Below are 67382 nucleotides of genomic sequence, written 5' to 3'. Positions count from 1 at the left end.
GAAGTTCTTCCTCATCTCCATGTTCATGACCGACAGCCGGGTCTTCACCAGGTCCAGACTGAGCATGATCAGCTCACTCGTCACTAAACGCACACACACACACACACACACACACACACACACACACACACAGATCAGGAGAGGCTTCACACAGATGAGCAGAAGGACAGCACAACACAGGAGGCAGGGAGAGAAACCAAACAAACAACCCCACACCACTATTGCACTGCCTACAATTCTTGCACAAAAATTAAAAATGAATCTTTAATATATGAATTAGTCAGTCAATCAAAGCACCAGTCAGTAACAACAGCAGCAGCTTTGTTGACTGGCTCATTTGTATATTGCAAAAGTATATACTGTGATAGCAATTAACAAGCAATAGACTGGGCAGCTATAATCGGCATAGAACAATTCAGTGACTTTTAATACTACAGCAGACTTGCCAGAGTTTCATTTTCAAATTTAAACATGACAAATTCTATCCAACCAGGAGCCTGGCAACCACCACTCAGCCCCCAATAAAAACACTACAACTGAAGACCCCAAAATGAAAACTGACAGCCCTGACGTGAAGCATAAAACACAAAACTATTAGCACAACGCAGAGACGAGGAGCGAGTGAATTTCAGCAGGGAGAGCTGCAGTTAGGCGATGCTCAAGGGCGCACTCGCACAGGAATCTGAACGCATTTTCCGCTTGATTCTGAGCGTGAATAAGGGCGCACGGTGATCAGGGCAAGCGTCGGGGCAGAGACACCATGCCAGCGGTTGATTTGAAGCTGTCCGCGGGATCCATGCTCTGTCTGGGACCTTGCTGCCACGGCGACCCCGCCCCGGGTCCCGGAATAAAACGGATCAGACCGTGCTGTAACAGGGGTCAGGGGTCCAGGAGGAGGAGCTGGAGTTTCTAAGCCGCTGGACAAGGCCGGAGTTTTCCGGAGCCATTTATTCAGAGGGAGTACTGGGTTCGCGCGACTACCAGTACGCTGGTCCTTCTGCAGCACCCAGTGGTCAAACGCAGCCAGCACACGCTGCACCTCCCGCGTGCCTCCTCCCATCCTGCCTCGACGCACTGACCCGCGCGGCTCGTTCTCGCCGGCGACCTCCCGAGATGGAGCAGGCGACGTCACAGTGCGGCAGAGGGAGAACAGCGGGGTCTCTGCTGCGGAAAAAGCTTGCAGACACAGAGCAGGCCAGGAACCAAGAGGAACTCTGCAGCTCGGGAGCACGGGAGTTCCAGAACACAGCAGGGACACGTCACACTAGTGTGTGTGTGTGTGTGTGTGTGTGTGTGTGTGTGTGTGCCTCAGCACCTGCAGATTGTTTGGCGACAGGAGACGACCAAGTGCTCATAAAACAGGTTACGATTTAATTCGGCCCCACCACGCTGCATCACATCAGCTCAACAATTCAGAGAGTAGCTCAGAATTTATTCTGTGCACTACGGACACTGTGGAGACCACTAACAACAGCCAAGAACCTGCATAAATGGAGCAGAAGTGAGCAGCGAGTGGACGAGGCCCCGGGCGGATGGGAACTCCACCTACCTGCGCTGGTCTCCGTGGCCCCGGGGTTGGCCTGTGGGCTCAGGTGCTCGCGTACCATCTTCTGCAGTGAGCGCATGAAGACGGAGATGAGGCGGTCGATGTAGCTGGGGTTGTAGCTGCAGGCCGACTTCAGGATCATCAGGGTTCCTGGAAACGGGGGAGGGAGACGGCGGAGTGAGAAACCGGACAACGGGAGCACCGACCTGCTCCAAAAGTCGTCGTCGCGGCACGCAGCACAGGAGGCAATTCCTCCGCCGCGTCCCGAGGTCGTTTCAAAGACATTTGACTGAGTAAAGGGGCTGAGGTGGAGCGGAGGAGACGAGTAACGCGTTTTCTTTGGCCGGGACTATGGGGAACAAAAGACAAATGTCAGGAGTCGCCCCCGGCGAGACACACGGCTCACGTTGGCGGCGGCTGCGTAACCCTACGCCTCCGACAGGGCAGCGGCGGGAGGCGTTTATTGACAAGCAGCGCCATTTCAGGGTCCGTATCAAATCCCACTTTAACTTTAGATTGTATTCCAATACCATTATATCACCTTTTGTTCATTGTGGGACTTAAGAAACTGCCTGCTGTGTGCAAACTGAGAAATTGTGGGCTTTTTTATTTATCATATTTATTTATTTATTTTACTTTCACGTGGTAGGAAATGTCAGAGGAAATGTTAGTGCTGTATAAATGCACGTCCCCTTCTCTTAGTTCCAAAAAATAACTGCTCTTCAAGTCTTTGACAAGTCAAACAAACAAGGGAAAAACCATTTTTAAAAAAAAAGTTATTGAATGGCCCAGAACGGCATGAATGCTCCTACATGCCAGAACGGACGTTGCCACCGGGGTTAACGCCGCGGCACCATGTCCCTTACCAAAGAGCTGAGTGGGGTTGGCACTGGTGGCCTTCTCGTAGTTGGTGAGGCCCTCGTAAATGACCTTCCCCACGGCGGCGTACAGACATTCCAGCTCCTCGTACTTGGAGGCCACTGTAGAGGTGCCTGAGAACAGAGAAACAAACGATCAAGGCCGCTCCCTGAATCGATCTCCCGGGCAGCTCGCCGGAGCGCGCGGGGCTGATACTCACTGGGCTCGGTGGGGAAGACGCTCATGAGCCTGGACAGCAGCGAGTGGACGGCGCGCAGCACCTTGGTGTTGCCGCAGGACATGCAGGCAGCGATGCCCCGCTGGAGGGGCTTGAAGTGCACCAGGATGGCCTGAGACTGCAGCACGGTCAGCAGGAAGCTCAGCGTCTCCAAGCCCGTGCAGATGTTGGAGAAGTTGGCCTGGTTGGGCTGCTCCTGGGAGGGACGAACAGGGGGGGGGGGGTGATGAGAACCGGGGGAGGCGCAGTGCATGCAGGCGCAGCACACACAAAACGCCTGCTACGGAAATCGCAGTTTTGTTTACAGTCCACAGGCCGGGCTTGCACTTTCAGGATATGGCTGCAAGCGAGAAAGCCTTCACGCGGGCTACCAACGCGGCACAGAGCTGAACATGTTAACCCACTTCTAACAACTACAGTAAATGTCTCAGCAAAAGCACACAGCAAAATCTGTCACTACTTTGTAATCAAGAACAGTGAGGGCATAGGCCTATGAATGCGAAAAAAAGTGTCCGTTTCCGTTTGTTGTTCAACCAAAAACGGTGTAATTGCGACAACCAGGACGAACCGGCCGTGGGAGTCATCACGCGTGTTCTGACAGACTCGAGTCTCCGGGAACAGCACGCTGCACAGCTGTTTCTGCCATCAACCAGCGAAGGTAGACAAGAAAACGAAACTGTACAGAACTCGGACGTGAAGCGCCCAGTCGGTTTTACAAGAGCCCGTCTTCGAGCGAGCCACCCTGCGGTGTAGGCAGCACCGCTTCCCTGGAGGCGCTACCGGCAGCCCCTCAGCGCGTGCAGTCGGTCCGTGGAGATCCTCCCTTAAACCGGACAACGTGAACACGCCCGTTTTCCTGGCCGGAAAAGTTAACCTGGATATACCGATTCACTTTAGCGCTCGCAGTAGCCGCTTATAATCTAGCCTACTTACCGACATGTTCCCTTCTTAGGTTTGTGTGCTGTAGTCTAATTTACTATGGCCGTCATCTTGCCTAAAGCTTTAACTGTTCGATGAATAAAATTGTATTACTTTTGCACAGTCCACGCTGTATGCGTTCTTGACCTTTTGATCTTTTTTTTTTAAAAGAGGTTGTTTTTTTGTTTTTTTTTTGGAGGTGCGTTGCGGTAAACCACGAAACCGCTGGGATACTTTGCTTTTTCACCGCGGTAAGAAAAAAACAAATCCATACTGTTAGATACACTTCGGACGCTAAAGCCCACGCTAAATAAGGAACCGATACACAAAAATCCAGGTCACCCACAAAACACAGGGTAGACGAAAATAACTCATTTTTGTGGCTAGCAAATTCAGAGTTCGGACTGCGCCCTTGCACGGACAGCCACCAAGCACCCCAGGCAAAGTGAGAAAAACGAGCCGTTTTCTTGCGCTCGTGACAGCTCAAGGCTGAAGTCCTGGAGTCTCCGATTACACGGGAGGGACGGACAGACTGCGCTGCTCGGCTTATTGTACGCTGGGGATTCAGGCCCCATCCGTGCACTTCAATCACAGGCCTGAGCGAAGCCAGAGGAACAGCGTGCGTGTCAGGTCCTGAAAAGAAATCAATATCTGGGCATAGCCGGAAGACAGGAAGGTACTATGAGGGGGGGGGGGGGTGTCCAAAGACAAGTGCAAGGAGACTTGTGAGCGAGGGAAGAGGGACACCAAAAGGTGGCTTGACTGAGAGCCAGCCTCCCAGAAGACAAGAGAATGCGTCACAGCCGCAGGCTCCTGAGAGAAAGAGAAAAATCAGTCATAAGCCAGAGGGTATCGATTCAGCTCCCATCAAAAACGCTTTTGGAAAGGCAAAAGGAGAGAATGAGGAGGAACGGAGACGAGCACAGACGCTCGAGGAGGACGTGACCGCCAAGACACGGAGAAGGAGCCAAAACTTCCACGAGGGCGGAATTTAGAGAACACCTGGTGAGCAGTACGCTGAACGACACCATTTCACCTTTTCGGCGTATTTCCCCATTCCCCCAAATCAACGGCAGGTTCCTTACCACAGTCATGAGGAGCTTGTCAAACCACTGCAGCTTGAGCTCGGCGCGGGGCCACATGTCCGGCCGGAGTGCCGTCTTCATCAGGTTGACGCAGCGGCGGGAGAGCAGCTCGCCGGGGGAGCCAGCCACGCTGGCGCTATCGTTCACCTGTGGGATCGGAGCGCGTTTAGCATCCTGACATATGTGAAACGTAACTGGGAGGGGCTAGCGGTTAGCATCGCACGCACCTGACAAGCAATGCGGATGAGGAAGTTGACCACCGTGTCCGTGTGCTGCTTCTCCACAGGCTTGGTGAGCAGCGTCTCGGTGCCGGGCATGGACTGGCTCCGGGCGAACACCTGAGGAGGGTGGGCAGACGGTGAGGACAGCAAACACCAGAGAGGTGGAGGGCGTGCGTGGGGGGAAAGGGGGCGGGGCCTCACTGTGCCAACGCCGACAGCGCCCGTGGCCGTCCGGAACCTCTTCACGTCCTGGCCGGAGTCCACCGACGCGCCCCGCTTGACTGCACCGGAAGCGGAGCTCGTCCCCTCCCCGCCCGCGCCGGGATCCGCTTCAGACTCCGGCTGCGGAAGGAAACAGGAAGGCGTCAGAGCGGGACAAAGGAAAGGCTTCGCTTGCCGGTGTAACGAGGATGCGAAGGGCCATGCGAACCTGCTGGTCTTTGACGCGCTGCAGCTCCCACTTGATGACCACCTCGGCCAGGTCCACGGCCAGCTTCCGCTGCTCGATGGTTACACTGGGGGTGAAACCCAGACGCTGCATAGCGCCGATCATGTGCTGCACCAGGTGGTGCCTGACAGGGTAGTACACCTGACCACACACACACACACACACACACACGAAAACACAAGTCAGTTCATTTCAGTTCAGGAAACACGGGACGAGAGTGCAGCTCCAGTTTGAAGGATGGCGGGCGTGACAGGGTGTGCGTGGGCAGGGCGCCGTACCCTGAAGTGCTGCACGATGAGGTGCAGGATGTGCACCAGCTGTGGAACTGTGTGGCCCTCCTCCACAATAATCTTGCGCGTCCAGTGTGTGAGCATCTGGTGGCCATCCTCCATGCGAGCAGGCACGGCCGGGGTAAGGATGGCCATGGCGTGCCGCACGATAGCCCGCGCCTCCATAGTGTGAGCCTTCAGCAGGCTGTGGAACACCTACACACACACCCACACCCACACCCACACACACACACACACACACACACACACACACACACACACACGCTTACTTCATGGCTGTTAACCATATACAAAAATTTTTTTGTTTTTGAGTGTGCAGAGCTAGCACTGGATCTGTGACGACAGCTATCTGGGAGTACAGCGCCCAGGAGACGCATGACCTCGAAGGGCTCGAACCTGCAGCACGATCTTCTTGTGAATGGCGAACTTGGCGATGATGTGGGCCAGGAGCAGGTGGCCGCTGTACTTGCAGGCCGGGTCCACGCAGGCCTTGGGCAGCAGGCAGGGCCAGGCGAAGGTCATCAGGCGCCGCAGCTTGCTGTTGCGGCTCTTGTTGTTGTCGTGGATGTGGTGGGGCGCATGCTCCACCAGCAGCGTGGAGAATTGCAGCAGGCTGATCCTCAGCGAGTCCAGCAGGTCGGCTTGCTTCTCCGGGTCCAGGACCTGCGGCCGGAGGGGGAACAACGGCACCTTAGCGGGACCGGGGGAACAGAAACCCGGGGCCTTCAGGGGAATTTTGGGTAGGGGCCGCGCAACACGGCAGCATAGGCAGAGGCCGAGGAGAACAAAGGACGATCGACGTGAGGCGGAAACAACTCGAGGCAACCTTTAAGGAGGCCGTGACGCTCCCCCCCCCCCCCCCCGGACAGACAGGGAGCGAGGGGGGAGAGAAGCCCGCCTGGTTACCTTGGTGATGAAGACGCTGGTGATGCTTTCAGGGTTGTCTCCCTCGGGGTTGGGGGGTCCCAGGAGCTGCTCGCCCTCGCCCTTCTCAAAGCTGTGCAGGAACGCCGGGTGAAGGATGTGCTGCAGCACCTGCCAAAGAACAGCCAATCCAAAGCCACCAGTTACAACTTAGGTCGAATGCCGATAGACGGGGCGCGATCGACCGAGCCCACAGGGGGCGTCTCAGGGCAAAGTTCTCGAACTACGCAGCAAAATGCAGAGCAGTGGTGGCGTTCACTGGAGCAGAGAGACGTGACGCATCCGGCCCCGCCGATGAGCTCAGCACCGGCTGTCTCTCCGGAGGGGGCCGGCCCGATCCGCGTGCGTGCCCCGTGGAGAAATAAACAGCGTTGCGCATAGGGTGGCAGTACCGGGATGGGCCGCCGGGTTGCGGATGCGCCTTCATTATCCCTCCGCCCTAACGAGCCCGGCGCCATCATCATGATTGACGGAGCCGCACAGACTCCATTACGACAGAGCAGGCATGGTACGGATTGGTTACGCAGAGCCTGAGAAATGCGGTGAGCAAGTTTCAGCGTCAAGCTGTCCTGGTTTTAACTGCCTCACTCCTTCACCTCACGCATGGTTAGCGGGCTCGACACTCTCCACAAGAGGGAGACATTCGCTGTCTGGACTGGGGTAGAGGTGCTAGCTGGCTTCAAACTGTGGTGTTTGTTGGAAAAGTGAGAGGAATACTAATCAAACAGGAGACACCGGGATGACGCTCTATGACGGACAAGAACACTCACCAAACCTGCTGATAACTATTCATCCACGCACTCGATTGGCTGCCTCCTGTCCGCCCTCACCCATGAAAGCGTGGGTCGCACGGCAGATTAGCGAGGAAAGTGTGATCACGTCCGAGCACGGCGCTGCTGATTAGAACGCCACCCACGGAGCTCAGAACCAGCAGCCCACGTCACGAAAACGTCCCCGATAACTGGCGACCAGCCGAAGGGAAAGGATCGCCTCGGCATCTCCCTGTAGCCAAGTGTTCAGACCATAGACTGGCTTTTTTCCCCGAGCCTACTGTGTTGGAGCGGGAACGTGCCTCACCTTGGCTTTCAGCTCGTCGTTGAAGTGCGGGTCGTTGAACTCCACGAAGCGGAAGAACAGCGCCCTCTTGTGGGCGATGGTGTAGTTCTTGGGGATCTCCTCCTCCATGTACTCCTTCAGGAAGGTCATGTTACAGAGGAAGCGGCCAGTGAAGGCGCGCAGTAGCTGGAAGAGGAGCTCGATCTCCGAGTAGTTCCGCCTGGGAGAGAGAGAGAGAGAGAGACGCACGGCAGCGCCTCGCTGAGCTCCAAACGAAAACCGCCACGGCCGAGCAGCGTTCGGATGGTGAACGGATGGTGCGAGGGCGGGACAGACACCGGCACGTACTTGCAGTAGCTGAGCATGCAGTAGGCCAGCAGCTTGGGCTCCTTCCAGTTGCTGGCAGCCATGTTGTCTTTGCGGTGGCGTTCCTGGAAGGTCTCGCTGACCCACACGCGGCGGAGCTGATTGACCAACGAGTGCTGGCCGGCCAGCCAAACTTCGTCGTTCTTCACGATGATGCTTATGATCTGAGAGAGAGAGCGACAAAGAGAGGAGGAGTCACACCAGATTGGCTCACTGGGCCGTCACTCTTCAGAAGGGCGGGACAAGAGACTCTGGCCCACCTTAATGGCCTGGAACTGCAGGTCCAGGCGCGCCGTGCTGGTGGAGGGCGAGCCGGGCCGCACGGTGGCCGCGGTACCCGCGGGAACCAGCAGGGGGACGAAGCGGCTCGGGTTCGAGGCCAGAACGTCTCGGAGGGGCTTGGCGTCTTTGTGTTTCAAGAAACTCTGTAACGCAGAGATTGTTTATCTACATCAGCTGGCAGTTCTCTTAGCCAGGGCATAAGGCCAAGACCTGGACAACGCAGGCTTCCCGCAATAAACGGCCAGACATAAATGAGCGATGGAAACTGTGTTGGCTGGAGCCTTCACCATGAACATGCGGCTCCACTGAGGGTCGTTGAGGGTGGCCTCCATCATGAAGAGCTCAACCGTCTGTGACGGATGCCGCGTGAGAAACTTGATAAGAGGTTCTCGGAAAGGGCTACCCGCCTGTTGAGCACATGGACAATTCACACACACAACCGCCACATCCAATATGGTGTTAATATACCGCGTGGATTAATGGTTTATTTTTTAAAAATGGGTCAAGTATCCATAAGGACTGCACATCATGAAGAAAAATGAAGTTGTACCTCGATAAGCATGGCTCTCTCAGTCTTCATTACCACCTCGAGCAGAGGCTTGACTAGAGTCTGCGGCGCAGCCGGGATCAGGTGGAAGAGATTGATGATAGCAGAGCAGATCTTCATCTCCTACAAAAGGAGGAGGAAAGAGAGATGTCACTTCGGCAGTGACCGGCAACCCAAGTACTGGACACTTACAGTTGCCATTGGTATACACAGAACAGTGAGGAAAACTGCGATAATTCCTCACACACCAAAGGGAGGGCACAGCGAAACCTCACAGGCTCTGGAATAATCTAACTTTACAGAAATGAAAAATTCAAAAAGTAAAAATGTATATACATCTCCCAATTCGACAAGTAAAAACAGACAAATTTCACTCAACAAACACTGAATCCAGAGGGCACCATGGTAGGCCGAGAGTCCCCATCTGAGGACTCGAGTCAAACACAACACCACGGACACAGTTACAGAGCACTTGACCGGCACGCACACACGCGCGCACACGCGCACACACGCACAGAGAGAGAGAGCGAGAGCGAGCGAGCGAGCGAGCATGGGGCCAGTCAGGGCCTCCCAACACCATCTCACCTCCACACCCTCCATGGCAGGCTGCTCCGGAACAGGAGACAACGAACACAATCAGCAAAGCAACAGGAGAGCAGTGCACAACATTATTGGACTGGGGGCGAGGTGACTGGGATGCGGTGATGAATGAGAGCGTCGAAGCGTGAGTGAATGACGTCACGACACACACGGAGAGCGAGCGGGAGTGTCTGAATGTGTTCGAGAATAAAACGCAAGAACCGAGTACTGAACCCTGACATTTTACCCTAAAGAGATGCGGAGGGTGAAGAACGGATTCATCCGCTTTCGAGTCCAATTTGTTACAGTTGTTCATCCTCCTCACTAATCACTAAACAAGAGGGGGAAACCCCCCCCCCCCCCCGCTTCCCTTCCACCCTCAGGTGCTCTCTTCCTCTCTGCTACCTCATGTAAGCTCCTATAAGCCCCGCCCCCTGCCGCAGGCTGACCCCGCCTCTTTGTCCTGTCCCTGCTGCAGATGCGTCAAGCGGGTACAGGGGCCCAATTTGCATGTAATTAAAATACATTCCGGGGAAGCTGGACGCCAAGACAAAGCTGGAAACAATGGCAGCTATTTGTGAGGAGTGTCAAACAGCAGCCCACCACCTCAGCTTTTCTTCTTTCCTCCTACAAGGTCATCTGCCCGCCAGATAACGAGGGCCCGCCGCACGGAGCCTCGTTACCAAGCCCACCCTGGGGAGGCTGGCGCCTAATTAATCATCGATTGTAATACGGCCACTCGCACCTCCTGTCTCAGCGAGGTGCTCTGGAGCGGGGGGGGGGGGGGGGGGGGGCGGGGCACCTTTCTCGGATCAGACACCTCAGCCCGGTGCCAGCACTCTCTGCTCACGCGCGGGCTCCTCGGAGCGTCGAGCTAAAGCATCAGGAACTTCCGAGGACACGGCCCGAACTCCGAAGAGCACGCGGACCCCAGCCTGCCCGAGGCCCACGAGCTCGGACTTACGCTGCCGTCGCTGCGCTGGCCTCCTTTGTGGGTGAGCACCACCACCTCCATCCACTTCCTCAGGTGTTGCTGAGAGGAGGAAAAGAAAGAAGGAAAGACAGACGAGAGATTTGTTACGGCGAACAGCAGCACAGGCAGGAAACGACGACACGCCCTTCGGAGCATCCAGGACTCACCATCATCTGGTCGCAGAACTTGTCGTTGAAGGAGTTGGGGAAGAGGCGCGTGACGGAGGTGAGGCGGTTGACCACGTTCAGCGTGAGGCTGCGGTAATCTCCCAACATCATGAGCAGAGGACGCATGTGAGTGTGGATCTGATCCACCTCGATGGTGGCGCCCTCCAAGAACTGAGGACAGGCATGACACGTGTTTACTTCTGTCTCTCGCTCACACACACACACACACACACACACACACACACACACGACTAGCAGTCATGGCCTGGACCGCACAGCCTAGAACCTGAATATATCACTGTAGCCAAAATTCTTTCACATTTGTAGAAGGTGACTTTTCAACAGAGATCTTTCAGGCCTTTGTAATTTTGTTGTTCTGGCCTGAACAATAAAAGACAAAGATTTACAGAATTCAGGTGAATATGATACAACGCAACACTGCACATCCTACTACAATAACACACGTCTTTGCCCACGCTCAAGTTCATGAGATCCGAGAAGAGGAGAAGTGGGACTGATGAGAAGGTCGCAAAGGAAAAGCGTGCGTGCGCGCACGCGCCTCATCCCGTCAACAGCAGGGTGCAGAAGACCTGGGCGGCCACTGCATCTCCATTAACAGGAGAAAGGGCATGTGAACGGCCATGCAGCCGCATTCATTTTCTCCTCGCCTGCCTCACTCCATCCTGAATTGATTGTTCCTGGCAGAACTCATTAGCAATAGCAGGGCAGGGGAAGCAAGCGAGGGAGTGAAAAAACAAAAAGAGAGAGGGGGTAGACAGAGCGCGAGCGCACACGAGCGAGCGCAAGCGTCAGGTGAGCGCTCACCTTCCTCATGCAGGCCTCGCCGGCCTCCTGCAGTTCGCTGTTGGTGGAATTGAGGGCCTTGAAGAGTGCCGCGATGATCTTCTCCCTGGACTGAGGCAGGTAGTTACACGCCGCCAGGGCATCTGCGCACACGCAAGACACACGTTCACGGAAACCTGCCGGCAGTCGCCCAGGTCTAGTGGGGGGGGGTGTTGGTGGTGGTCATTTGAGTGGATGAGAAGCCCAACTCACTGAGAGCAGCGATGCGCAATGGCACCAGGGAGGGCAGGCTCTTGTAGCAGGGCAACTTCATCAGGGCGGCGTCCTCTGCCTCGCACAGGTTCAGCAGCTACACACACACACACACACACACACACACACACACACACACACACACACACACACACACACACACACACACACACACACACACACACACACACACACACACACACACACACACACACAGTGAGCAGGAAAGCATGCAGGGAGCCCGTCAAACCCAGAACTAAAGCCACAATCAAACCCCGACATTTCGACGCCTTCACCCCGCCCCAGATCTCCCAGAACCCCGCGGCGGGTGCCGTGTGGAGCTCCAGGACCAGGTGACGCGTGGGCACAGACACCTCACCTCCGTGTAGAAGACCTTGTGCTCGACCACGCTGAGGTCCATGGTGAACAGGCGCGGCTGCAGGGTGGTGCAGAAGGTGTTGCCCTCCATCAGGCCGATCTGAGCATTGGCGGGTTGGTGGCGCAACAGGTGCTTCTTGGGCGGGACCATGTCCTGTAGCACCTGGAACCAAGCAGACAAGGACATGGAACACCCGGCTAGAAGGGCAGATAATGCTGCCCCCTGGACTGTCCAGGCCCCGAGGGACAAGCGTGCGCAAGCACCTCTTTGTGCGGCTCCATGATGACAGTGACGCTCTTGCCGGTGACCTGTGCCAGCACCTGCAGCGAGTGCATGGCCTGCTTGCGCACGGTAGAGTTGGGCGAGGTGACCTCGCGCACCAGGTCATGGGTCACCATGTGAAAGGACTTGTCCTGGGCGCTCAGCACCTCCTCCAGCTTCTCCTCCTCCTTCAACGGCGTGGCGCACCTCACCAGCAGCTGCTCCAGCGTGGTCTTCGCCATGGCGACCGCGCCGTTGGAGACCTGCGGGGACGGGGGGTGGTTAAGATGAGCGGATGGAGGTGGGAAGGAGGTGAGGCGGTGTCCCCGTACCTCGCCCGTCAGGTCCATCATTACGAAGAGCAGAGCCTTGAGGAAAGTGAGCTGGTTCTGCAGCACCCAGATGAGAGGCAGGCGCTCCATCAGGAACTTGATGGACACCACGCCGCCCAGCTTGGCATACCAGGCCTGCTCGTAGCAGCACGCGCACAGCCGCTCCACGATGTAGGAGAACAGAGGAAGCTGGCACGCCTGGCACACGCGCACACACACACACACACACATTAATACGCACCAACACTGCAAAAGAGTCTCCACACACCCCATGCTGAAAGCCAGCATGCCACCTCACCCTCTCTTTAGAGCCCAGGATGATGCTGGCGACGTCAAATATGACGGCCAGCGCCACTTCGCCGATCTTGCACAGCTCCTTCTCCTCGTACGCCATGCAGATGGCGATGGCGTCGATCAGGACCAGTGGGTCCATGCCCTTGGAGCCGTTCTCCTCGCTGTGGAACATGGCCGTGCTCGGCTGGCTTCCAAGCTGGTAGCAGGGCAGCAGGAAGGGACCTGTGAGGAGAAAGCGCCCCGGATGAGGACGTCTGACCCCAGAGCCGCGTCGTGTCGTGCTCGGCGAGCGCCGCAGAAGTCTTACCGCACTGCTGGGCGACCGCCACCATGGTGTAGTGGCGGATCAGGCTGGCCACGAAGGGCAGCGCACTGGGCCGCAGATCTTTGATCACCGCTGACATGAAGGCCCCCGTCAGGGCCTGCTCGAACGTCTTGCGAGCCGGCGTGTCCTGCGCCTTGTACCGGTGCGAGATGATCACGTTGGGGATCCACTTCTCTGTGAAGCTGCAAGAAAAAGGCACCTGAAGCGACAGGCAGTCAGGCCTTCTGGAACGTTCTGCCGCAAGCGTCCCGAAAGCCGCCCGTTTCGTTCGACCCCACGCGTGCGCAAAGCTGCCTGGGTCCCGATGGCGGAGCCCCGTGGGAGGCTTCGCACCGCACTGGCCCCGCATTTGGGCCGGCGTTCCGCCGTTTATCCCGGCCGATGGGGACACCGCGCCGGAAAGCGCTCGCATCTCGTAATGCCAGACGCCGGCGGTGATGGATTGCTCCGTTTCATTATCTTTATTTAAAAGGCCCTGGCTAGGAAGGGGAGCGGTTGGCAGATCAATTCAAACGTGCACCGCCACGAGTCGAAGGGGCCTCCATTATGCGCGGCTGGCATTTGCGATATTACGAGAGCATTCTGCCTTCAGAAAAGATGCCTTTCATGGCGCCCAGCGCGGCGCGAGGAGCGAGAGAAGGACGTCATGAATCAAGGCATCTGACAGCGGCCCCCGCCCTGCCCCTTAATAACTGACACACTTCATTATCTCGGCAGGGGATGGCGGGCGGCGGGGCTTTTTTGGGGGGTAAACAGACAGAGAGGAAAGTCAATTAGCCCCAGCGTGGAGATCAATGCCGGGGTAATGTGACCCTCCCCGTCCGTCCACGCACAGCCCAGGGATGAGCCACTGAGTAATTAGCCAACGCAACGAGGCAGACAGCAGCGGGCCGGCGGCACGTGGGCCTATGAAAGTTTGTGTGTGGGGGGGGGGGGGTTAGAAGGGTTGGTGGGAGCTGGTTGGAGAAAGGAGCACCTCAAAGAGCTCTCCAAAATCCTAACCTGAGCCCAAGCCCAGTCTAAACCAAGCTCTTCTTAAACTCTAATTTTCAGAGGTTCACCTTAAACTCGAATTTGGCTCATCAGCACTTCCTCACAACGCAGCCTAGGTCGGGTGTTGAGACTCACGACCGGAACTCCGCAGGAGATCACGTCCCTGAGGACTGCTCTGTAAGGACTAGCAACGTTAAAGATGCTAGGAGCTATGTTAAGATCTGCTCCAGCTGTAGAGGGCGAGAGAGCAGCGTGTCGAGGATCTTACTTGGGGTGGGCGAGGAGCTGGTACAGGGCATGTTTGTTGTCCTCCAGGCTGGTCATGGCCACCAGGAAGCACTTGATGACCTCCCAGGCCTGTCTCCTGTAGTACGGCTCGGTGTTGGCACTCTTCAGGCAGTCCAGTGCTGTCTCTATAGCCTGCGGATATCGACGACATGACGGCAACGATGAGGGGCATAAGAGCACGGCGAGAACCACAAACCATCCCTGGGCTGCATTCCTCAAAAACAAACTCCCTCGGGTCAGGCCAATGGCAGCGCAGAAAACTGGATGAGAACACGAGGAAGGAAACCCAACCTGAGAGCCAATCACAAGATGGCGCGTGCCTCCCGCTCAGGTGCCACGCCTACAGTCAGGCAGTGAAATGTGGACTGTGGAGGCACTTCAGGCCTCATCACAATAGTCCAATACGCCCTGGAGAAGCGAGCCGAGCGGTCCTACAGCTCGTGCCAGAGGACGCGGCACCGCGTCAGCATGATGACAGACAGACACTGACCATTTTCCCCTGAAGCCGATTTACTCGTTGCGATGGTAAACCAAAAGGTGAACTGAAGCTGGCGGGTTGTCGCCGCGGCTCAGTTCCTGGGGGATCTGATCTGTTGCGCTCTGTCAAGACGTTATTATAAATGTCACCCGGCCTTGTACACACGTACGCGTCCTGAGTGACCTGCCTGCAACAACCATGTAGTTTTTCAGCCGCTCAAAGCCTGACGCTGCTGAGCTCTTGAGCTGGTGCCTTCCCCACACGAGCGTAGGACTTTATTGAGCGAGTGCAGTCAGCGCCTCCCAGCACCCAACAGACAAGCGGCGGGAAACGCAGCGTGTGGGGCCAGAGGCTCCTTCACCTCATTTGAACACTAAACTTTATTTAAAAGTCGCCGCGCTCAGACGAGAGATGAATACAAACTGAATCTCCGAGGCGACGCAGACAACGGGGGAGATTAATCAAGCGGGCAGCGGGGAGGGGCGGAGGAGCAGCCCTGGCTGGAACGCTGCGGAGGCTCCGTGAGGGAGCTCAGGTCACGCCACCGAGAGAGTGGAGGATGCGAAACAAAAACACTTAGATACCTGCGCGCGCGCGCACACGCACACACAGAGGAGGGCTGGCACTTTCCTATGGAGTGCAGCGTGAATTATGGGGTGGGGTTCTTGACTCCACTCAGACTTTCCTTAATGCAAACAGACGGAGTGGGGCCCCGGGCCCCGGCAGGACGGAGCCGCCGCCGGCCTGCAGCCCTGCATGCAAATGCAATTCCACTGCGGCAGCGCCGAGGCAAGGGAGGCATTCGTCTTAGAGGAGCAAACACAATTACAGAAATGCCATGTTGTGTTTTGCCGAGCAGCGGGAAGAGCCATTATCTGCTGCAAACGATCCCACCTGCCCGGCGCGGGGGTGGGGGGCGGAGCAGATTCTTCATGCGGGGAGGAGCCATGGCCCTGCCCTTATACCCTCGGAACCCAAACCGACACCCAATAAGAAGCAGGCTCTGCGACTCTGAAGGCAGACAAGCGAAACGTTTCTTAAACGAAAAACAGCAGCCACGGGGTATAGTACCACCAATTTCACTATGAAGATCAAAAGTGCCAAAGGTAATTAATTAATTAATCAATTAGTCACCCAGTCAGACATGAAGCAGAATTTCTAAAACAAGCCCCTAGTAATGCGTCTGCTCTGACTGGACTAATCGGCATGCAGGAGCGTCTTGTACTGTCGTAGCACTCTCTCAATCGAATATAAAAAGTATATAATGCAGTTTTCCCATATGCGCTTACTCGTGTGATGGCTCACACACACACACACACACACACACACACACACACACACACACACGAGAAGCCCTACCTTCTCCATGGGCAGCTGAATGGAGGCTTTGCAGTCGGGGAACTCCGCCTTAACGCTGGGCCCCTGCACCTCCGTCACCACGTACTGCAGCTTCTGCGACTCCTTCAGCATCTTCCGGTTGCTCCCGCCGAACTTACCCAGCACGCGGTACGCCACGTGAGAGATGGTCTCGGCAGGGTTCCGCAGCGTCCGCCAAAGGGCCTGCGGACAAGGGCCGAGTCACTTCTAGACCTGGCGCTGACCGCACCTCGGTTCCAAAAAAGGCCAAAGGGCGAGACGCTCTCACCTGCATGAGCTCGGCGCGGACGGGCTGGATGTGGTCGTACAGGAAGTCTGGCTGCAGGTTGTCCACGCACAGCTCCAGCGTGCGCAGACCCTGGCTGACCAGCGTCTGCGAGCCGTTGAGCGCGGACACGAGAGGGTCCATCAGCATGGGCAAGTACGGCAGCAGAGAGCTCAGCCTGACAGGCACAGTAAGACACAGCTCCACGAACAGGTCCTTCATGTGCTGCTTGTGGAGACCACTCTGTAGCATGTTCAGACCTGAGGGGACCAAGCGCGCCGGTCAGGAGAGGCCGTGTGGACGGGGGAGAAGACAGTTCTTGTTTTTAACCCAGCATGGGGGAGCACACGAGGTTTTTGAATAATAATGCATTCAATCTAAAGCTTTGTGAAATTCAAGAGGGGAACTTCTATACAACTACCCCCCGCCCCCCCCAAACAATAAGCCAGGGGCAGTGTGGGTAAGAGTACACGGCTGTCTCGGTTACCCTGCAGAAGGTTGGGCAGAAGGGGCAGGAACTCCTGGTACAGCAGGTCGTGACTTCCTCCACCAATGGAGCGGAAAAGAGCCCTGAGTAACAGGAAGTAGTTGTAGGGCTCTTTGGCTGACTGGGCCAGCTCCATGGAACTGTTCACGATTTTATGGAGGTGAGGCTGTGCAGAAAAGAGAAAAAAAACCAAACCAAAACACAAGAGTGCGAGTTTAACACTCGTTAGCCTTCACTGTTACTTCAGAGAAAATTAAAGGCAGGGTTTCCCCTCCAAGTCAAACATCAAATTCCCAATGATGTTCACTGACAAAAATCGTAACTTCCTTGACCTTTAATGAACGGGGGGGGGGGGATCGTGTTAAATGGGTGCAGAGAGAAAAAAAAAAAAGCTCAAATCCCCCGAGTGTCCAAGCCTGGAACAGCTTTTTAAAAATTCCATGATATTCAAGACGTTCCATGACTAGTGGGGACCGTGTAAAGGGATTGAGCCTTTGGCAAAAAGCCTGGCTTCAGAATGAAGAGATAAAATGTCATCACTGAAAATGACAGATTAGTCTTTTCCAGAAGAAGGCCGAGATGCGCTAGGAGAAACATCCAAAATGATGGCAGCATTAACGCATACCGGGGGCAAGCAGAGCCCTGTGTCACCACCAAGTAAGCTTTCTTTGAAATTAATTTCTCAGTTTAGCCAAGGAAGCCGCACACTTTACGAGGCCGTCATGTGGCACTAATAACCTGAAGGCTGAATTACAGTTGTCAGCTTGAAATGTGACAACTTAAGAGAGCAAGTCAATTAATTTTTCAGAATATCAGATCACACGGCGAATAAACTCCAGTGCGCCGGGTGGGAACGGCAGCGGTTTCCACCGCGTGGCGCCGTTTCCTGGCGACCTTCACGGGAGTCCTTGCTGTCAATCTGAGGCACAACTGCCATTTTTCATCTGAGGGGCTGACAGAACGCATTAAAATTAATGTGGCGAAGACGCCACGGTTAAAAGGGCAGGAAGGATCCCTCAGCCCGACGGGCCGGGTCGTCGAGGTCCACTTGCCCTGACCGACTGTCCTACCGTAAAGGGGGCATCTTGGCCAACGTGACCATTCGGGACAGGTTCAGCTCTGGTTCAGTAAAGCCTTCTTTAAATTTGCAGCCAAAATGAAAAAAAAAAAAGTGTGTGCGTTTCAAACCTCGGTTAAGCGGGCAGTTTCTAACCTTGAGCATCTGCTCGTTCTCAGCAGCGAAGAGAGACACCGAGCCAAAGACGAGCTTGAAGAGCTTGAGGTAGAGGTTGGACAGCTCCACGTTGGAGCCCATCTCAGGAAGTCGCTCCAGAAGGTACTCCACCAGAATAGTAGCGAACAGGGCAGACGTCGACAGGTTGGCCAGGAAAGAGTTCGCCACGATCTGATGAGACATTTTTATATTATACAACAAGCACAACTAAAGACTCAGTTTAATTGCAGTTAAAAATGACATCGAACCTCAGTTTCTGGGACGACTACTACATTGTACCTGCAGGGCGTAGTTTTTGGAGATGCGCTCCACCATGTACGGCACGGTGGTCTGGAAGATCTCTTTGAAGGTGAGTGGGTTCATCATGGTGAAGACCCCAGCAAAGTGCTCCAGAACCTCCTTCTCCTCCTTCATGCGCACAGTCTGACAGTTGGCCACGCGGACATACGTCTGGCCGTTGCCGGCGATCTGTACCTAGCCAAAAGGCGAGGCCGGCTCTGTGATGGGCTGTAGGACTCCGCTACCAGCGTTAGACCTGATGAGTCCATCACTGGTCCTCCACGCTGTACATCAGCGCTTAGTTCTATAGCGTAGCATAGTGTAATCAGGGGACAGTCGTACCTGGTAGATATCCAAAGCCTGCATGGCGTATTTGACCAGCTTGATGTAGATTTGGGTCTCTTTAGGCTGGAGTTGTTTGTTAGGAATAAACTGAGCTTCTGCAACGTAGAGCAAAAGACAAAACCCCTCACCAATCAATCAATCAAGGAAAGACAATGAGCTCATGGCGTTCTAGCCATGGTGTTACAGTGCGATGAAGACCTCCATACTGAAGTCACGAGTCTCACCTCCTGGAGCTTTGCAGGAGGTGATGCCCCAGGTGATGGTCTTGACCCCGCACACGAGGGTTTTCACCAAGCTGCGGCAGTCCGACACCTGGAAGGTCTGCTTGTCCTCTTTCTCCCCCGCGCGGTCGAAAGTGGCAGTGGGTGGAGCCGGCGGGACCGGCGTGGGAGGCGCCGGCGGAGGCAAAGCAGGCGTGGTGGCCGTGGGCGTGGCCGGGACGCCAGGCAAGGCCCCGGGATCCACCACGCCCATCTCTGACTGGGGCTTGCACTTTTTGAAGATGGACACAAGCTGGTAGCGCGCGATGGTGTGGAATTTCAGCACAAACACCTATCGGAACGACATTCGGCGGAAAAGACGTCTAATCCGGAACACTGACCAACACGCACACACGTAACAAAGTACTGGTGACTTAAACGACATTTCTGTGAAACAGGACGCTGCTATTTTGATTTCAGTAGCAGCGAATGTTTTTTCCCGCCTTTACCCAAAACCATCAAGCGACCTGCCGCCACCTCACCTCCAGCATCCTCATGAGGATATCCCGGCCATTGCCGTTCTCCTGCTCGCTCTTGGAGCGGATGCAGTCCACCAGGTTGAGCAGGAGCTTGCAGGACATGGTCTGAATGCTGCTGGGCAGAGACTCGTCGTCGATGTTCTTGGCGAACAGCTGCACCGCCAGCGACAGGTCTGTCAGGGGCAGGTTCTGCCGTACGTGGTGCACCAGGTCTGCCAGGGTGCTGTAGGCCAGGGGTCTGGTAACACAGTGGGGCTCGTGAGCACAAAATCGCAACCATTCATTCTGTGTGTGTGTGTGTTATACAAAAAATATATATGAGACTGGTCTGTCTCCTGGGAAAATGAGACTGAATGCAATCAGCAATTCAGTTTCTTGGTTCAACAACCGTATTGGGGAAGAGGGGGGGCAAAAAACAACAACAAAAACAACAACAAAAACAACTTCCAAGACTAGACACTTGAGGGTAGGAGGCCGGTCAGATCCGTCGAGTGTCTAGCCAGAAGAAGCTGCTAATGAGTCTGACAGATCCAGAGTCAGGCCAGATCTGCCCACTGAAGGCTGATGGCTGAGCCTCGGCGGGATGGAAGCAGTGCTGGCAGCTGTGGGACACCTGGGATTGGCTGATGGACAGTGCCACAACCCCTTCTGTGGTAGCAGAGACGGGCACCTGGCTCCCTCAGCCCGCTGGTGGGTCGCAGATCGGCCACGCACCGTTAGCCGGCCATTTGCGCGTTTTCTGAGCAAAGCCCGCTGGGACTTCGCCGTCCGCTATATTGTCACTCCGGACTCGGCGAAAGTGGCTAGGAGCCGTGTGTGGAGAGTTGCAAACACTCCACGGCGCCAGACTTTAGTGTAAATGTGGCGAAGGCGCCAACCTCCTCGCCTCTCAGGCCACGCTGCAGCGGTCCTGATCCGTTCTCACGTTAATTCGCACCTGTCCGCAAAAGACGTGAGAAAAGGGTTAGCCCCACCCCCACCCCCTTACCTCAAAGTCTCTCTCGCCGTGTAGCCTGAGCCGATGAGTATGGACTCATCGAAAAGCTTGTCCATGCATGGAATGAATTCTGCAAGACAAATAGTCTTTATCAGGTGCCATCGAACTCTCCCAGAATTACAGAAAATGTAAGCAGTCCCTGAACCACCAGACACATCAATGCAGCATCTTTGTAGTTAGTATTTTACATCGATTCATTTCTTCTCCACAGCACTAATGATTTGGCAGAGTGTATCACGTTCCTGTCTCAACTGCTATTGATTGAGAACTAAAGCGCACAGAGAACACTGCAGGAAATCACCAGTGTGGCTCTGTCAATTTAGCAATTAATTCTTGAAATCTTCACAGGATCTCGAGACAAATCAGTTTGTTTCAAAGTGTGAGCACTATATACCATTTTCACAAAAAAAAAAAACCGCATTTCAAAACGTGCAACACAGCATCTTTCTCTGGTCACATCTAGCTGCCGGTAACGATGCTGTTGTTTTCGACATGCTTTTCCTGTTCGTGGAATCAGTGACGGGCAGAAGCTGTGTGAGCGTGTGAGAGTGGAGTGTGTGCAGAAACTCACGGCTACGGAGGTCTGTGGTCAGGATGTGCTTGGCGGCGATGAGCAGCTCTTTGCGCAGGTGTGCGGTCTCTGCGGGACAGCTGGACAGCAACTGTAGCATTCCCTTCACCATCTGCTGGGAATACTTCCCCACCAGGTCCTGACCCACACACAGACAGCAGTCACTCACTGCGGCCCAGTCCCGGTCGAATCAGCTGAAGCTGCTGAGGTCAGAGAGGAGGCCTCTCCAGAGGGAGACCTCGCTTGCATCCAGATTCAGCGCGAGTAAAACGCTCATGCTTGCTCATTTTTTTGTTTTTTTTTTTTAAAAAAAGGCGAACGGAATTTTAAATTTAGGGGCGTGCATGCGACGGGGAGACGTGGACCCGAGGTTTTCCCGACTATTTATTAGATGTGAATGCAAACCAGAGATACACGGGACCGGAAAAATCGGATTCTGCGATTTTGGACATGACGGGGGGGGGGGGGAATCAGCCTGCTCTGAGGAACGCGAAACATGTCGAAATACTCAAGCTGACCTAGGTGAAGGTTATTTATCTAGTCATTTTTATATACACGAGAGACAAAGAATTGAATTAACTAACTGTGTGCATGTGAAGTAATAACCCTCAACAGTACAGTCCAACGTATAATCAAAGTTATATTCAACGCCAGGTTTGTGCCTCAGGTGATTATTGGTTAATTACTGCATTAGTGTAATAGGAGTCGGGTTTTCAGTATAGTGAATAAATCACTGTCATCTCTGCACTGGGACTAAAGCAGCACATTAGGTCGGCGCTCATACGTGTCTGACGTCAGAACGCTGTGCACGCACTCCAGCTCAACCTCACCCACGGTACCTGGTAGATGCGTATGATGTAAGCCAGGAAGGACAGGGTCTTGATTTGAGCAGCGATGAAATCTGCGTAAAGTTCCTTGTTGTATAGCTTGTGCTGCCTGGAACGAGATGGACAAGGAAATGCAAAATCAATGCGCGTGACATTTTCGGAAAGACGCGCGTGCTCTGGTGCAGCGTGAGAGGAGAACACGGACCGAGCCTGAGGAGACACCTGCAGCATGATGGTGTTCATGATCAGGGGCACAAACTCCGACACCACATTGTGAATGTTCAGCTTGTAGAGCTGGGGGAAGAAACAAAAGCCGGACAACCGGTTAGAACACAGAGAGGAGAAGATCTCGCTAGCCACCACTGGCGGTCCTGCTTCTGACCTTACGCTACGACCGATTTCTACAGGAGCCGCCGCGGCGTCCTGGCAGACGTGTGAAACTGTCGAGCCTCCCCCCACTTTTTTGTCCTCACCTGATACATCAGCACCACGATGATGGGCAGCTCCGCCAGCACCTTCAGCGACAGCGACCCCCGCGGGATTATCGTATGCTGGAGCCCAGAGACAAGACAAATGAGATACAGGCCGGGGGAAAAGACATCACTCACACACAGCACAAAGCCTGGCTGCTTAGAGGTGCACCAGCTGTTACTAATAAAGGATGACAGAGAAAGTAATTAATTTCAAGTGCTGCCACACTCAGCCCCCTCCCCAATCCCCCATATAGCATAATGATCGCATTGTCTATCTGCAGAGACATTAATGGATTATCAAGTAGCTCTACGGGATGCAATTTACATGCCATTTCTTTGACTTCACACGCTAAAGAGAATAAGCAGATTTGCGCCAAAACGCATCAGTGTCCAACACAATGGGATGGTGACCTCTAGTGGCAGCAGCAAAAATGGCATTCAGAGAATCCATACAAATCTGTCACGACTGACACGCACTGCAAGAGGCCGAGAACGAGCAGTCTGCCAAGCAGCTGAGACACTCAGATCTTATCAGTTTTACTTTCAGCACCCAGGATTGATGGTACTTTGAAGTTTGTGTGCACGAGCATATGCACACGCACACGCACGAGCACACACTCAGACGTACCGTTATCTGGGTTAAAGCACATCGCCCTCATCATTGTGTCTCCGTTGGTCTCCATTTTGTCTGACAAAACGCCTTTAAATAATATGCGAATGTACTGCAAGAAGAGGGATACAAAGCAAGAGCGCGGGGGTCACTGACTGTGCGGGTCTCGCTGTCCTCGCGCTCTGGGGCGGTCTTCACCAGCACAGACGTGATCATGCCCACCATCTCCGGCGAGGGCACGGTGTTCTCCGCTATCACCTGAGGATTCTCGAAGTACCTCGTCTGAGAGGGTCAGAGGGCATAGTTAAAAACCGGCTCCGGCGCGCACCTCACTCAGGTATCAGACATTGTCGCAGCTTACCAACACTTTTGGCAGATCTTTGTAGATTTGCTTCACGAAATCCAGGAAATGGTGAATCTGTGTGGACAGAGAATGGACTCGATTCCCTTAGCTGCTTAGTTCTGCTATGAGAATAAGGACGGCGAAGTGTCGAGAGGCCCACCTCTTGCGAAATCGGAGGCCTGAACTGCTTGTGCAGCTCAATGATGATGCGTAGACAGATGAGCACGTTCTCCTCACTTTCAATCTAAAAATAAAATCAGAAGCGTAGCGATTCTAAGGAGCACCTTGCGTAGCAATAAACGCTCTTAACGTGCCACAGACAAGGTGCCTCGAGCGCCGCCGGTGTGCTCAGACCAACCTCGAGGAAGCGAAACATCACAGAGAGGATGTTCTTCACATGAGGTCGCAGGTGCTCGTTGGTTGGGATGCGGTGGATTATTTCAAGGACCAGTTTCCTCAGTTGCTGCAACAGAACATCTGAATCAGAACGTGACCAGGTACGAACGATAAAGAAATGCAACCGGGGGGGTCCAAGGGACCCTAGGGTCAGCAACTGGTCGGAGACAGGGGCCAGTAAACTACCTGTGTGGGCTTCTCCTGCAGAAACTGCACCTCTCCATCCTGAAGAAAGGTGAGAAAGCGAGGGATGATGTGCTCCAGAAAAGTCGAGTACTGAGGAGAGGATGTCACATTCTTGGAAAAATAAATAAATAAATAAATGGTAAAAAAAAAAACACCACAAAGAAATTGTTAATTAGTTTAATATAAACAATTCATGTAATAACACTATCCAAGTGCAGTTTTAGCTCAGTGGACTTTTAAAAAAAAATCATTAGGATGACTGATTGCATCCAGCTTTAAGACAGAGAGAAGACTTGAGCTATTTAATTATAATGGGGCCAATGCCCCAAGACATATGAAGGAATACGAGTTAAAGCCTCACCTCAAAGTTCTCACTGACTTCCTGCATCATTTTCAATTTGGTCTCATCCTCTAGAATTTGCATCAGAGAGAGGAGTGAAAGGTACATTTCAGATGATTTGGCACAGAAACTTCAGCACTTGACAGACCTTTTCAAATTCTATTTATCACCACCACACAAACACCCAGGTATGTTCAGTCACTCAAACAAGCACACGCACATGTGTATAACGCACATATAAACACATGGTAGAAACAGCACCGGTGCTCCGCCGCACTATGAGGTACTTGAGTTACGGCGGGCCTGAGCATGCCAAGACATTAATTAATCCACACACACCTATAACGTGTTAACCCACGTGGATGAACGGAGTACTCACGCGTGTTGTTGTCTGTGAGAGCAGCCACGAACTGCAGATACTTTTTCATCAGGGTGGTCTGATCCACCACAGTGGGACTGGGCGTGGGCACGAAGGCCATGCTGGCGGCCGGGAGAGACAGCTTTGCGCTCGACTACCAGCAGACAAGTGTCTGCGCAGGGATCAGTTCAAATGCATGCCGCCTGGAGCACGTATGCACGAAGTAGTTAGTCACAGAGCTTTCACGAACGACCACATCTCCGAGCAAAGTTACACACAAAACTCACCAGCTAACTCACGCAACTTGCTATACCATCAACGCAATTTACACGCGACTAATAAATGGCGTACAGATAATTAGCCAACCTAGATCAAAGATAACGCACGACATGAATATAACGAGTTGGCAAGATAACCATTCTAGCGATGACCCAAGCGGCGAGCCATCAATATCGCAGACATATTAGCGTTAGCTATAAAAGACCCACGCTGGCTAACTGTAGCTTAACCAGCTCAAATGTTACATCCTGCTCTCCATCGGCAACTTACTTCTAAAGCTTAGAAATACAAGTCAGCAGACGATCGGTCTGTGAACTTAAAGCAACTTTAACTGTAGTTCTCGAGACACCAGACGCACCAAACTGAAGCCCGCACAGCTAATTCATCCACCTGGCTAAGCTAAGCTAAGATAACTGCAGTCAGACGCATTAAGATGACATCATTGCAGCTGAAAGCAGTCGTGCTGGTCTATTAAAATAAAATTAACATTTCAAAAAACTAGGCGTCATTAAGAAAAGCGCACAGTAGGTACGGGACCTAAACCTGACACGGGGGGCTTGCACATGTACCCTCCGCATCTGAAACTTCACGCTTAAAATATGAGGCTGCAAGCAGCAACCAGACCCTCCGCCGCCGCGCGCTAACAGTAGCACGGCTCGCGAGGACGTGCACTAAGCCTGTCGGTACCGTTTTCTTATTCAAACTCCACTAAACGCCTTCATAGAGGACAAACGCTCATCCGTACGCGGGCATGTACGAACAGCGCGGGTGCTAAATGTCCCATCCTTTGCATCACTTATTCAGAAGAACCGTAGCCAAGGACTTACCAGCCAGTGCAACAGGGAAACGGTTATACTTGTACTTCCGCTGACAGCGGATCCAATACAGCGGAAGGTTTTGAAGAACCCCCGCAGTTTGCCGATCCGTCGATGAATATGTGCAGATTTTATTATTCCCAAAACGAAATTATACTTATTTTGTACGTAATGCTGCCAATATCTAACAGTAGTCGGTAGCGAATTGTGTGCACATATGCCATTTGTTGCATTTTCAACAAAGCAAACTAGTTCTTTGCGGAAGGATACTTAAAAAGAACAGGAGGTCAGAAGACCATCAAAAACGATGGTCTTCCACTTCTATTGCATTTTAATTGGTGAACCTATCTTGTTTATTTTTACTTTACCGCAGATATATATTGGTTTCACAGCTCTATATTATCTGTGATTAAATATATTTGCAATTAGATTTTTTTCTGGATATGACATTTATTTTTCTGGATATGATCCTGCACAACATTATTTCAACTTAAACTTCTTGTCTTTCAGTACATATTCAAGCCGCTGTTTAGCAGCATAAATCTACAATCAAGTTCCTATTTAATTTGAACTTCAGACAGTAATTGTTATGCACGCAAAATGGCAAAGTTATTAGCCTACGTGCATTCAGATGCAAGTCCCTTAAAAGAGCACAAGGGGGCGATGTGGTGTTGTGGATAGTGTGACGCGTACAATGAAGCGCTTCGCTTTCCCATGAAGTAAAGGACTCTGGCCGAAACGTTTATCTGGAAAGCTTGTGTACTACATTGCAATGTTTTACGACCGCCACAGTTTTAACTACAGTACACTACAATTACTTACTGAAATCATATTCAGATATGTATGGTATGTAACCTACAATTTCTTTATTTGATAAATTATCAAATCAATTAAACTACATTTACCTTCTAAATTACATTCTCAACCTACTCTAAAGGGACTGTAGCTATCTTATTTATATATATAAAGTAAAAGGAAATAATACCTGAAATGACTGTTCTTTTAATATAGTCTGTGTTTCTGCTTAATGATTTCAGGCAAGCCATTTAAAATCTTTGACCTCTGACTGTGCACAATCACACTAACTCTGCTGGAGCACAATAAATGAACCAGATAGTAAAAAGGTTGCATTATCATTTCAATGGCTTCACTGCTGAGCTGTGGAAACATACAGAGATGACTTCCTGTGCCCCCACCAAATGGGACTTAGATTAATATGACAGCTTCACATACACCACAAAATCCTTACTGTGGAAATAAGATGTGTCTGTTTGAACTCAAATCCTTTACCATTTGAATCAGAATGTTATAAGAAACTATATTTGTTTTCAATGCTCCATTTCTAAACATGCTGTTTACCAAAATTCATGTCTCTGCCAAGTATTTATATATCATGCAAAATATATTTAGATTTTAGGTATAACAGCTTTATTATTTCAGTAATGTCTACAAGAAACAGAAAACCTTTAAATTATTATAGCTACTGATACTGTGTTACAAAGTACCTCAACACAGCCTGATTAATTCCTCTCATGACCTTGGGTCACCAGTTCACCAGTTCACAGCACCAACGAATCGGTGCAACACGTAGTGTGTTTGAGAGACTAGATCGCAGTAGTGCACACGAATGTCAGTCTCATAGCTTCTCAGACATCGTTTTTGCTCGTTCGCTATAAAAACCTGAATATGTGCTAGATTTTTGTTTTGGCAGCCCATTAGAGAGGTTTCAGGGAGAGGTCCGTTCAATAGGCCTACTCTAGTGTGGGACATTATAAAAGTGCTCTTTTCACAAGGAACATTTTTATTTAGTGGACTGGTGATGTTCTGGTAACTGTAACCTCACGGAAATATGTTCTTTACGCTTGTCTCTCATTACCTCCTTCACTGACCTTCACTTAATCGACCTACCCAAGAGTTAAAAATACACACAAAATAAATTCCGTTTGTGATACTTCTTCAGGGATATAATCAATTTACACTTCATCAGATTACACTGGTCAAATCAGCTGAGCATATTTATAAAACAAAATCAGCATATTTAACATATGTACAAAATTGTGTAGATTTATGGGAAAACTGGTTCCTTTGTCTCTGATCAGGAACCCTCATGCATGACTCATGGTATTAATGCATCCAACCCTCTCCATTAACTGAATGCTCAGGGTAACAGGATCTGGATCCACAATGTCTGATGATACATATCCCATGGTTTTAATATTAGTATGCCCTCAGTCTCTCACTGTTTGAATACCTCGTGTTGCTGAAATTACATTGAATGTCATGGCCTGCTGCCCATCCTGGCATCTTTGCTTCTATAGCTACTCTTTGTTTTTGCTTTACTTCCTTGTTTTCGTTCTGTTTATCCTGCCCGTTGTTTAGTGGTTGTTAGCCTCTGTATTTATATCCCATGTTTCTAGTGTGTCCTTGGCGGTCATTTTTGTTGGATGCCTGGTCTTGTGATGCTGTTTCATACCTACCCTGTTTGTTCTCTGCCTGGTTATCATTTCATAATTCTCGCCTTGTTCTGTTTCGTTGTTTGCCTTGTTTTATTTCCCCCATAATGTCTGTTATTTCTTGTGGATCTGGCCATCTACGTTTTTCGCCCATGGACTAGTCTACTGACCCTGAACGTGGATTTGCCCTTAATAAATCTTGCTCTTCTCAGCGTCAACCTCTCAATCACTCCCCTTCACACTGAATTTGCTGGTTGTACAATGTTTCCTTCAGTTCAGGGCCAAGTGCCACAAAGGAGTTGAAACCACCTTCTAAGAGCCCAAATTCTTCCTGTGATTGGGCCTCAGTGATCTAGAAATCGTCGAAGGACCATGAGAAAATATATGCGCAAGTCAACATGAAAGTGTCGTATTGACATTTCATTAGGACGAACCATTTTATCTCTGCCAGTTCATCAGATGAAGGGAGGTTGCCATAACTGAATGGATTTCATCACTGGATTTCTGCAAATAATCTTTCTAGCCACAATGGTTTACAAATCAAGTTAAGGCATGGCAGGGCACATGCTTGGCCGACATTCATGCATTTGCTGAAGAACACAGAACGTCCGTTTAAAAGATAGCGTCAGAGAAGACAGGGTAAGGTGTCTTATCGTCAGCTGTGTTGCTCTTGGATTCCTCATGGTGTCTCATAGATTCCTCATATGTCCTCTGGAGCTATACATGTTCATTTCTAATATAGTTCTCATATGATCCACAGGCTTGTTCGGAGTCACCACAGAAAATTATCTCGTGGTTCCAGTCACTCTGGGAAGAATTCTACTACCTGCTGAACTGAACCAACTGCAGCGAAGGCTGTTCACGATACCAGAGGTTTCATTACTGCAGGGTGTCTGGTCATAAGGGATTATCTCACTCTCTCCTTTTTTGTCACATTTGCTAACGAACAACAATGGCCCAGGGCTTAACCTATGAAACCAGGGTGATACTTCTACCCTGCTGTGCGCTGATACAATTCCAAGACATGCCATGTGTCCAGGACATAAACAGAACTTGTGGCTAATGCTTCAGTTGGAGGTTTCTGTAGGACTGATGGGCTGTTACTGTCTTACCACTGTCCGATGTCAAATTCACCAGAGAATATCATGCTCTGGCTTGGAATGAGTCAGTGAAACACTGGCGCGAATGATCCACACGGAATGACTGCAGAGCTTCAGAAACCTCTGCGTGGCTGCGCTGTTGTATACATTTCTGAACGACAACAACAAGGGCTACAAGCTGTGTCAAAGGGCAAGCTTTCCTGTTCATGGCGCAGGGGTGTGCCTTGATGTCCTGATCATCTATAGCAGGAGGGAGCATCTATAGCGGGAATATTGAAGCTGTGGTTTGACACAAGACTGGAACTGGGAACCATAAAGGCCAGGAGGGAGAAGTAGGCTGAGGATGAACACTGTAACCATTAACCTAGGGAACATTCTGGGGACCACAACCGTAATGGATAGAACGGGCTGTACCTTTGGGCCATATAAACTAGACGGGATCACGAGCTGTGGAGCAGGGAGGCTAGGCGTGGCCTAGGGCTTTCTACCAATAACAGTCAGTCACTGATGAATAATGTCAGGAGAACACAGGTAAATAGGAAAGTCCAAGGAATGCCAGTGTACCTGTGAAAAAGCAACAAGAAGGAATACATATATGGGGTGGAGAAAAAGACTGCACTGACTTCAAGTTTTTGTTTACCAATAAGGGTTTTATAAGAGCCGGTCATTAATTATGATTGCAAGTACTAGTTGTGCATACAAAATCAGATTAACTTTTGTGTTAGCCTACAAATATGACAACGCCTACTGCCTCTGCTATAATGAACTAATTTAGCCTTAAGTGCAGCATTGTAATCCTGGACAACAGCCTGGGTTTGAGATCACCTTTCACTGCAGTGACCACTGCAGATAGCCAGGCTGTGGGCAATATACTGTTACTCCACTGTTAATGTGCAAAGCTTTGACAAAACAGTTGTTGTTGTTGCATTTGCTATCACTTTGGTAACAGTAGATTTAACAAAACTACAAAGAGTGCATGGTCAGAATTTGACATTAAATCACTCAGATGACAGCCAAGCAAAGTTGACTTCAGATGAAGAATGTGATCATTTTACAGTATCGTAACAAAAGATAGATCAGCCTGTCAGACCTGTAGGTTAAAACAAAGCTCTCATTCTTTTTTTATTAACCAGTAATTACAAACAATGAGTCACTGCCACAAACTTCTTATTGGTCAATAAAAATCTGAAGTGTTGTTCACAGAGGTCAAAGTGTTTTTGTCCACCTCATGACTTTTATGTCGGCCTGTTTTATTTATGATCAGCGTTTTTTTGGTTTTTGGCTCATGTTCTCTTCATCTTGTATTTATTTGTAAATTAACGTTAATATTACATTTAGATATTTTCTCCGCACGTAGAGATCCCGTGACGTGGCCCGACCCCTCTGTGTCCGCGAGGCTTCAGTCCGTCGGTAGCTGTCCGTTCAGCACCACTTCGCGCGCCACCGCACGCGCGATGCTCAGGCTCAGCGGGGAAAGTTGCGCCAGCAGCTGTAGACAAACACGCGGTCGCTGAGTGAAGAAATCCACTCCGTCCAGTGATTTACGTGATGATGTAGTTTCGCTAAGGAAAGGGAAAAGAACCTGATTTTTGACTCGTTTATCTTTATCTATTCCGTCACGTTTTACTCTCATTATAAAAAAAAAATGCGGAGTCCTTTAGTTGGACTGATGTGCGTCTTCACGTTCACGTGTGTAAACGTTGTGCACGGACAGGAAAACCAAGGAAAGTATTTTCTGTGTACGGCTGTCCCCATCGAGGAAGAGACGAGCTGTCCGATACAGTCAGCGTCAGTTAAAAGCGCAGCGCAACAGGAGGAACTGAGGAGCACCGTTACCCAGTTGCGACAAACAGTGGGACAGCAAAAGAAGACGATTGTCAGTCAGATGAACACCATAAAAGAACTGACAAACAAAATCTCTCGATGTAAGCCTGCAGGAAACAATTTCACGACGTGGCGAAAAAATAACCAAACAATGGATGACGTTCCCAGCGACCCAAACGAAACTATTGACGTCCTGACGAAGACTATGCTGAGTTTGAAAGAACGCTTACAAAATCTAGAGGTAAGAGGATGGTCACTATCATCTGTGAGTTTTGTCACAGGACTAATAGCTTAATTATATAGTAACAACCAGTAGCTAAATATACAGTAGTCTACTTCATGCTATACAATATACCCTTCCACAAAGGTACTTATGCCACTATAATTAGTGAACAAAGTGTCTAATGCCAATTAAATATCTGTCCATCAGACTGCATATTTGCAATCCAGTACTCCAAAGTCATGTTTAAAAAAAAACAAAAAAAACCCAAAACTTAAAAAGATCATGTTAGTATTTTCACTGTGATGCCTAGTGAGGCAGAATTAGTCTGATCAAATCCTTTCGCTCAGGTCGTACGTCCCTGTCGCAGCGCCTCCCGTATATTTATGTACGCTTGTTCATATCTTCAGCTTTGCCCGTTATATTGGCAAAACATCATGGTCATACCATATATGATGACATAGGGCCTCATATTGTCTAACATCAAATATTACAAAACAAAATTATTGTCAGACAACAGTGTCATTGTCTTGATTTGGACTTTAAAAACCTGTATGTGTGTTTGTTTACTTCACCTTATTCAATACAGCTCCTGTATATAAAGAATAATATATTGTGGCCACAATGTATTGCAAAATCAGGACATTATTATTATTGTGCCCACAGTTTATTTTACTGCATGGCTAAACATATAAACATTTATGTAGTTATAAACATTTATGTAGTTAAAATAAACCCTCTCTATGCATTTATGCATTTGCATTGACTGCCACGTCTAGCTGGGCTTTAAACTGAACTTTTTGTGCCAGGATAAGTCTTCCAAGCGCCATCAAAGCTCTTGTGTAATTCTCCCTGGACAAGATCACCCTGGCTTGCCAAATGCTGTCAAATGTAATCTAAATGTAGCATAACGGCTTGTTCACAGCAACAGCAGATGCGGGCCAACCTCTCCGGGGCGCAGTTCCCCAGTGCGCTGCAAGGACTCCTTCAGCGCCGGCTCACGGAGCTGGAGAAGCAGCTGCTGAAGAAGGACCAGGAGCTGGAGGCAGAGAAAGCGCAGCTGTACAATGAGACTGCGGCCCACCGCCAGCACACGGAGAACACCCTCGACTCCCTCGTGAACAGGATCTCAGAGCTGGAGAAAGGTACTGCCGCCCATTTACTCTGCAGGTCGCGTGCGGCCCCTACGCGCGGCACCCGTCTCTCTTGTGCTTTAGAGGAAAGCGTGTCTATGGTACTGAAAGAGCTAAAACCTCTTTTGTTGTGAGCCAGAAAGAAAAAAATGCATGCTTCCCACCTGATGTGATCCATTACTAATTCACACCCTTGGGCTTGCAGGTAATGCCAGATTCAAGTCCCCCGAGGGCTTCAAACTTTCCTTCCCCCTGCGCAGGAACTACCTTTTTGGACGAGTGAAGAAAAGCCTGCCAGAAATGTATGCCTTCACCGTGTGCATGTGGCTCAGGTCTAGTGCCAGCTCTGGCATCGGAACCCCCTTCTCCTACGGGGTCCCTGGGCAGGCCAACGAGATCGTGCTGATCGAATGGAGCCAAAATCCTATGGAATTGCTCATCAACAACAAGGTAAACATAATCGTCTTGATACAATTTCCCGCGAGTGCATTCATGCTTAATGAAGACAGTGAAACGTTCCGCAACACTGTACGGCTCCAGATCTGTTATTATTCACACACGCGCAGCAGTCGAGATGGGTAAGGTGTCACTGTTTTGTCCCTGTGGAGGTGGCAGAGTTGCCGCTGTCTCTGGGTGATGGGAAGTGGCACCACATCTGCATCACCTGGACTACCAGAGACGGAGTATGGGAGGCCTACCAGGACGGCCAGAGGCTGGGTACAGGGGAGTACCTGGCCTCATGGCACCCCATCAAACCTGGAGGAGTCATCATCCTGGGCCAGGAACAGGTGAGAACGGCGGAAGCAGTGTTTTAGGAAAATCACCAAAATCTCTGACTCATTAAAAAATGGATGTTAGTAACTCTTTGGTAGTCACAGCAGCACTCACATAGTTTATTATTATTTATTTATTGTTGCATCCTGAAGGGTTTGGTGATTTTGCTGTGTTCTAGGCCCCATGTATTTCTATTTGCTCAACTCAGATGTTCCCATCATACCCCAAAACATTAAATAATATTGCTTGATCTTGACATTTAATGTCAAATTATGTGTAGTGCTTTTAATTTAACGTCACCCTTTGAATCAAGACGATGTGGGAAAGAAGAAAATATATTTAGCCTGCAAACATACAGTGAATATGCAGCTTCAGTTTGGGTAGCACTGTGCTCCAGGTTTTAGCTCGTACTTAACCACTGCAGGGGTGTGGGGCCAGGCATCACTTGGGAGTGAGCAAAAGCATCGGTCGATATTTTTTACGAGGCCCGTCATTCATGGCCTCCATAGGACGCAGTGGGGGGGCGCTTTGACGCTGTCCAGGCCTTCGTCGGTGAGCTGTGCCACTTCAACATGTGGGACCGTGTCCTGAGGTACACGGACATCAGCTCCATGGCCAACTGTTCCACCTATTTGCCTGGCAACATCGTTGCCTGGGACAACAGCAACGTGGATGTGTTCGGTGGTGCCTCCAAGATGCCCCACGAGATTTGTGAAGATATGCTCTATGACAACTGGACACCACTGTGAACTCGGAACAAAAGAAAACATATGAGCTGCTTGACGTTCAGAGAGACACGCTGGGTTTCTTTGCTTGTACTAAATTCTCAAATCCATCATGCAGAACCCAGTGTGTTTAGTTGATCTATTTGGAGTATTTGTGACAGATCACCTACTGATCTTCGGGGGATAGTTTGCAGAGAGGCACTCTAGTTCCAGTGGAACAGGGTAATTGCTAGCCTTGTTGTTTTTCTAATGTCCTTTCTGAATTATGTTGGATTGTTGTATTACATTTCACTGTAGCAGAGTCATTTATTTATTTTATTTAAAAGCATTAAGATTTCCTATAAATGCATGATAAAGTTGAAACACTTTTTCCTTTAGCTCAGTTACAGAATCTTATTCAGTCTGTTGTACCTAGGCAACAAATTACTCTACCAAATCAGCATTGCACATATGCAGAGCAGAAATAATTTACTTTATCTGCTCACGTTTATTATATTTTTCCACCAGATAATGTATTATTACTGTAGTTCTGTATTTATGACGTGATATTTTTTTTAATCTGTAATAGAGCTTTGTTGTAACGTGCTACCCGTTTCAGTAGTGCCAGTCATTTTAAAGGTATGCTTAAATTGCTAATAAGACTGTTTGCCAATAAGTAAAATTATCAACGTTTCTTAACAATAAAGCTGTCTTAAAATCACCACTTGATTGTACATTTGCAGATTTGATATAAGCTGACATGTTTTACATCTTTCATCCAATGCAACAAAGATAGCGCCACTGAGATTTTACTTATTTTCTGAAGTATAATTTGCAATGGCTGTTCTGTTTTTTACATCCTATTTTAGAAATACTTATGCCATTAGATGTCCAGCTAGGGTAATGCAGGCCACTTGACGTTAGGTGATATGTAGCCTTGCAGGCATTAGTCAGACATAAAGGGCCCAAGACAAAGGCTCATAATTCCAAGGCATTACTAAGATGAATAGATATTAAAAATGGCCCTGTCTGGGAGGGAAATGCAAGTTCAATCTAACAGCCAGCACGCTTATTTAAAAAAAACTCTTGAGTCTCAACTGAAGTCTTGTACCGCAGTATGCTAGGATAGGAAAAAAATATAAACAAGAAGAAATGTCATAAACAAAACTATTTATAGAAAGTAGTATAGAAAATAACTCAAATTTTAAATAAGACCTAGGTAAAGGCAAGCCCTCATATTACTAGAAACTTTACATTGTAATGTAATTTTATTGTTATTTTTAATATACATGCCAACGATATCAGAGTTATGCTGAAAAGCAGTGGCACAGCCTTTAAAAGCATAACTTTATTACGAGATATTTTTTCCACCTTGGTGTAACAGCATGAGAAAGACGACATCTTACAAAATCAAAAGAAATCTTCAGGTTCAAGCTCTGCATTTGATACTGTAAACCATGACAAAGTCATTCCCTGTCTGTCTGCTATTGATATTACAGCCACTCTTTAGCTGGCTCATATTCCGTATTACTAACAGATTTTAGTCTTCTGTCCTTGGGAAATCATGCCTGCCATTGATACTGCTTCACAAGACACACCACATGCATGGGTCCTTGGCCCTTTTCATTGACCACATGATTCCTTTTGATCAGATCCTTGCTGCCAAGGTCCTCAGTCTCACTGGTACAGTAATGACGCAAACTCCATGGACTTTACATTTAGAGTTGTGTTAAACCTTCTTCTGTAGTCTGCAATTTGCATGTAATCTTTGATCTGTCTCTCTTTTGAACTCCACATCTTTGAAACATTGAACACACTTAGCAAGACAAATGCAGAAACTCTACTACTAGTCTCAGAGCTAGACTACTGCAACTCGCTACTCGCTGGTCTTCCTCCAAGAGCCATCAAACCTCTACAACTTGTCCAGGATGCAGCAGCGCGACTGGTCTTCAATCTTCAGTAGTTCACACGTTACTCCGCTGCTGCGCTCCCTTCGTTGGCTCCCTATAGCTGCACACATCAGATTTAAAACCTTGATGCTTGCCTACAAAGCCAAAAATGGACCAGCCCCTTCATACATGAGGTCAATGGTCAAAGCCCGAGCCGTACCTCGAGTACTTCGAACCTCAAGTATGCTCAGCTTGAAATACCTTGCTTCAGGCCTCATGGAAGACAAGCATGGAGACTATTTTCTGTCCTGGCTCCAAGATGGTGGAATGAACTCCCACTTGCTGTCCAGACAGCAGAGTCCCTTGCAGTCTTCAAATACAGACTGAAGACCCATCTAGTCGCAGAATATTTGAAGGAAAACTGACACTGCTCCCTTATTGACTGACTAAATTAGTACTTATTGTACGGTATTGTTTGTTGTTAACAAACTCTAGCACTTATTGTTTTATCGCACTCATCATTGTTTAAGATAGACCTTATGCATTTTGTTCTTCTAGGTATCAGCATTCATCTCTGTATTTCTCACGGTACAGCCCCTCCCCCCTGAAGTCTGCGTGCATGTGTGTGTGTGCGTGTCTGTGCGTGCGTGTCTGTGTGTGTTCGTATTGCCACACCCTCTTGTGTTCTGCACCTGATCTTTGTTGTGTGTAATTGTCATGAGTGTATATAAGTCTCGTTTCGTATCATCAAAGTTGTCTGTGTTTAATCCAAGCAGTCTGTGTTAAGACGTGTGTGATTCCTGTGTGAAATAAAAATGTATGTTTGTGTTCGACGTGCCTTGTCCCCGCATCCTGCTTAACCCTTGTACGTCACAGTATTCTACAGTATTCTAGTTCATTGGTATGTTTGATTCTAACTTACTGTACTGTACTAGGATATATTCTATGAGTAAATGACAAAGCACTTTTGTAAGTCGCTCTGGATAAGAGTATCTACTAAATGCCGTAAATGTAATGTATATATTTCTATACCCTCCTGTCCTGTCTACTGTAACTCTTCATGGCAACTCTACATCCTATACAATATACTCAAAACTCAGCAGCTGGAATTCTTTCTAAAGGTAAAAAAATCTGTTCACATCACTCCAGTGCTGTGTCAATTACACTGGCTACTGGTCTCACTGCATGTCCAGTTTAAAGTGCTCCTACTAATCTATAAAGCCCCACATGGCCTATCTCTGCTCCATCTCTGCTCCTTCTCGGCTCCATCTCGGCTCCTACTGCCCTGCTCACACTCTCAGGGCTTCTGGTACTGAACCCTGAGATCTCCACACATTCAGTCTGGTCACCGTCAGGGGCAGATCTGTTAGTATCACACCCCCCAAATCATAGAAATTGTCACAATCTCTAAGAGTCTGTTCTTTCTTTTTTGGTAAGAGAAAGACTCTATAAATTACACGTTATAATATTAATATTCTGTCTACTTCTTTTTTTGGAATGTACAAGTCAAATTTCTACATTCTACAAATGCATAAGGCACCAATAGAATGAAGCCTCAGGTTATTTAACAATGGTCATGATTTCATACTGTTTCAATCTGGACAGAAGTCAGCATTCATACACTAGTGTATTCTAATTACATCCTTTCCCACTGCCTAAAATAGTTCAATGTAATAAAGCACCACAAAGACACTACTTAGAAGCTTCCTGTTCTATTGTTTTACTTTTCTCTTTAAAAATCCAGCCATTTCAAGGAAAAGAGCAGCAGTCAATTGGCTGAACTCAATGGCAGAATTAATACTTTTTATGATGCCTGGCCGCCTCTTTTACCCAGGGGCCTGCTTGTCTTCTTGCAATGTTAGCTACCTGAAACCACACGGGCCACTGTGGAGCTTTCCTTGATGGTCAGTCAAGTAAATCTTCCATACCATTTACATTGCCAGTCTTGTGCAGTCTTCTTACATAACCTACTGCGCATTTGACATTTGCAGACTGAAACGGGTAGGACTACAGATTGGTGATCTTGAGACTGTGCCGAGGAAGGTGCACAACTTCCCTGTCAAAAGTCTTTTCTCAAAAAATACAACATACTTACATCAGGACGTCCTTAAGCAGGTACAGGGTGATGGAAAACAACCCAATCCATTGAATTTAAAGCTACACATAAAGATCCACTCCTATCAACAATCAGCCCCTTCCATCTTCCGTGTTTTCCCCGTCTTCAGTTTACTTCCGTTCCATAGTTTCGTTTTGTCTTCACATTGTTTGATTGCTTACACCTGTCCCTCGTTTCTAGTTCATGTATTTAAACCCTGTTGAGTGCCTTAGTTGTGGCTGTTCATTGTTTGAATGGGTTTTGTTATGGTTGTTTCTTTGTACACAGTGCCTTTGTATTTATCTTAGCCTGCTTCTCCGTTTGCCTGTGTGTGTGTGTGTGTGTGTGTGTGTGTGTGTGTGTGTGTGTGTGTGTGTGTGTGTGTGTGTGTGTGTGTGTGTGTGTGTGTGTTTTATTTTGTTTACTCATGTATGCCCGTGCTCGTCGTGTCGGCTCTTTGACCCTGGACTGCCTAAACGACTCTGATTTTGGATTTGCCCACAATAAATCTCGCTCCTCTCTGCACACACGTCCGCCTCCTTACCGCTCACCGTTACAACTCCACTCTGGTAAAATCAGCAACGTGACCACTAATTAACCGAGCCGTGAGTTGAGTCCATGCCGCTCTTTTCAGGGAGAAGTGTCCCTCAGACGAGCAAAATAAAATCCTGTTTGTGCTCTCTCATACGGCTTGTTCACCGCATTCCCCCCATTTTGTCTTTGAAGCCCATTATGAGTGGTCAAACTTGGGAGAGACGTTTTTCCCCCCAGCTGTAAGACTAACTTGCACTAACCTCTCAATCATCCTGTCCTGGTTTCATGGTAACACTGAAACCAACAGGGTTTGAGCTCCTCACACTGGGTCATGACTTTTTATTGCCACTAGTAACCCAATCGATAGGCTGGGAGATCCATACTTGCAATCCATACTTTCTGAGGGGGGGGGGGTCTTGTTTTAAATTCACACTGAACGTACCAAGGAGTTGCTCATGGTGTGTGTGCTGAAGGGACAGGAAGACCTATAGTGGTCAGTTCTGAGGTGTGTGCCTGGGTGTCTTAAAGGGTGTAATGGTCAACTCATGCCATATTCACTGAGAGGCTTGTAGGTCTGAGTGATCAGTTTTACTGTATGTTTCAGGAGCCATGTGGCTCTAGTGGTATGCTCAGATTGTGTTTGTCGTTGGACCTGGTGTTCAGACACATAAACTACATAAACATACCTCACATAATCTGGTGTGGTTCATTTGAAGCAGGTCACATTTCAACTGTATGGACTTTAACCTGTTTATGGCCCTGGGCAGACTGTTTTTGTTTTTTTAATCTGTATTTTGTGAGCTTTCACTTTGTTTCGTTCCAGAGATTCAGTCCAGTTTTAACTTAACTGGAAGTGGTCATAATTGACTCTGTTTGCTCTGACATAGTTTACTCTGATTAGCTAATAAAGATAACTAAATGTACAAATGGAGGGCACCAAAATCAATTAAAGACCAAATTGCTTGAGAATGCTTCCCTGCAGGTAGAAAGCCACAAGAAAATCAGATGAGTAGAACCAGATAAGAACTCTAATTTATGCATATGGATTATACAAGATTATAAAAGATTACTGCTCATTTGGTAATGTTGAAAAAATTTTGTTCTCCCAAATGTTCAGATTCACTTCCCTGTTACCTGGACATTAGAGATCCCTGCTGGGGATGGCATACTGGGGTTCTGATAAAGATGCTTGTTCCAAGAATTAGTGAAGAACACAGCAAGATGAAGATAACGACACTAACTGTTGAGGGAAAGCACGTAAAACACTAAGGATTACCACATAAGAGCATCAGGACTATGAGACATTTAGTTAATCTTTACAGATGCAGTCCAGTTTATGGTGAATCATGACATTTACAGGTCTAGACAGATACTCCAGTACACTCGATCATATTATTTAGTATAAGAGTTCAAGGAAACTTCTGTGACCTTGTCAGTGGTTTTTTAAGTGATAATCTTTAAGAGAAATTAAAATAAACATTATTTGTAGTTGCATATCTCCCATGTGTATTATTAAATGTTTAAGAATATTAGGTTCTGCTGCTTACTGCAAACAAACATTCTGCTTGGCTAATAAACCTCACCTGTCCCTTTCCAGTATATTCATTTAGAATATAAATCAATAAGGTATGAATAAGCTTTGTAAACTGCATGCATACACCGCATTTGACTGTTTGGAATATACTGTGTTATGACTCCATAATGTGATACTGCAGTAGTTTTTAGCCTGTTAATCTTTCACTATATTATTCCATTTTTAGCCCTTCTTATTCACTGGGTTTTCACTGCTCCTTTTACCGCTAACACATAATGACGGCACAACAATGCATAGATAATTACTGAATCAAAGCAGCTCTGAAGCAGACTCCATTTCAAATGCCACTCATGACTGTTATTCTGGACCAGAATCCATTTCCTGGAGCTCCAGCTTTCTAAAATCCTAACGTGTAACGGATTTCACGTTCTTATGCACAACTGAGGGCCCTGCACTGACGTTATCTTGACTAGTATTTGCATCATCTTGTCTTGTAAATTTCAGCTCTCTCTTCTTTTTTTTCTCCTGCACCAAATGTCAAAAAAGGATAGCGGGCCCCGAGCGCCGTCTTCCACATCGTCCAGGAGTAGGGGCTTCGTCAGAATGGATGTGGTTCTCGTTTCTGCGCTTATACTAATATGACAGTACACCAGAATGCCATGGGAGTGTGGTGTCACAAACAGGCTTTTAAACTACGCGATACAGTATAGCATCTCTGTAACACCTTGGAATTAAACACCTTGCTCAAGGGCATAATGGCATTATCTTGCACTGAGGTTTGAAGATGAGCTACTTCCTTTCATATTTACTTAATTAATAATATTCCCATATTGCATCTGTTTGTATCAGGCAGTGATCCAACCCTCTGTGAAAGTTTGCACAGTTTTGTTTGCACATAGAAAAAATGATTTCCCTCTATTTATTGTTACACTGCACACAGATGTCATTGGAGATGTTGTGCTCGCTGAGGTCACTGTGAGACATCGCTCTGTACAGTCGTCACAGCTCAGGCCGAGGCTTGTCCCACGGCAGTCAGCCAGCAAAGCCAGACGAGCTGAGACGGACCTTTAGGCGGGACGCATCAGAAAAGGTGAGACGCTTCTTTGCTAAACTGTAACTGAGTGATTGTCTTTCAGGTCATTGCTTCTAACACCATGTTGAAAAGAAAAGCAACTTGAACACAGCGAGACAGACCCACTATTAACTGTGAAAAGGGTTCACTTAACATTAGTGCAACCATTCCTAGAAGTGCTTTGAACTACACACATACCCACTTGATTGTTTGGAATATATTATCAACTGTGAAAAGGGTTCTCAACAAAACCAAACATTACTTGGTTGTCACCCCAACACAGTCTAATATAAAGTCATTCTATGTACTTTCACAGCATAAATGCAATTTCCTTATAATGTGCAGCTGAAATGCATATGGGGCCCTGTGCTCACGATCACTTCCCTTAAAAACAGGAAGACATGCCCAAATCCTGATGTATTGTGTTTAACCTTCCATATATTGCCATACAGTTTACCCACAGCCTTTGTTCCGAGTGTCTATGAAATGTCCTGTAGGCAAATTGCACTGGAAAACAGAGCCCTGTGAGCTATCTGTGAATGATATGGAGCTGTGTGTGTGTGTGTGTGTGTGTGTGTGTGTGTGTGTGTGTGTGTGTCAGTAAGAGTAAGACAGAGAGCACTTGGGTGTGATGCAGACCTCTACGCATTCCCAAGAAAAAATCCACAGGACCGATGGACTGCCTAATTCTGCCATTCATATGCCATAAGGGTAGTCATGCAAACGTTTTGGGAACTTCCAGACTCAGCAGGGATGCAGGCTTCAGAGGGGTTGGCTTGTGGAATTGCACGAATACGGATGTGACGACATAAACGAAAGTGTTGTTATATTTGATTACATGTTTATTTAATTAGCATATGTCACAATATAAGATCAAAGGTGCCTTGAACTTCTTCCATAACAATAGGTCCACTGGGCCTAGTGCAATTTATTCTGCAAACGCGCTAAGATGCAGACCTTTAACCGGTATGCAGCTTATCTTAACTCACAAACTCTGTGTGATGACGATGACTGCAAAGGTTAATGTCAGAGACGGGGTCCAGGGTTCCACACTGCGAAGATTTAGATTTTTTACCTTCACACGGCCATAAGGTGGCGTAAGGCACCTTCGTCGTGCTTTGAAACCAGCAGGGTTTTCACGTTTAGAAAATAAACTTTATCAGTTTGTTTTTTTTCCTCAGATTCCTAATTAGAGTGTTACGTTCAGCAAACGCAACAACGGTGTGAGCACTATCAAGTAAATCTGTTAGTCAGCAAAGAACCACGTGCATATGAGCAAATAAGGTAATAGTGTAGCCCCCATGTAACCACGTATCTTCATTCACCGCGTGCCCGACGCACAAAAACCCTTCCAGTAACCCAAAGAACGCTGTACATGATTGAACTGAAGACACGGTGTGTATATTTGTCCAAACGCAGCTTCGTGCGGATATCGATTAGCTACTTGCATGACACCAAATCACTTACCTAATCACAGTCAGCTCATTCAGCAAAACCCCCAGCACCGTGACGTCACAGCGGCTCTCGGCGTGCCACCCATCGCGCGACGGTATCTACGCTGGTCTGATTAGCGAAGAGCGCGCAGTTACATTACCCTCGCCGTCGTCGCAAGTTGGGCTCCATAGGTTTTAAAAGCGTTGGTGGTGCAGTCGTCGGGCAGCGGGGGCAAACGGAGTGTTTGCGCTTTAAAGGGTCGGGGGAAGGCGCATAAGTGCACCGGCTGAACTTGGGTCTTTTGAACGCTCGCGGAATTGCTGCCAAAATGTCTCGAGACGCAGACGACGTGAACAAACTTACCGAGAGCACGTATAAGGTAGGTCAGTTTAAATGATTTGCTTTGATTGAAAAAGTAAATGTATTGTGAAAGACAGAAAATGTGGAAAGTGTCTTTAGTCGTTTGGAAAAGTTTATTTTCTTCAGTCGGAATGAAGACCGTCCTAATTGACGCCAGATTAGGTGTAATATGAGTGGTTATCATAATTTCCAGAAATATTGGATTAAGCTCTTTCGTAACAACTGAACTTGGTATCAATTGTTGAAATAGGCATTTAAGATTTCATGGGGACGAATATTTTCCTCCTTTTAAAATTGCTTAAATTAACACGTCCTCACTTCAAATCTGTTGCGTTTCTGGGCTGAGTAAAGAGAACCAGTTTTATCTGGAGTATAAGAATTGCATACCTCACCCGACGCACCATTGTTTTGCCAAGGGTGTGCCTTGGGAATTGAATATAAAACTACCTGGTCCTTTACCGATTCATTGCAGGACCAGTAGACCTCAAATGTGTATGCCAGGACTTTGTTCTTTAAAAGCAATTAAATTAGGGGGGAAAAAATTAGGGGGAAAAAAAGTTAATTATTAACGTTTTTTTATGTGATGCTATATTTAAACCATAAGAAAGTTCCTCTATGTTTTAGTTCTTTGGTGTGTGGAAAGACCTGTTACTTGACCTGTATCCACACAACGCCTGACCATGCAACCTACTTTTGCAAGTGGATACATTGTTTGTTGTCATACTTTCTGAATACAGAAATGTTTGGTGAATTTGGATTGGATGAGCCCTACAAAACTACTACAAAATATTTCCAACTGAATCACCACTGACACTACAGCTGAGTCACTAAGGCTAGGTCTAAATCTCTAATCATGTTTACAGTCCTAGCTAACTTCTGCCAGACTTGGCCACCAGAAGGAATTCTCCCTTTAATCCCACGCCCTCCATTCAAACATGCCTTCAAAGTCATATGCCCTTGGCGCTTGGCCAGCCCTGGAGTGCTCTTAAAATAAATCGCATACAGCATCTTTGTTGCATGGCCACTAAACGGTAGTAATCGTTCTGAATCATGTCCTGTCTGCCATGCCCTCTGTCAGAACGTGATGGAGAACTTCAATCCCAATCTGCGCAACCTTGTGAACCTGGGGAAGAGCTACGAGAAATCAGTGACGGGTAGGCGCCTTCTGCTGTCATGTATGTGGGTGTCTTACTCTCCACCCTTTTATGGCGTTGAACAGAGGCTCTCGGTCCAGCCCGCACGGGCATCGTGTTTTGATTACTGCCGCATCTCGGCCAGGTGAGGAGAAACTCCGCAGCCCTTCATCTTGGAGGTGCAGGAGCGGAACCAAAACCTTGTTTGGTTGGAGGTCCTCAAGGACTGGAATGAGAGCCTTCTGGCTTACCTGGAGTAAAAATGTGACCAATAGAAAGAGCATTTTATGATCAGAAACCACAGACATCCTTAATGTGTGTAACAAAGTACAAGAATTTGAGTGAACAAATGATTGATTATGCCAGCGATGATGTTATAAATGTTTGTTCTCTGAATACAAGAGCGAGAGATTTACTCTGCTAACATGAGATTCACTCTGTTACAGCGATGACCCTTGCTGGAAAGGCGTATTATGATGCAGTGTCAAAGATCGGCGAGAACGCCGCAGTGTCGCCAGTCTCCAGAGAGATGGGTGAGTCTGCAGCTCTGTCTAGGTCTGTAGAGCTGACGTCTGACCGTGTCCTAAAGTGCATGCTCTGTTGCTGCCAGCATCATGGCGCATCTTGGTTTGTTTGCATTTAATCCCCCCCTCCTTTTCGACTACACACTGACTTGTGTTTTAAGTCGCACCCCGGTTGGCTGGGTGTTTATTGCCAGTGTCTGGGCATCTACTTGGTTCGTTGGGGGTGAAGATGGGAACTGGTGTCCTGGAGGCTTCCTGTCATTTATACGCTGGCAGGATTTCATGCTTGCATATAGGCCAGTTCTGGCAGAGTAAATGATACTGATTTATGCGAGCCCACTCATGCCCTTTTGCTTATGAGCTGTGGTTTGATGGTGCTGGAGGGACTCTCATGGTGCTATTAGTGTTGTTTCAATCTGGGAGAAGGGGTGGGGGAGAGAAACTGTAAAGGCCTTTGTATACTGACTGATTTCAGATGTCGCACTCAGATTGTTGATTTGCACTGGCAGGTATGATGTGTTGCTGTCGATTTCTGGCTGCGTGAACTCCTAGAGTAATTTAAACCACCCCTCGCTAAGCACCGAGCTGCCGCCTGGGCCATACACCTCCTCCTTCTCCTGGAATCTGTCAGACAGCCCAGACAACTCCTAGACGGTGCAAATTCTCTCACGAGTGGATCTGAGTGCAGCAGCAAACATGCAGTGCAAACAGTGTCTCCAAACCCCTCCCACCCACCTTCCTGCTAATTCCCCTACCCGCCATCAGCGTGCCCAAATCTGCTGCATGACTCATCTGGCTCACCTTGTTCTCAGGACTCCATAACCCAAACTGCAGATATATCAGTCTGTCGTCGCCAGCGGCAAATTGATGATAAACTGCTGGCATGTGCACATGTTGTAAAACTCCTAAAATGTTTTCCTTGTTTATTACGTCAGTAACCTCAGTTTGAGTGTGTCATTAAATAATACCCCATTGCCTGAGAAATCTTTTGTTTTCCTTCATGAGCTACCAGGACCTCATCAAACCACCTGTGAGTACCATGTTAGATGTGTGCCGCTTGTTTTGTCATGGTTCAGAGCAAAGAATCTAAAGTTATCATCCCTGTGCATCAACCCACTAGCTCTTCACATGTTTGATAATGGTTGAAATCAGTAACATTAACAAAACAATGATCTTATCTGCTGACAAACCCATTCCTGATAGTCTGTGACTGAAAAGTGCTTTGGTCCTCTAGTAATAGGCACTCTTTTGATTGGTTAGATTTTAAGCATAGTTGAAGCATGCAAAACCACCCACTATTTCATGTTTTATTAGTAAATGTGCTACTTTTTTGGAACGTTAGAGCAACAAGCACTAATGGATCTCTCTAGAAATTCAGGAAGCAACTTGAGACTCTCCCTTTCTCTGTCATGACCTGTGTGTTTTTACCTGCTGTCCTCAACCTACTTTTTTCCTGAAGTGGTAGTGCATGCTAATCTCATTATGGCACTCCATCATGGTTGGTTCCCCAATAATATAATAACCTGTCGGATGAGCTACAACCTTCAATTGAAACTGTCGGACTGGAATGTGACACATTCTTTAAGTGGCCCTGTGCTTGGTGCTTACACCTTGGTCTGAAATGACGGATAAGGAAATGCAAAAAAAAAAAAAGTCCTTTTGTTCCTTAGTGTATTGTTTTTTTGGGGACTTGTACGTCTTCTGATGTTGGCGCTGGTATAGACGCTGTCTGACCAGGCTGTAGTTGAGTACAAGTGTGGAATTTCTAATCTGACATCCCATTTAGTTTGAGTGCTTTATTTAAACAGGAAAGGGCAGGTACTCTTCCAGAGCCCCCCGGCTCACCCCTTCTCTCTCTCGCTACGGTTTTTGTGAGACCGCACCATTTGCTCGGCCTCAGTGACGCACAAGGACTCCTCTGGCAGCCGTAGCCCTGAATGTTCCCTCAGGCCCTGAACGTACGTGGCAACGTGCAAACGCGTACTTCCTGAGACATTTGCAGCCTCTCTGCCCGAACAGAACAGTTAAACTTATCTGGGGGCGTCTTGTGATCATTTTAGGTGGCCTGAAGTGCTCAGATGCTGGAAACAAAGAAACCTTGTATAAGCCATGGGCAAGACCGAGTTTGTTAAAGGAATGTGATGACTCGCTGGAGTTTTTTTGTACATTTGTGAGTTACTGGTTTTTGGTATAAGGCTGTAGCACATCTGCCTCACGTTTTTCATTTTAGGGTTTGAAAACGTTTAGTTTCACTGAAGCAGCTTGATCGTTGCTGCTGTTCATGAGATTATATGTCGTGAGGATATATCTTCAGATTTTTTCAGATGTGCATTATACATGTCTTAATATGTCACTATCTATCTCTATCTATCTATCTATCTATAATATAAAAACACAAACACTTTTTCAGACAAATCGGTTTAAATGATATTGCTCTTAACAAGATTAGCATCTATTCAAGAAAGACCACAGAGTAGCTGTAGAGGATGACTCATAAGTTTAAAAAAAGCTTTAAAAAAAGAGCTCTTGTTGCAAAATGTCTTGTTTCCTCTTAAGAGTTCCCACTGTTCAGAATTCAAGGAGGTTTCCACTGCCACTGTTGCATTTAGCTACCTAACTCCAGGAACAAGGAACTTTGGGAATATACATGCTGGAAACAATTGTGTAAATAAGCATGTCTTTGAACATGATGTTGGTATCAGCTGTGGGGTGCATAGGGAGCGTATGCACGTCACACTGCTGCGTCTACACAGGCCTCTCAGTTCAGAAGACCCCCATCTATTGGGCACTTTTAAACCTCTCAGTTGGTTCTGGTCCAGCTTTGCATTCACCCACTGGGGCGCTAGCTAAAGGTCCAGAGGAGATTTCATTTTCATTCTTGGTGTTGGTGTCTCGACATGAGGACCAAATAAACGTCGGCGTTAATAAAACGATCCTTCGTGCGAGGCAGCTCACGGGCATCTGAAAGGCACGTCAAAGAAATCGTGCACTTTAACAGAAAGGCGAGGAAAGGTTTAACCTGTGAGAAAGGTGTGAGGAGAAGTGAGCGCTCGTGATCCAAAGCAGATGACCTCATGGGGAAAGACTGCTGCAGGCCTGTGGGACTGACTTGCCTGACTTTATTCACCGTTTGGCAGCTGATGGCTGCAGCCAGAGGAATTGGTTTTGCGACCAGGTACTAGATGTGGTACTAAATGTGACATTTAAGATTGTTCAGTTACTTCTTGTGCCCTTGAAATGGCAGGGCTCTCTCAGAATGCCCGGGAGCCCTAAATGGTTCTCCAAACATGGATGTAAATACCCTCAATATAAAGATGCCATTTTATTCCTCACAAACCTTTGCTGCCTTTCCAATGTGCTACAAAACTACAGACTGAACAGTGACTGTTGTTGTTTGCAGTTATGTATAGACCTTGTCAAATATAGCTGTTAAGTTCTCTTAGTTTCTTCTAGAGCCACACCCAGAGCTGCGTGTGAATTTCTGGTAGTCGTTTTTGTAATCTAGCATGTTTTAGTGGGGTGTAATCTGTGATTGAGTCCAAACCTCAGGTATCATCTGAGTCACTCTGGTGCAATGTTCTGAAGACTCAGAAAGCCAGGACTAGCTCAGAACACACCCTTTTGCTGCCTTGCCGTCACAAACGGTGATCTCGACAGTTTGTTGTCATGGTGTTTCCATAGCGAGAGCTGGGAGTGGAACCGCATGCGTGTTTACTTCTGACTGACCCAAACTGGTGCGTTTTCTCGTTCCGGTCAGGACGCTGGCTTGGCCGTTTTGGGAAGGTGCAGAGCGTGGCAGGGGCGTCGAGCGGACGAGCAGCGTGCGAATCGGGCCGCGGAGGCACAAGGGTGGGGGACTCGGAGGCGGCGCTTTCTCGCGATGACCCCGTCGGCACGGCATGCGGCGCGCCCGGAGGTGCGGTTCCTCCTCTGCTTGAACGGAGCTGTTGCAGTGTTTTTAATAAGAGTGATGTGGGGTGCATTTTTTCCAATTATGTGACAACTGCGTGATTGCAGGCAGCTGATAACTTGGTCAATAAAGCCCCATCAGGGTAGCTGAGGAGCTCTGGCTGCCAGCAAGACCAGTTATTCCAAGATAAAAGCCTGGTGATGACAAGCAGCTGTTCAGGACCCCCATGGTACGCTAGATGCGCAGAGCTGTGCGTGGTGGGCCTGAGAAAGGTGACCCTTCCTTCTGCTAATCGCACACACCTTAAGGTTCGGGACTTTTCCCCATCTGAGCGCAGCCCTGTCCTACTGGAGCAGAGGCAGCTAGGTTCTGCCACCCTCTCGCTCTATAAGCAGCGCGTGTTCTCCACTCGCGCTCGTGCGCGCAGTCTCCCGGCACTTTGTAAACACACCACCCTCGCACCCGCCTTCCTGAGAAGGCTGCGTTTAACTGCTCTTTCCGCTGACCTTTCTGTGCTGATGTTTTGGCGTCGGCTGGGTGAGTGGCTGGGCAGCGCGGCTAATGTGTGCCAAGCTGGAGCCCCTCTCCTGTGTTTGCCTTGGGGTTCGTTTGGGGTGCACAAAACCGGATGAATACTGGCCGACGGAAAACGCTCCATCCTGAGTGTGCTTAATGGTCCTGTGGGATTTGAGAGCAGGTAGATGGTGTGTACTTCCTGTGCATGTTTGCACACACCTTCAACATTTGTGTGCGTTGATCGGCTGGTGTGTTTGCTTATGTAATGGAAAATGTAGCATATGAGTAACAAAGCTATTTGTATGCCTCCGTCGTGCTTTTTTTTGTATGCCTTCGTCCATGTTGCTAAGCACTTTCTACTGGGCCCACAGGGACCAGTTTAGCTGTGGCGCTGAACTGATTCTTTCCTTGACAGGTGTGATCCTGATGGAGATCTCCGAAATGCACAAGAAGGTCCATGAAGAGCTGGTGGAATCTGTGAGTAGTCAGCAGCGGGTGGCGCACGCGTCCAACTGGCTGCTCTGCCCCTCCCCACCCCAGGCCCTGGCTTTACAGACCATACGTTTACACACACCCACAAGAATCCGTGCGCACTCGAACAAGCACTTTCACTCCTGAGAGGCTGCCTTCCTCAATTCTCCCCCCTGTCAAAGGAGAACATGTCGAGGAGCTGTAATTAAATTTGTTAAAGGGAAAGGTTATCTGATACCTTTTGGGTTTGGCATACACACAGGTATGTGAGACTCGGGCCTGAGTGCTCAGTATTGAACCAAGACCTCTAGTTGTACTGCCAAAGATGTAATTGTTCTGTTCCTAACTTGTGGCATGTTGTGCACGTGTAGTATCATCTGTGCAGATCTCTGTTCTGTGCTGCAGTTGTGCTAATCACTGTGACTAGATATTTAACTTTTTTTTTTTTCTTCTCCTAATTCAGATGAATGCTTTTGTTTCCAATCTCTCGTTCTTAAAGATAATCTGATCCTTTTTGCTAATACAATCTTAGCTACCCACATTCAGAGGGTGTCAAGAAATGGTTAACGATTGGAACTGATGAGATTTAAAAATTGTCCTGTTGGCACGTGGAATGCTGCGCATATAGCATGCTATCAGTGCCTGGTTATCTATGCATCGTGGCACTCTATGCAAAGTGTTTTTGCTCTTATCAGTTCAAGAGATTTCATCGAGAAATCATGGCAGAACTGGAGAAGAAAACGGACTTGGACGTCAAGTACATGACTGTAAGTATGATTTGTGGTTCTCTCTGCCGCGCTGCGATTTTTGCCAACGGAAGTGTCTTGTGGCTCGGCGTGGGCCCCTGACGACGTAACTGACGATGCGTGCTGCGCTTCCTTCGTGTCAGGCCACGTTCAAGCGATATCAGTCTGAACACAAAATGAGACAAGACTCGCTGGACAAATCGCAGACGGATCTGAAGAAGCTACGCAGGAAAAGCCAGGGGAAACATTCCAACAAATACGAAGTCAAAGAGAACGAGGTGAGGTTACTGCGGTAACGTGACCGTGCCACGAACCACTCCCTCTGGTAATCCCATTCCATCTGCCACTGAACTACACACCACCTCACTTCTGAATTTTAGCAATGGAAAGTGCTTGGCCTAATGACGTCAAGACGTTGCTAACGCCACGCTGGGTTATTTTGCATGGCACATTCTGCAAATTACTTTTGTACATTCTTTAAATGTTTCACCTACATCCTTCACCCACACCTGTGTTTCAGACCTGCAGTTTGCTCGTTATTGCCTTGTGCACCACCGTGGAGAATGACATTAACGGTCGTCTTAAAAGGAACATTCTGCTGTTTTTTAGGGGTTTTTATAATTCACAACATTATCTACCGTACTGTCTGTACTGCACTGGTCAGTTTAATGCTGATATAACACTGACATGTTCTCCTGTACTTGAACCAAAAAGCAGAAGAACTGTTGCCGGAAACACGCATATAATGAAGCCCCAAGGGCAGTGGTTGAATCTTATCAATAAAAGTTTGAAACGTGTGACGATGTAGCGCAAAGTCTAAACTACGTCCCTCACACTCGCTCTGTGTGTGCCGAGATGAGCCAGGTGTGAGTGTGTCAGACCAAAGTGCGTGTTCTCTAGTTTTGACTACTTTCAAAGATGGGAGCACCACAGTACACAGTAATCCCGGGTAACTTTGCATTGCTGGAGGTTTCGAGGTATTCATGTGCAGTCAGCTGGGGTGTGTGTTTTACGGTAGCAGATCACCAAGACTTGTTCTCCCTGCAAAAGTCAGTACTATACAAACACAATATACAGACCTAGAATTTCTGAAAGAATTCTTCAAAAAAAACTTCTTTTAAACATTAATGTTGTACTTCTCTTAAGACAAAAGTTTTCCTTTTTTTCCCTAAGCATAGCAAGATGTCAGTTATAGTCTGTGACGATCAGCTATATACTATAAATGTGGTAAATGGAGATTCGGAGAGGGTGAAAAACGCTGAATTGTTCCTTTTAATATTTGGCCCTGAATGCTGAGGGTGTGTCCACTTTAAGATCTGTGTTTGCAAACGGGCTTCTTCCGTGTTTTCTTTTTCTTTTTTTTCCCCCTTCCCAGATCAGCACTGATGGCTGTAGGCAAGACAGAGAGGCTGTCTGAGTCAGGACTGATAAGATTTAGCTGCTAAGGCTGCTGCTTTTAGTGGGAGCCTCTTAGTAAATGTTTGTCTTTAGTAAAAGTGCAAGTGTGGATAGGAGAGTAGTTACAGTATTTCAGTTTTAACTTTGCGTAGAAGCATTTATCTCCATCCCGAGTCTCGTTATTAATAGTTTTCACCCATTTCACCCTGCACTATGATTCCACAGGGATGTATTTGTGCCTTGGTCCACCCAAAGGAATGACTGAGCCAGATAGTGGGGCCTCTCCCACCCAGAGATGTAGACATGAGGTAAAGGCTTGTGACACAGTCTGAAATCAACTCCCGGGAGAGAGGTCGCGCAGTACGGTCACTATGACAACTCGGCACAGAGCTATAACGGGAAGGGGATTCCTGCGAAGAGGGCGGCTCTCTTGGTTTTTGTCTGTGGCGACGCACCACTGCGTGATTACTCACCAAGTAACGACTGTGTTGGCAGAGACGTAGGCGAGGTCCATGCTCATGTCCGTTAATGGTGCCATTACGATTTGCCCAGTTTTTATCTAACATCTGCTTGGTTTCTTTCTGGAATTATTTATTTCTGTTTTGTTTGTTTGTTTGTTTATAACTCAATTTGTTTTAGCAGTGGATTCCTGACACAGTAAGGTTAACTTGGCAATCGTTTGTCTGTCTGTTTAGTTTCTGGTGGCAATCTCTTCACGGCAAACAGAAATGCAGAAATTCATGGAGGACAGCTGCAAAGAGGCCCTGCTGGAGGAGAAGAGGAGGTTCTGCTTCCTGGTGGACAAACACTGCACCTTCTCCTACCAAATGGCAACTTTTCATGACAAGGTGACTCTTCAGAACAAAGTAACCAAATACTTCTTGGGAATTGAGAGGTAGGTGGGTGGGTGGGTGGGTGCGTGCGTGTGTGTGCTGGTCCTCCAACAGTATTTTTCTCAGAGTTAGTCCAGGTCACCAGTGAGTCCTTGTTTTGAAGTGCAGTGGAGTTGTACACTGGTCCTCCACTAAAAAGTTCTTAACTCACCCAGACACGCTAACGGAGCTGGCGGTGACTAAGACCCGTGCCGCTCCCAATCCAACGAACACGTTTCAATAACGCTGACTAGTTTGACACCTCCCCCCCCCCAGCAACTTTTGCCCCCATTGTTATTCCTGTGGGTGGGAGAACAGGGTCAAAAGCTTCATTGGCGGCATGCAGGAGCCCACCATAAGGCCCGCCCGTGTGTCACTCTCTCAGGCAAAGGAGATGCTCTCGATGAAACTTCCCAGCTGGCAGGAGAAGTGCAGCGATGCCACCAAGGTGCCCGACACGGTGACGGCCATGATCAAGGGCCTGCGAGACCACGCCTCCTCCGTGGACGAGTTCTCCTCAGAGTCCCCCGACGGGGTGAGCCTGCGCCAGTCCCCGCCCTGCCTCCAACCACGTAACTACACAGGCCTTTTGGCATGGCGGCTTATGGTCACCTTTATGAAGCTGGCTGTCACTGTAAAAAATGAAAGTGTATTAAATGGAATGGGTCTTTTCAGCCATAAGCCAAAGTGAAAGTCGAGACTCTTTTCTGTCGTTTTTAGTGAAGTCCCTGCTGTTGTACCGTTTTGGTTCTGTCATAACGATTCCCCCCCCCCCCCCCTTTTTTTTAATTTTTTTTTAATTTTTTTTTTTTTTTTTTTCTTTGGTTACAGAAGGGCTCTGATGCTGTGGTGCCCCCAGCTCCACCTCTGAAGGCTCACACCAGTCCCTTGGCCAACATGTTTTCCCAGGAGAGTTTCAAAAGCCCTGTATCCCCCGAAGCTTGCTCAGGTAAGATGAACATGAACGAACACACACACACACACACACTGTCCCTTAACTGGATCAACATCAGTAGCAGAACAGCAGCGGAGTAATACGCTTGCCTCATGCTCCCCTTCAACTCGACAGACCAAGAGAGTCTGGACAGCAACAGCCTGTCCAGCGAGACGAGCGCGATGAAGAAGCCCCGCGTCCTGACCATCTTCCCCCACACGGCCGGCAACAACGACACTCTGCTGAGCTTTGACGACAGCGACGTCATCACGCTGCTCATTCAGGAGGAGCGGGACGGCTGGCTGTATGGAGAACTGGAGAAAACCGGAGAGTGAGTCCCGCTTCTTGCCTTACGTCAGTCGGTTGGGGTGCAGCACGCGCGCCCGGCGTTCGGGAAGCGGGTCCCTTGGCGCCCGCGGGGTGTCTTGATTGTATCCTCGTGCACCTGCTGGAGGTGCTGCGCGCGCTGGCTTGGTAGGAGCTCCCTTTCAGAGGATCGTTTCCCAGCCTGTTTTTCTCCGTCCTTTTATACACTTGCCCTCTTTCATATTGGCAGTCTCGCGCGTGAATTTGTGAGCATGACTTTTAACAGGCGGACAGACTCGGTCTGTGTTTCTCCGTCCATTCTGAGCATCCGATGCGAATGCAGAAATCGGCAAGGTGCGGTTTGCATGCCAGACATTTTGCCAGAACCCAAAGCGAGGCCTGCTGTCCTAGGCCCGTCACGTGGCTCCCCCGTGGCTAACGAAAGCTTCGACTCTACACTGGCTGAACTTGTGCTCGATGCAGCCTGCCTTTTAAAGCCGCCCGTCGGCGTACCGCGCGTTCTGTTGCATAATCGCCCGGCGTCGTTACCAAAACAACGGAACGATGAAGACACGACCGAAACGAAAACCCTAGCATTAGTAAGCCATGCTGACGACGGTCGTCATCAGTCACCTTTGTTTCCGTGGCGGCGAGAGCCTCTCGGAGCCATTACTCACAGCGAGCCTGGATGTAGCAGCCTGCACATTTCCTGCCCTTTTCAGAAGGGGACACTTTTAATGATCATTTCCCCGTCTCGGGTCAGGAGAAAGCGAGCGGTATGGCCTCCGCACATCTGTTCAGGGTTATTTTTCTTATCTAGGTTCAAACGCTTTCTTTTCCTCCCCCTGGAACACATTATGCTGTCGTTACCATTTTAGAAGTGAAATGCCTGAGCATTGCGCGGTTACTGACGCACGGTTTAAGGCTCACTAGTTCAGCGCTGACCTCCACTGTCTCTATAAGGCAGTTCCTAAGCAACTGGTGTCTTAATGCATGTCTCTCGCACCGCAGAGCTCTACCTCTACTGTGATGCTCGGATTCCTTCCCTTTTTTGACCACTCTAAGCTGTGTTTTTCAGGTGTGACTTCTGGAAAGCACACTGCTGGCTCAGGCCTTATTCACACACTGACCTCCTTTATCTTTGATAGGAGAGGCTGGTTCCCGTCGTCATACTGCCGAACGTACAGTGATCCTGTGATGTCAAACGTGTGAGTCGTCCTTCCCTCTTAGATAAGTAACTGGAGCATTAATGCTTTAAGAAACTTGGATGAAAGGGGGAAAACGTCACCAGTTTTAATGCAGCCTTGTCTGTCTCTCTGCATCTGTCTGAGCAGGGCTGACCCCCCTCTGCAAAACTTCTCCATAGTGCAGCATCCTGACGATGAGGAAGAGGAAGAGCAGCCTGTGCTGATGCCTCCCCCTGACTACAGTGACTCGTGCAGGAAGACCCCCACGCCCTCGGCGCAGAACACGGTAGAACCCACGCCTACTCCCTCTCTCCACCCACACAGCGCCGTCATTCTCGGTCCGCAAACCCCAAGGCAGGAATGTCCCTTAAAGGCCTCACTATGCTGCATGCATACTGCTGACATTGTAAAGCAGGAACAAGGGGTCCTCTTTTGACCCAGTTTCAGAGTCTGCAGCCTCTGCCCTTTCCAGTGAACCCCCCCCCCCGAGTAGCAGTGCCTGGAGGGCCCATCTCCAACAGCTCGAGTTTCCCTATGGGGATGAATCCGATATTCCGCCCCCCCGGGCAGGTGCGCGCACACACAGGCAAGCCAGAAATGGTACACCTGCGCCCTTGTCCCGAGTGCTGCAATCCTGCCTGGAAGACCTAAAGAACCGGACCGTTCCTCCAGAGATGGCATGTAGAAAGCCTTGTTTGTTTTTTCTATGGGGACAAGGGAGGATTAAAAGAACACTCTGTCTTTGTACCGAGCATGCGACCGTGAGACAGACAGAGAGACATGATAAAAATGTACCCTACCTGGTTTTGCCTTGACGCGCAGAGGGAGAGTGGATGTCTCAGGGAAGCGCATATATATATTCCAGCCAATCAGCAACTCCAGCACAGGGCGGTGTGTGCCACCCAGAGTCTAAGGCCGTGCTCTCGCCGTCTCCTCAAGCCAGCCAGCCTTCCCACTCCAGGGCTGTGTAAGACGTGCTCCTCCAGGAGGTGTCAGGAGTATGCCTCCATGGGTGGACACGTGACTAGCCAACTGCCAGGTTCAGACTCTGATGATCTTTGTGACACTGACCTGTCCCCTACTGGCAGCCAAGGTATGCGCTGAAACCAAAAACTAGCTTTTCTCAGTGCTGGTGACAGTACTGCAACCCCCCCCCCCCACACACACACACACACAGTGACCGTATTTCACAGTCTTCAAAATTCCCAATTCCAGTAATTGTCATCACATAACCCATTGACAGCATCGCAGCCTTAGCTGGGAGCTCCACAACAGAGAAGACAATGAGCAGGTTTCCTAACCTAACCAGTCAGGCAGGGTCAGGTCTCAGCCTGTGCCGAGTCAGGGATCAGAGCGCAGGCGTAATGTCTGACTCCTCTGTCCAAGTCCCGTCACACTGCTAACGGCTTCTGCGTTTTTGTTTCAGGGGTCTCTGCCCAACGGCACTTCCATGGCCCCCTTCCTTGGGTGAGTAACGCGTCAGATTTTGTTTGGAATCTGATGCTGAGCGAGTGACCTTACTGTCTCTGTTCTTTCTCAGAGGTGGGAATCCCTTTGCCACTGTCCGATTACGGCCCACGGTTACAAATGACAGGTCTGCACCTGTCATTTGATGTCTCTCAGCTCTCCGTCAGGGCCGCTTGAGTCACAGTTTGGAGAAATGGAGGGAGAAGTGCTTTACTGCATGTGTATTTATTTTTTAAATGGTAAATTTTTAGATCTGAAATGCAACTGCACATGCCCAAATTCACCTGAGAAATTACAGGAATTCCGTGGGATTGTTCTGAATGGGTTGATTTTTAAATGAAATCTTGGGTCTGAACTTGGATTTCTTTATAGGCTTAAAGATCAATTTTTTTTTTTTCCTTAGCTTGTATCCAAAACAACATGCATTGTTTGACCATATTGGTCTTTCTGGCTGTTTTAAACCCTGAGAGTTGGTAATATTTCTGATGTGTTAGAAACAGCTGCCACCTTCACCAAGATGCCTCCATTTAAGGCCACAACAGCACTGAACTCTTAGAATTTTAAATGCACGTTCGAAGCTTTACCTATTGTAGAGATGTTTACATATGTATTCTGCTCAGTATATGCAGCTGCATGTGTTTCTGCTATTTTAGACTCTCCATGCTCCTGTAAAATGCATATTTCTTCAATACCTTTTTATATTTTTAATGGAGGCAACTGTAAAACATTTATAGTTTAGTTCTGTCTGTGTAAAAGAATGTCCTTCCTGGTGTAGAATTTGGGGAAACCAACAACACGGCTTGTATCGTCATATGCTAGCACTGTCTGTACTCCTAGTCATATTCTTCTGATCTGAACATGCGAACCAGTCTTTCTGTTTAGATATGTGCAGAGTTTGTCCTTTTGTTTTAACATGGGGTGACCTTTTCTTTTTAACTTGTGATGATATTGACTTTTATTTTATTTTTCTGTCAAATGGCATGACACTGGAATAAAAGATGTTGGTTTTCATGTGGCTTGTATCTCTGTTCAATTTGCAATCAGTGGTACTAGTGGAACAACCAGTTATGCTTGATGACTACGTTTGTTTGTTTACTGAGTATTCATAATTCATTTCTAAGAAATGATGGTTCTCCTTTAACAGAAGTTTATTATGGAAAATTGAGTCACAAATGGTTCCAAAACTGGAGCAATGTCACATCCATAGTAAATAATGTAAGACAATTTTAAAAATATTTTTCTTAATAGAAGGGAAAACCTGAGAAACTGAGAAAAATGGTAAACGATTCATACTGAAATTCTCACTGTTCACTATTCTTGTGGTCAGTGGTGCTTGGAGCTCGCTCTGATCACTATTCTTGACTCCCAACTAAGGCTCATTCCTGCTCAAACGGCTCTTGGCACAAAGCCTCACATCTTGCTCCCATTCTGCAAGATTAAAAGTAACCGCGTCTTTGCAGATCCACTAATCACACAGTGCCTTTGCAGCAGGAACGCACATTCTGACAGCCTGAGGTTCGACAGCAGAGGGGTCACGAGGCGCATACCCATCGTTGGGTTTTAATTTGAAACATCCGACATCTCGCAGGCATGATCAGCTCTCCTCGTCTCCCTGGCCGCACGCCTGGCTGGCGCTTTTCGGAAGAGTCGCGTGCTGCCTGTGGAAGTCGTCTCCCTGCTCTTCAACAGGACCCCTTCAGTCCCAGACACTGAGGCTGTTGCGGAAGATGAGGTCCAGCGCCAGAAATGGGTTTGGGTGGGCCGCAGGACGAGTCAAAAGGAGGTGATGAAAAAAGATGAGTGTCCAAGACAGCAGGGCTTTTACTGGTCACCATACAGAAACTGGATTTGTGAGGACCAGCGTGTGGTATTTTGCAAGTGAGCCATAAAACTGATGCACAGTTCTTGTATTTCGCACTTAAATGGCCAGTAAATCTGATCAGTGCCTTACAACTTTTGTTTGGATTTCGTATCTAATTGTCATGAGTCTTGTATTGAAGGTGGCCTTAAATGTAGTTTACATTTTTAACTCTCATGATTCAGTGCAAGTTGCTTCATTATGTCTTGCTGCACCCAGTAGTTGCTGAAGTGAACACAGACCCAAACAGATGTCTGAGGTCTGATCTGCAAGAAATATTGACTAGCATAGTCTTTCACTCTGCAACCCTGTAATCCCATAGAAAAATGTTTACCAAAGATTTATTCAAGGCATCAGACTGTCACATATCACTTTGTAAGTGGTGCTTTGCACTTCAAGATTTTTTTTGCCCAACATCCAAACATCTCAGACCATTCAGTCATATGAGACCTGTCAAAGGATCGTATGACTCTGGTGTGTCTCACTTTCACTTTTTTTGTTTCATGTGTCCTTTCAGCCTGTTCTGTTCAGAGGCATGGACACTGTGGTCTAGCCCTGGTCTATTTTCGTCTCTTTCCGTCTTGACCGCCTCAGGGTCTCTGAGGCTTCTTTTTTTGTGTAGCTCCAGACTGCGGTAAGGTTTGGCTCGAGAGTGAAGCACCTCAGTCCAGCACCTGCTGGCGCAGCGTGGCGATGAAGGGGGCGGCAGTGTGAGGCTGGCGCAGCGTGATTGTTGGGCTCACGGGTTCGTTAGGCTCGTTTGGTCTCAGTCGGATTCAGGACATGGAGAATCGTCGTGACCTTGGCTCACTTTCTGTGTCAAGGTAGATCAGAAGGTGCTCCAAACTGTATCATTGATATGGCAATAAAACGACCAGGCATCTGTAATCTGTACAAGAATGCCACCATGTGGCTATTAGGAAGGACACTGATTTAGTTTGATTGGTTTAGGTTATTCTAAGACTATTCATGTTCTTGAATCCAGACACCAATTCGGTGCAGGATATTTAATGTGCAGTGCTGTGGTCCTACAAGCTGTGGACCAAGGACAGGCGTGAAGATGAACTAAGGCTTGGCCAGCTCTGCCTGACTCACAAGTACCCTTCTTTCCGATAACCTTCAGGCTCCAGAAAGATTTGAAAACCCTCACAATCCACACATGTATTTTTAAAATGATTTTCACCAATGAAAATGCTTCAATACATGCCAAAGAACAGTCCGATGAATGAGAGTGACTGCCCTGTATCATTCAGAGGTGGGATGAACTTTCAACATGGTGTGGATCGGATGCATCATTTATTTTATATTTACTGTGTTGTGTTTTTAATATTTTAAGCATTCGTAAATGCCTAATTATTTCTGCATTGGTATTAAATAAATCTTTTATAAAATGACCTCTCACAGTATTTCCCTGAAGAGGCTGTGGCAAAATAATATAAGACAAAGAAAGAAAACAACACCACAAAAAAAAACTTAGGAGTGGGACTTAAAAAGTTGAATATTGTTTACTATGTAACATCAATATATGTGCAGCAAAGGGTTCATTCAGAGATATTAGATTTAGTTCTGTCTAACGTTTTCTCGTTTTGGCGGATTTGGTGTGACAGACACAGCGAAGATCAGGCGCCCTCTAGCGGCCCTCTAGTGTAGAAACAGCCCCAGCATTTCCCATCGCCTTCCGTTTCAGATTCGAGCAAGTGCAGATGTAAACAGTGGATATGAATTTGTTGCGGATTGGATTTAAATGACTGGTTAAATGACCTCAAACTAACTACAGCGGACACGTAGCGAGAACGTAAGTAACCGTAACGAAGTCACGGAGGCAGTGCCCCGTTAACGAGAGATTCCCTCTTTAATTTAATTTATTTAATTTAATTTAATTTAATTTAATTTAATTCCTTATTCGCTAATATCCTGTTTTGTTTACATAAAGCAACTTCCGTCGCTATTTAGCGTTAGCTTACCTAGCTAACTAGCACATAGGTCTTGCCATTCATTTTATACCGGCACGTTAGCTCATATTTTGTTGAGTAACCTCCATGACAACTACGGGCACTAGAGAAAGTGGGCGCATTTGATTATCTAGCCAGCTATCTGGTTTAAAAAAATAGATCGTCCTCGGAATTTATAGCAGCACACTGCCATGGCACTTGTTAGCTAGCTAGCTAGGATTGCTGCGTAGCTAATGCTATTATGCAAAACTCGACGATTAAAGTTGGCCTGTATATAAGTATGATTTTATTCGCACAGCAACGTAAAAGGCCAAATAATCATGTTTGTCCATCGGCGATTGAGCCTGAGCTTTCATTTTGTCTGGTTTTCTAAGGCTCAGGAAGGCTGGTGCTTTAGTCGGCTTATTGTGCCACAACACTAACAAAACCAAAGAAGTAACCTGGTCACGGCCCTTTCGCTTAGGAATACTGATGCGAATTTAGCCGGTTCAACGATTAAGCACATTTGCTGTCGAAGCCGACTTGTGGGACAACAACATATTAGATTTAGGGAGGGTTAAGACAGCTTGCCCGTTATTTGTTATGGCGTGGGATATTTGGTTTCAGGTCTTTAGGTGTCTGTTTCTGTGCTGCAGAGTGAAGCATGCCTAGCTCCTTCCTGTGGGCAGTAGACGTGTATGGTAGGGTTTATAGCCTGTCCACAGCAGGGCAGCATTGGGAGCAGTGTCGCCATGCCCAGCTGGAGTTCAAACGGGTCACGGCTGTGCAGCAGTGTTGCTGGGGCATCGCCTGCGATCACAACATCTACCTGAACGTCCATGCCAGCGACGTGCCCATACGCTGCCAGGAAGAGGCCTACGAGAATCAGGTACCCTCCTCCACACGACCTACGCATGCAGCACGTAGCCGTGCAGAAACGTGTACAGCCAATCACTGAGTCGTTCCTTGGTGTCAGCGGTGGAACCCCGTAGATGGCTTCTCGAACCGACTGTTGCCTAGTGACCGCTGGCAGTGGAGCAATGTGACCGGGCTGCAGCACCAGCCGCTGGACGACTTTCAGCTCCCGTCGGAGAACTGGGAGTGGGAGGCCGACTGGCACGTGGATGAGAACTTCAGAGGAGAGCCCACGGAGAAAGGGGTGAGTGGAAGGGACCGGGCTGCCACTTCCCTTGAGTTCCCATGCTCCAGAGCGCCCCCTAGCTGTGACTTCTTCCTCCGTCCTGTTTCCAGGGGTGGACGTACGCCATTGACTTTCCCGCCACTTACACCAAAGACAAGAAGTGGAACTCGTGTGTCCGCCGCCGCCGATGGATACGTTACAGGAGGTACAAGTCCCAAGACACCTGGGCTAAGGTGCGTGGACTCACACGCAAACACTTGCTTTGTTGCATGGTGATTTACTTTTTCCACCTTGTTCTCAGTTCAGCTTGGTTGCCAGCTGTTGATCTTTCTTTCTCGGTGGGTGTTTACGTTCCCAGATCCCCCTGGAGCAGACGGCCTCTCTGCCCGACCCGTTTAACGACATCAGCTGTGGAAGCTGGGAGCTTACAGAGGAACCCCGAGGATGTCTGTGTTTGTGGGCCGTTTCTCTTCAGGGAAAGGTCAGCTCACACTGCAGAGCAACTTTCTGTTCAAGGGGATTTCCAACTTTTGTAATCGCTAAATACATAAAAGAAAACATAACTACCGTAGCTTTGGATAGCTGAGAACAGGAAAAGTCTTCATCTTCACTGACTTTTCTGGACTGTGTTTTGGTGCAGCTGTGGTTCCGGGATGGCATCCACCACCATAACCCAGAGGGCTCGGTCTGGGAGGAGGTGCCCACACCGGCGGAGGTGGTGCAGATCAGCTGTGGGCCAGCCGACCTGCTGTGGGCGGTGCTGTGGGAGGGGCATATGCTGGTCAGGGAAGGCATCACCAGAGACTGTCCAAGAGGTGCTAGCATCCACAACACTGCATCTTCCTGGTTTGTTGCTTTTATCGTTTCTTTTATGCATGCTGTAATTCGGTAAGAAATCATCTCTGCATTGCAAGGTTCGGCATGGGTAGTGGTTGAATCACCCAATCCAGAAGTTGGAACTATACACGTAGCAGTGGGAGTCAACGTAGTGTGGGCTGTGACAAAGGATCATAAAGTAAGAGAACGAGCCGCCGATCACACGCCCTTGTTACTTGTACCATTCTCCATTCACTGAATTGTGAACAGGTTTTTCTTTCTGTTTCACAATAGGTATGGTTTCGACGTGGAGTGAATTCCCACAACCCCTGTGGCTCAGGCTGGATTGGCATGGTTGGTGAGATGGTCATGATCAATGTGGGCCTCAATGACCAGGTACGTAACAGAATTATAAGCCACAAATGAAAATTCTGATTCCGAGTACCAGAATAACAAGGTTTATTAAGGAAGATAAGAGTGGGAAGCAGTTGTCTGATCATGTTTTTGGGCTGAAGGTCTCAGGCTGCTTCTTCTCCACTCTTACTGTTTGCACACTTGCACACACAGCACTCTTTGAGCCCTGCATTTGCAAGCCCAGACAGGCAGGGATGAATTTCTCTGTGTGTTTGTGATTGACCCGAATGCTGAGTGGTAGGCATGGGAATCACGAATGCTAAAACCAGCCTGCCTGTCTCAGCTGATGGCAGCACCCCAAAAACCCCACACATATACACACACAGAAAATAGTCATACCGCAACCAAAGTTAGCATGGACCACATCACCTAATGCTATGTATAAGGAGATGTTTTGGCCCGAAACTAGATACGCTGTACCTTCAACTGCCTTCTCAACTCTCATGTTCCTGCTGCTTATGGGAAAGTGAAGAAATGGTGTGAACATTTGGAGAATGAAGACACTGATTTCACAGATGTTCACATGTTTCACACAGATTAAATCACTGTGAAAGCTGCATTTGGACTTTACTTTTGCACTTGATAATACATCTTGCAATTCTGTTGAATAAATATATAAACCTGCCTTTCTTTTTGCCTCTGTGAGCTTGGCTACAACCCATAGTGTCATATTTCCTAAACATTTATAGAATTAGGCTTGAATAGTCTGCTACTATAGCAACTAGATTACTTAGTCACTTAGTAATTAAATTAATTATTAAGTTATTAATTAGTTACATCATTAAATGAAGTTAAACACAAAATGTTTATGCCTCCCTTTTGGACAAGCGAGCGCTTAATATAGCGAGTAAATATAGCCTCATTTTCAGCATCACTCAGCTAAAGGGAAAGGACGATGATTTCATTGGTCCTCTAAACCGCGGGTGCCACGTTGGCGTGCCGCAGGTGTGGGCGATCAGCTGCGAGGACCGGGCTGTGTGCTTCCGCCAGGGCGTAACGGCCAGCGAGCTGACCGGGAAGGCCTGGAAGACCGTGACTGCGTCCAGAGACAGCGAGCGTTTGCACTCCAGTGGCAGCAGCCTGCAGAGGTGAGTGAGGGGCCAAGATACGGCGGGGGACGTGGCACGATGCACAGTGGCAACTCCGAAAATGAGCTGTCCTCCAGAGTAAAAAATGCATAGTTCAAAAAAACAGTAGTCTAATGTTCCAGGGCCAGATTAAATGTGGTTTTGTGTGTGTCTCTCAGTGCTGGTTGTTTCTTCGGCGGTGAGGTCCATCTACAGTCCCAGGCCTCTGGCTTCAGCGACGTGGACTCAGGAACGGATAAGACTGTGGATGGAGCCCCTTTCGAGCCCGATGATGCCCCCAAACCGCGAATGCCTAAAGTAACCAGTGACAGCTTCATCTCAGAGCTGGTGTCTGACCGAGAGGCCCAAACTGGGCGGCGCGAGGGCCCGCCGGCCACCCTTGGCCCCACCATTCCGGAAGAGGAGCCTGCCGCAGACGGAGACGCAGCGCGTATCGCTGCCCCGACCCTGGTGCTCACGCCCAGCCGCTCCGGAGGCCTGGACCCCCAGTGGAGCAACGTAGACCTGGAGGAGGCCCAGACGCACCTGAGCGCCGTGGCCTTGGTGGACGCTTCGGACTCCTGCGGCCTCTCCTCCGCGGCTAACTACAACCTGGAGGAGCCGTACGGGGCCGACGAGCGGCCCATCTGGGCCTGGGTCGATGGGGGCGGCTGTGCCGTCGACTCCCACTCCCAGCTCAGCTGGTTCAACTCTTCCGCAGGTCAGCCGTTCGCCCCGCACGGCCCTTTTCTGTGAGCGTGGCACCGTTTGCCCTGCTCTGACCCACCTGCTGTCGTTGCAGGTTTGAGCTGTGCCGTCCAGGCCATGCCGTTGTCCATCACTCCCGCACAGACCACTGCCTGGCACAAGCAGATCCTGGAACAGTTCAGCGAGAGGTCCAGGAGAGAGATGGACAACTTCAGACACTACGAGCAGGCCATCGAACAGGTGCCGCCCGACCGGGGTCGTGCTGGGTGAAGCTGACCCGAGGTCCAGTTCAGTTCGTTTGTCTGGTTTCTTTGTGTGGTAGAATTGCATTTACAGGAGTAAATGCAAATGGCCACAAAGTGAGAGTGCTAAGAAAGGCTTGGAGGGTTTGATCTGGGTTAGTTACTGCGTTTCCACCCCCCCGCCAGCCTCTCCCCTGCTGCCTCATCTTCCTCGTCTTCCTCCCTGGCCTCTTCTAGTCCGTCTGGGTGAAGAAGGGCTCCATGCAGTGGTGGAGGGACTGGAAGCCTCACAAGTGGGTGGATGTGCAGTTTGCGCTGGAGCAGTTCTCAGGACCCGAAGGCCACAAGGACGGCATCCTGTTCATCTACTACACCTTCAATGAAGAGAAGAAGGTGACTTTGCTTAGCAGAAACGCGCACACACACGCAGAGTTTCAGTGAAGCAGTAAACATCAGACTGTTGGAACTGTTTGTGCCGGTGAGCTCAGTGCCTCCCCCTCTGTCTGCCCAGTACCTCCACACGTTCGTGAACGAGGTGACCATCCTGGTGCCGGTGCTGAATGACTCCAAGCACACGTTCGCCATCTACACGGCCGACAGGACCAAGCAGAGGTGGCCCATCCGCCTGGCAGCTCCCACCGAGCTGGAGATGCACGACTGGGTAGGCGTGCAGCGTGGTGAGCGGGCCTTCGGCCCAGTAGTAACGCAGCAGCTAGAGTGGGCAGTCGTCGTCTTCTGTCTTGATGCGTGGCCCCTCTAGTGACGGCTTAGGCTGTCGTGTGTCATACTGTTGTGTTTTTGACGGACTGTGTGTGTGTGTGTGTGTGTGTGTGTGTGTGTGTGTGTGTGTGTGTCCTCAGCTGGCCCTGCTCAGTGTGTCCTGCTGCGACTCTCGAGGCATCCGCGGCCCGCCCTCCAAACAGGCCATCTGGTCGGTCACCTGTAAAGGGGACATATTCGTCAGCGAGCCCACGCCAAGCCTGGAGGCCGCGCCCTACCCGATGGCCTGCGACCAAATGTTAGCGCTGCTTCTGTACTGGAGCGGCAGGGTTTCAGAAGCTGGCGCTCCTACCATAACACCGGTTTTACTCGTTTACTGAAATGATTCCTCTCGCTGCCCATCTACCTTGCACATGCACTCTGTCGTATAACTCATCTAACTCTGAATTAAGGGAGTCTACACACACAGTGTACACATCGCTGGTCCACTCCTGACCACAGGAACATGTACTGGAGGGGTGCACGGGCCTCCACACAAGAGCGACACTGATGTGGTGGTGAGGGTGCAGCGGTGTGAATGTATTGGCCACCGCAGTGTTCCTGGAGTTTTTACACGTGGCAGTGTGACTATCCAGCAAACGGCCCTCTGTTGGTCAGAAACCGACCGTTAACGTACACCTACAAGGTGTTTCAAATAAGTACCTGGTAAATGTATAAGAAACAGGAGTGCATGTTTGAAGTAGATGGCACTGAACGTTTAGCTATAGGGTTTACAGAGTTTATAGCCTTAAAGCCTATTGATGGTGAGTTTTGCTGTTGGCCAGGTTCTGGCGTCAGGTGGGTGGGCACCTGCGTGTTGTGGAGTGTAACGGTCTGGGTGTGGTTTGGGGCATCGGCTACGACCACACGGCGTGGGTCCACTCGGGCGGCTACGGCGGAGGCTTCTTTCAGGGTAAACCTTTCCCAGTGTTCCCAGCGTTCCCAGTGAGTTCCCAGGTGCCCATGCCTGACTGAGGCTTACCTTCTGAACAGGGCTGAACAGCAGCACGGACAACATCTACACGCAGACCGATGTGAAGAGCGTGTACATATATGAGAACCAGCGGTGGAATCCCGTGACCGGCTACACCAACAGGTGAGCTCTGCATCACGGGCCAGTAGATGATGTGATGAGAGAGAGATGGAGAGAGAGTGTGTGTGTGTGTGTGTGTGTGTGTGTGTGTGTGTGTGTGTGTGTACACTTGCTGCAGTAGTTGTTTGTGTCCTGCAGGGGTCTCCCTACAGACCGCTATATGTGGAGTGACTTGTCGGGCCTCCAGGAGTGCACAAAAACCAACACCAAACCACCCTCCCCACACTGGGCATGGGTTTGTCACGCTACTTATCACTTATAGTCATGTTACCGTACAGTGTGCCCGCCGTACCTAACAGTCTTCTATTTATTTTGTATTCCAAAGTTTTTGTGATCTGATACACATAGATCCCATATTGCCGTGTGGAGTGAGGAAGTCAGTACTAGTGACTGGTGTGTTGTTTGGCAGATGTCAGACTGGGCCGTCGACTACAGCGTGGCGGGCGGAACAGACAAGGAGGGTTGGCAGTACGCAGCCGACTTCCCAGCGTATGTTTACAAATATTCATTGTGCTGTGAGTGAGGTAATGTTGTCAGATGCTTTTTGATTGGCCATGAGATGTGTAGCAGTTTATGATTGCATTAACAGTCCACAGTAAACAGAATTCCTTTGCTGTTTTGTTAAACAACTTTCATTTGTTGTTTCAGGTCATTTCACGGTCATAAAACCTTGAAGGACTTTGTCCGTCGCAGGCGCTGGGCCAGGTTGGTCTCCCCCCCCCCCCCCCTCTCTCTCTCTCCCCTTTATCTCCATGTGAGATCACAGCTAACCCCATTCTTCACTGTCCGTTTACCCAGAGCGCTTCCACTTTCTACTGTTTCTCTCCGGGCAGGAAATGTAAACTCACCACAACTGGTCCCTGGCAGGAAGTCCCGCCCATCCTTCTGAGTGACATCACCATCTGGCCATGCGGCCCAGGGGCGGAGGTGGAGCAGGT

General features: G+C 48.8%; 4 protein-coding genes across 15 annotated transcripts in view; 3 read left to right on the top strand and 1 right to left on the bottom strand.

The window, feature by feature from the left end:
• trrap (transformation/transcription domain-associated protein) overlaps positions 1–25877 on the bottom strand; it is a 65588-nt gene extending 39711 nt beyond the window's left edge. For 2 of the 8 annotated variants that reach the window (XM_081697268.1, XM_081697273.1), the window contains exons 1-45: positions 24753–25804; positions 24395–24444; positions 24034–24144; positions 23810–23914; positions 23612–23695; positions 23470–23526; positions 23265–23390; positions 22499–22576; positions 22231–22319; positions 22038–22134; positions 21199–21337; positions 20619–20697; positions 19634–19868; positions 19116–19443; positions 18889–18986; positions 18547–18741; positions 18247–18438; positions 17034–17199; positions 16550–16806; positions 16264–16464; positions 14407–14558; positions 13128–13327; positions 12825–13042; positions 12197–12724; positions 11934–12095; positions 11555–11651; positions 11324–11445; positions 10499–10669; positions 10323–10391; positions 8783–8902; positions 8520–8639; positions 8211–8375; positions 7933–8114; positions 7606–7804; positions 6511–6639; positions 6001–6267; positions 5593–5799; positions 5297–5455; positions 5068–5208; positions 4873–4983; positions 4646–4792; positions 2625–2838; positions 2413–2538; positions 1550–1696; positions 1–83 (exon numbers count right to left, since the gene is read on the bottom strand). The exon at positions 1–83 is cut by the window's left edge and continues 117 nt beyond it. In XM_081697268.1, coding sequence (XP_081553394.1) covers positions 1–83; positions 1550–1696; positions 2413–2538; positions 2625–2838; positions 4646–4792; positions 4873–4983; positions 5068–5208; positions 5297–5455; positions 5593–5799; positions 6001–6267; positions 6511–6639; positions 7606–7804; positions 7933–8114; positions 8211–8375; positions 8520–8639; positions 8783–8902; positions 10323–10391; positions 10499–10669; positions 11324–11445; positions 11555–11651; positions 11934–12095; positions 12197–12724; positions 12825–13042; positions 13128–13327; positions 14407–14558; positions 16264–16464; positions 16550–16806; positions 17034–17199; positions 18247–18438; positions 18547–18741; positions 18889–18986; positions 19116–19443; positions 19634–19868; positions 20619–20697; positions 21199–21337; positions 22038–22134; positions 22231–22319; positions 22499–22576; positions 23265–23390; positions 23470–23526; positions 23612–23695; positions 23810–23914; positions 24034–24144; positions 24395–24444; positions 24753–24852 — 7023 coding nt within the window. In that variant the 5' untranslated portion in view covers positions 24853–25804. Of the gene's footprint in view, positions 84–1549; positions 1697–2412; positions 2539–2624; positions 2839–4645; positions 4793–4872; positions 4984–5067; positions 5209–5296; positions 5456–5592; positions 5800–6000; positions 6268–6510; positions 6640–7605; positions 7805–7932; positions 8115–8210; positions 8376–8519; positions 8640–8782; positions 8903–10322; positions 10392–10498; positions 10670–11323; positions 11446–11554; positions 11652–11933; positions 12096–12196; positions 12725–12824; positions 13043–13127; positions 13328–14406; positions 14559–16263; positions 16465–16549; positions 16807–17033; positions 17200–18246; positions 18439–18546; positions 18742–18888; positions 18987–19115; positions 19444–19633; positions 19869–20618; positions 20698–21198; positions 21338–22037; positions 22135–22230; positions 22320–22498; positions 22577–23264; positions 23391–23469; positions 23527–23611; positions 23696–23809; positions 23915–24033; positions 24145–24394; positions 24445–24752; positions 25808–25837 lie in introns of those variants that run through there. The other 6 variants (XM_081697269.1, XM_081697270.1, XM_035533224.2 and 3 more) reach the window with 6 other exon arrangements.
• A 4713-nt stretch (positions 25878–30590) lies between these two features.
• On the top strand, positions 30591–34746 carry nptx2b (neuronal pentraxin IIb). The gene is made up of 5 exons (XM_027013469.3): positions 30591–31443; positions 32348–32567; positions 32761–33005; positions 33164–33343; positions 33839–34746. The coding sequence occupies exons 1-5, from the start codon at positions 31024–31026 to the stop codon at positions 34076–34078; spliced, it is 1305 nt and encodes a 434-aa protein (XP_026869270.1). The 5' UTR covers positions 30591–31023; the 3' UTR covers positions 34079–34746.
• An 8004-nt stretch (positions 34747–42750) lies between these two features.
• Positions 42751–57426, top strand: baiap2l1a (BAR/IMD domain containing adaptor protein 2 like 1a). Of its 3 annotated transcripts, none has more exons than XM_027013496.3 (14): positions 42751–42970; positions 44030–44105; positions 44531–44617; positions 49450–49511; positions 50201–50272; positions 50395–50529; positions 52345–52497; positions 52907–53056; positions 53356–53470; positions 53591–53786; positions 54910–54969; positions 55096–55234; positions 56375–56415; positions 56489–57426. In XM_027013496.3, exons 1-14 carry the CDS (start codon positions 42920–42922, stop codon positions 56559–56561), a joined length of 1410 nt encoding a protein of 469 aa, XP_026869297.3. In that variant the 5' UTR covers positions 42751–42919; the 3' UTR covers positions 56562–57426. The 3 variants fall into 3 exon arrangements, with proteins under 3 accessions (XP_026869297.3, XP_026869296.3, XP_081553944.1); XM_027013495.3 differs by having other exon boundaries at positions 42753–42970; positions 53353–53470; XM_081697818.1 differs by lacking the exon at positions 44030–44105 and having other exon boundaries at positions 42753–42970; positions 53353–53470.
• Positions 57427–59913: 2487 nt separating this feature from the next.
• Positions 59914–67382, top strand: part of tecpr1a (tectonin beta-propeller repeat containing 1a) — a 10419-nt gene continuing 2950 nt past the window's right edge. For all 3 annotated transcript variants that reach the window (XR_014117150.1, XM_081697301.1, XM_081697302.1), the window contains exons 1-20: positions 59914–60068; positions 60861–61093; positions 61181–61363; positions 61456–61578; positions 61704–61826; positions 61986–62160; positions 62260–62360; positions 62456–62557; positions 63521–63663; positions 63822–64363; positions 64445–64590; positions 64830–64985; positions 65104–65253; positions 65453–65610; positions 66137–66264; positions 66345–66447; positions 66583–66679; positions 66854–66933; positions 67093–67149; positions 67278–67382. The exon at positions 67278–67382 is cut by the window's right edge and continues 70 nt beyond it. Coding sequence is in view for 2 of the 3 variants with exons in the window: in XM_081697301.1 (XP_081553427.1) it covers positions 60869–61093; positions 61181–61363; positions 61456–61578; positions 61704–61826; positions 61986–62160; positions 62260–62360; positions 62456–62557; positions 63521–63663; positions 63822–64363; positions 64445–64590; positions 64830–64985; positions 65104–65253; positions 65453–65610; positions 66137–66264; positions 66345–66447; positions 66583–66679; positions 66854–66933; positions 67093–67149; positions 67278–67382 (2897 nt within the window). In the remaining variant the exon portion in view is untranslated. The remainder of the gene's footprint in view (positions 60069–60860; positions 61094–61180; positions 61364–61455; positions 61579–61703; positions 61827–61985; positions 62161–62259; positions 62361–62455; positions 62558–63520; positions 63664–63821; positions 64364–64444; positions 64591–64829; positions 64986–65103; positions 65254–65452; positions 65611–66136; positions 66265–66344; positions 66448–66582; positions 66680–66853; positions 66934–67092; positions 67150–67277) is intronic.

The sequence above is a fragment of the Electrophorus electricus genome, chromosome 15 (assembly GCF_041902795.1).
Source record: "Electrophorus electricus isolate QZ-2024a chromosome 15, ASM4190279v1, whole genome shotgun sequence".
In the NCBI taxonomy this organism is placed as follows: domain Eukaryota; kingdom Metazoa; phylum Chordata; class Actinopteri; order Gymnotiformes; family Gymnotidae; genus Electrophorus; species Electrophorus electricus.
The sequence above is the reverse complement of the archived record's forward strand: the minus strand, read 5'-3'. Positions and strand labels throughout refer to the sequence as shown.

Bases quoted from the DNA above. Each gene is read 5' to 3' on its own strand.
- nptx2b (XM_027013469.3), top strand. From the start codon at position 31,024: ATGCGGAGTCCTTTAGTTGGACTGATGTGCGTCTTCACGTTCACGTGT. The intron at 32,568-32,760 runs GTACTGCCGCCC...TTGGGCTTGCAG, and splicing joins GATCTCAGAGCTGGAGAAAG to GTAATGCCAGATTCAAGTCC. The intron at 33,344-33,838 runs GTGAGAACGGCG...TGGCCTCCATAG, and splicing joins TCATCCTGGGCCAGGAACAG to GACGCAGTGGGGGGGCGCTT.
- baiap2l1a (XM_027013495.3), top strand. From the start codon at position 42,920: ATGTCTCGAGACGCAGACGACGTGAACAAACTTACCGAGAGCACGTAT. The intron at 42,971-44,029 runs GTAGGTCAGTTT...GCCCTCTGTCAG, and splicing joins TTACCGAGAGCACGTATAAG to AACGTGATGGAGAACTTCAA. The intron at 44,618-49,449 runs GTGAGTCTGCAG...TTTCCTTGACAG, and splicing joins GCCAGTCTCCAGAGAGATGG to GTGTGATCCTGATGGAGATC.